This window comes from Dromiciops gliroides, chromosome 1 (assembly GCF_019393635.1).
Source record: "Dromiciops gliroides isolate mDroGli1 chromosome 1, mDroGli1.pri, whole genome shotgun sequence".
Lineage (NCBI taxonomy): Eukaryota > Metazoa > Chordata > Mammalia > Microbiotheria > Microbiotheriidae > Dromiciops > Dromiciops gliroides.
In genome coordinates, this window is record NC_057861.1 from 121,723,937 (window position 1) to 121,796,025 (window position 72,089).

A 72,089-nucleotide genomic window follows, 5' to 3' on the forward strand; every position below is an offset into this window, starting at 1 on the left:
AACAGTTTTCTCACTTTCAGTTAAATTTTCAGGATTTCCAAAATGGCATTTAATAGTGGATTTTTAATTTGTTCTTTTTCTATAAAAAGTTTAGTTGCATGACCAATTCATTGATCAGCATTTTCTCTATTTTATTGAGCATTTAAACTTATACATTTTCCCCTAAATACTGCTTTGGCTATATCCCATACATTTTGGTATGTTTTCTCATTGTGGTCACTCTATTGAAATTCTGGATGGTTTCTGTAATTTCGGGGTTGTGTTTTACCCATTTATTATTTAGGATTATATTATTTAGTTTCCAAATATTTTTAATCTATCTTTCCAGTTCCCTTTAATGAATGCAATTTATATTGCTTTACAATGCAAAAAAGATTCATTTAACATTTTTGCTTTTCTGCATTTGTGATTAATGCCCTAATACATGTTCAATTTTTTTTTTGTATGTACTATGTGAAGTTGATGGTAAAAAATGGTATATTCCTTTTTATTCCCATTCAGTTTTCTCTAGAGATCTGTCACATCGTTTTTTTATGGAATTCTATTTAGGTTCTTAACTTCTTCATTATTTATTTTGTGGTTAGATTTGTCCAGTACTGTTATACTAGAACAGTTTTATTATCTATTTCCTCATGCAACATTTAAGATCACATTAAACACATGTGTGTTTAATATTGTGATTAAATCATTGTCTATGGTTCCTTTTAGCAAGCTAGAGTTTTATTTCTGATCTTTTTCAGTTAGATCTATTTTTTCTTTCTCTGAAAACATGATTGCTACCACCTCCCCCTTTTAAACTGCAGCAGAAACATAGTAGAGTCTGCTCCAGCCCCTGTGTCTCTCTCTGCTTCAAATGTGTTTCTTGTAAACACCATGTAAGATTCTGGTTTTTACTCTATTCTGCTATGTGCTCCTGTTTTATGGGTAAGTTCAACCCCTTCACAATTACAGTTATGATTACTAATTGTATATTTCCCTCCATTCTGTTTTCTCTGGTTTGTCCTTTTTTCTTTCTCATCTTTTACCTTGTTCCTTCACACAAGTGTTTTACTTGTGTTCATTGCTTCTCTTCATCTGCCCTCACTTCTATCAGTCCTGCCCCTCCCACTTCTCTTAACCCCATCACTTTTTACTTCCCTATAGGGTAAGACAGATTTTTATATCAAAATGAGTATATATAGCATTCTCTTTTTGAACCAATTCTGATGAGAATAAGGTTCAAGCATTGCCCACTATCCCCTCATTTTCGTGTCCACTATAATAGCTCTTTCACAGCTCTTTTTATGTGAGGTAACATACCCCCTTCTATTTCTCCCTTTCATCTTCTTCCAGTGAAATCTTCTTTCTTACTCCCTATTATTATTAATTTTTTGGATTTATCCCATATTAGTCATCTCACATACATACCCTCTATGTATGTACCTTTTAAAATTGTCTTTATTGTGACAAGGTTTTTAAGAGTTTCAAATATCATATTGCCATATAGGAATATAAACAGTTTAACCTTACTGAATCTCTTGTGTTTCCTCCCTCTTATCTTTTTGACTTTTTATGTTTCTCTTGCGTATTGTTTTTGAAAGTGAAATTTTTTAATCACCCCTCCTATTTTAATTAGGAAAACTTGATGGCCTATTTTTCATTAAATATCTATTTACCCCTCAAATTTTATACTCGCTTTTGTTGGGCATGTGATTCTTGGTTGTGATCCTAGAATCTTTGCCTTCCACAATATCATCTATCAAGCCCTCTGGTTCTTTAAAAGTAAAAACTTCTGGGGGCAGCTAGGTGGTGCAGTGGATCAAGGACCGGCTCTCCTGGATTGAGGAGTACCTAAGTTCAAATCCAGCCTCAGACACTTGACAATAGCTTTGTGACCCTGGAAAAGTCACTTAACCCCCATTGTCCCACAAAAGAAAGAAAGAAAGAAAGAAAGAAAGAAAGAAAGAAAGAAAGAAAGAAAGAAAGAAAGAAAGGAAGGAAGGAAGGAAGGAAGGAAGGAAGGAAGGAAGGAAGGAAGGAAGGAAGAAAGAAAGAAAGAAAGAAAGAAAGAAAGAAAGAAAGAAAGAAAGAAAGAAAGAAAGAAAGAAAGAAAGAAAGAAAGAAAGAAAAACTTCTAAATCTTGTGTAATCAGGACTGTGGCTCCAGGATATTTGAATGTTTATGGTTATTTGCAGTATTGTCTCCTTTACCTGGAATCTCTTGAATTTTGCTTGATGTTCCTAGGAGTTTTCCTTGTGGGATAAAAGTTGTTTTAATAGATGGTCTACTAATGCAATGTTTAAGATGACCTACATAAGCTCATCAACAGCTATCAACTATCAGTTCTTTCTCAGAATTAGTAAAGACAATAAGACCTGAATTTCACAGTGCTAGGGATTTTAATTATTGAACCAGAACTTTTAGTTTACTGATTCCAAATTAAGCTCCTTTTAAAATATCTATTAATTCTGTGGCAGTTAGGTGGCATAGTGCATAGAGCATTGGCCCTGCAGTCAGGAGGACCTGAGTTCAAATCCGGCCTCAGACACTTAATACTTACTAGCTGTGTGACACCGGGCAAGTCAGACCTTAAACCCTATTGCCTCAAAAAAAATCTATTAATTCTATTAGGCCAGTAGAGTTTTCAGTCAATTCAGTCCTTCCTTTTATAAGGTTGGATGAAATATCAATTAGTAAATCAGTTAACATGCAGACTAAACACCTGTAAAATATTGTGTTAAGGCCATGTTCTATAAAGGTTCAATAAAGACAGTTTTTTTATCCAATCATGAGGGGATGATAATTTAATAAATTAGCAGGGGTAAGCATCTTATTTAATAATTATGGTGTAATGGGGTCTTTTTGTTAGTAAGAGCAGTTAAGTCATAGGGACATAAACTGAGAATTTTTGACAAATGCTATGACCTGCCTTTATTGGTGGAGTACAAATGGACTCCTTTAAATATAAAACTGCAAAGATAGTCAAGAATATCTTTGTGAATCAGAAATTTCTTTAAAAATTAATTAAATTTGTAACTCCAGCACGCAGCATTACACTATTTCGATTCAGGTTTGCCACCTGAATAACCATGGAGAAATCACTTCATGTATCTTCACCTGTTTGTTTACCTATTCATTTATTAATTCATTAGGTTATTTATTTACATTTGTATACTTACTAATTCACCAGGTATTTTTAGATTTATTCATGCCTTTATTAATTTTGTATCTATAAAATGGAGAAATTGGAATAATTAAAATCTAAGTATCTTTCTAGCTATAGGCAATAACAATATGATTATTAAGATCTTTTCCCATACCAAAACCTATTATCTCCAAAGTCCAGTCTAGCATTAAATGTTAAATTCTTTACGGTCACTTAAAGCTCCAAAATCTTTGACAAAGCAATACTCCTAAATCTTGTAAATCTATAAAAAGTCATTTTCCTCAATATATTTTGCCTCCTCCTGAACATTCCTGGACCATATCTTTGCATCTTGTTCTTAACTATTGTGAAATTTAGAAATTAAAATGAAAGCTTCCAGCAGTATCTGGAAATTAGATTGTATTCTTTCTGTGACTAGTAGTAGTATTTACTTAGACCCTCAATAGTTCAAGGAGGAAAAAATAAACTCAATGTGTAACTTAGATAACTAATAACATCAAAGCCAAATGATGCTAAATAATTACAAAGGCATTGTTTTTCTTTGGAAAGTAAGAAACTCTTTTTGATCCAATTCCAGCACTGTCATGTAAAACTGGGAAAATTAGTTAGCTTCTTGAGGCTGAAGTTTCCTGAACATGACGATTTTGGGATAGCTTCCAGAAGCCACTTTTAGTCCTAAATCTCTAAGTTCATGGAGCAAATAGCTCAACTTTACCTGAGTTTTTCAAGAGGCAATGTGGAATTGAAGACTGAAAACAGACATCTAAGTCAAAATTGGTCTTGCGGTCAAGAAGACCTGGGTTTTGATCACATCCTGGTTACATTCTCATCATTTTACCCTAAGGCAGTCACTTTAACTTCCTAATAGTCAGAGTAACTCTTGGTTGTCTTGCTGAGAGCTCCTTTCAGCATTGAAATCACAGATCTAGAATAAGAGAAAAAAACAAAAACAAAAACAAAAGCACTTTATAGATTTTCAGTGGCCTTTCCCAGAACAACCATAGTGTCACAGATCAAAAGCTGGATGAGATGTCAGAGATTATATAGTCCTAATTTTAATTTTGGAGATGAAGAAACTGCATCCCTTGATGATTAAATAACTCCCTTGATGTCACATTTATAATAGGAATCAAAGTTGATATTTTTACGTGGTCCTCTATTATAATCTCATTTGCTCCTCACAACCACCCTGGTTCTATTATCCACATATTTTCAGATGAGGAAAATTAGTTGAACAGAAGTTAAGTGATTTTCCCATAGTCACACAGCTAGTAAGTGATGGAGACTGATGCTGAACTCACATATTCCTGACTCCAAGCCCAGTGCTTTATCCACTATTTCCATCTCTAGGCAGAAGACCTAAACTCACATACAAGCTTGGTAGAAGTTATACATATAATTAAAAGGGAAAACAAAATAACTCATTATCATTGTTTTTATAAATTTAATTTATTAATTTTTTTGAGGGACAATGAGGGTTAAGTGACTTGCCCAGGGAAACGCAGCTAGTTAAGTTTCAAGTGTCCGACCCTGGATTTGAACTCAGGTCCTCCTGAATCCAGGGCCAGTGCTTTGTCCACTGAACCACCTAGCTAACTGCCCCTAGGTCTAACCCTTTTTTGTCTAATCATACTCTCTAGTCTCAGATAGTCCATTAATTTAGATCCTCATTATCTTTCTCATCTAAGTTATTTAAATGGACTTCCAACTAGTCTCCTAGTCTCAAGTTTCTTTGCACTTTTTCCATCATACAAGTTATTGCCAAAGTTATTCTTTTTAAATATTCAACTTGCCATGTTATTTTTCTACTTTCTAATCTCCAGTGGCTCCTTATTTTATTTGGATCAAATATAAACTCCTCTGGTTTTGCTTTTGGAATCTCTCACAAACTTCCTCCATCACCTCACTTTCCACATCCATTTTATATTAATTACACTACTTCCTTTGTTCTATGATGCAGCCAAATTAACTTTTTTTCTATTCTTAACACATGACATATTTTCTCGTATCTATGTAATTTTTTTCTGGCTTTATTCTATACCTGGAGTGTACTTTCTCCTAACCTCCATTGTGTACAATCTTTATCTTCCTACAAGACATGGCTGAAACATCACTCTGTGTGTGTGTGTGTGTATGTATATGTATATGTATGCATGTATATATTTATGTGTATATGTTTGTCATCTGGCTCAGTACTTATGCCCTCCCTCTCAAAGTACCATGTATTTGCCTAATCTGTATTTATTTCTACATATTGGCTCATGAAAAATATTTCAAAGCTGCCACAAAATAATAATTGACTAAAGGAAAAAAATGTTAAATGCCTATCATGTGATAGACACTATGCTAAATAACTGATAATACCTTTTAATCCTCACAATGACCATGGGAGGTAGGTAATATAATTTTCAATTTACAGTTGAGGAAATTGAGGCAGAGATGACTTGTCCAAGGACACAAGTAAGTATATGAGACTGGGTTTGATCTTAGGTCTTCTTGACTTTAGGCTCAGCACATTGACCCCCATGCTATTAGATTTATAATAATAAATACTATAAATAACACAACACATTTCAATCATTCATGACTGGAATAGCAAAACCAAAAGACAACACCTTATTTTCGTGTGACATAATTAAGTTCATATCTATCTATGTCTATGTCTATGTCTATGTCTATGTCTATGTCTATGTCTATGTCTATGTCTATGTCTATGTCTATGTCTATGTCTATATGTAGGTCTAGGTCTGCTCTAGGTTTAATTCTAGATCTAGTTCTGGCTCTAGGTCTAGATCTAGATATAAGTATAGATGATATAGAAATAGAGATAGAGATAGATGGAGATGGAGATGGATATAGATATAGATAGGTATAATCCATATCAATTTAATGGGTACATATTGGAAGGACATATAGGTCTATCAGTGTGAACCAATAAAATCATCAAATATGCAACCACCCCTTTACCACTGTGGAGTTATTTGCCTAACTCCAAATCAATCTATCACCAATATTTTTTCAAATGATATGCTATAAATCCATGTCTTGGAATGACCCAGTTTCCAAAGATTTTAGACTCCTGACAACAAAATTGTATAATGAAGAATTGTGGTTTGATTATGAGATGATTGGCCAACATTGTGAGTGAAAAGTTGATGAGGAGAAGCCCTATGAAGTACATCATAAGACAAATATGAGATCAGAAAATTTTATAGCCAAGTAAAAGTGAGAATAAGAGAAAAAACTGATGGATAGACTACTCCAGTGGTATCTATACAAACACAAGAGATAAAAGTATATTTGTCATTTATGGGGGATATGGGCTGTAATCACAAAGAATTGGCTGACATGGATATAGTGGAATTTGCATCATTGAACAGGAATTTTAACATTGTTAAAATGACAAATCTGCCAAAATATTCACATTTTATTATCATTTAGACCTACATCAGAATACTTTAATTAAAAAGTCAGCATACTGAAAGAGAATAATAGGAATTGGGTATAATAGTCACATTTGAAAAAAAAATGACTGTGATTATGTATGGAACTGCATGCAGAGATAAAATGCTCATTATCATACATTGTCATATCCCAGAAGCCCAGAAGTAGGATGTTTTCATGACCATCTATCTCTGAAAGCTCCTTATTCTCTTACATAAAATTGGAGGAAAGGTGTTTTGTTTTGTTTTTGTAGTTACATGTATACATGAACAAGCCCAGCCTCTTTCTTACTTAATTTGATACACAGTTTTAACCCCAAATGGTAATATTGATTTGGTGTCAAAAGACCTGGTTTCACATCCCATCTGAGTCCCTTACTATGCTGGGAAAGTGATAGAGGATGATAGATTTATATTTGAGACAAACCTTAAAGACCATGAGTTAATTACCCTCATTTGACAGATGAGGAAGTAGAGACTTAAGAGAGCTTACAAAACTTTTTTTTTTTTTATAGTCACACAATTAGCAAGTGTAAAAGACAGGATTTGAACACTGGTCCTATATCCAAACCCAGCACTCTTTCTACTGTCCTATGCTTAGGTGAATACTTAAAAACAATAGATCTTAGTTTCTATCTAAAAAATGAAGAGGTTGGTCCAGATATCATCTAAAATTCTTTCTAAATCTTTACCAATGACCTATTGATGACATGACCTCTTAAGAGTAATTCTGTAGAAGTACTTCACTATCAGTGGGAAGAGAGAAGGAGCAAATAATGCAGATAAACTAAAGATATCTAGGTACTAGCTAAACTGTAATCAATGATCCAACTTGAATGAAATGAAACAATCCCAATAAAATTATTTATGCAAACTAATTTTGTGCAAATTGTCATTTCTTCATTTCCCATATGGATGAAAAGCATATGCAAAAGGAAAAGCAAATAACATGTAAATGGAACTAGGCAAGTCCCAATTAGGGTTTCTACCTCCTTTAATCAGAGTTCAATAATTAATACCACAGAAATATAACACCAGTATAGTAAAGCAATATTTTTAAAAAATGTATTCACAAAGACTGATTAATATGTATACATACATATAAAGTATATACACACACCTATATAGTAAATACATACATACATACATATAATATATACATACATACTGTGGAAATTTATTTTGATTTGGGGACCCTACTTTGGGCTGAGATTAAAAGGCCTTAGGTCCTCAGGGTCTTTTCTGTCAGAGGGGCTGGTGACCCTCCCCCTCTGCTTGAGCTGAGCCAGAAAACCCCATGGGCCTTAAGAAATGCCGGTTAGGAGATCCTGGGCTTTGCCCTGCAGGTCCCAGGCATGCAGCAGGGGGCACAGGCCCCTGGGTGTGGTCAAGCTTCCCAGGCTGAAGCCCTAGTGGGGCCGGTGGATTAGTTTGGTGTGTGTGCGCGGGGGCTCAGGGAGCCCAAGTTTTGAGTGGTTAGAAGGAAGATATCTATCTATCTATCTATCTATCTATCTATCTATCTATCTATCTATCTATCTATCTGTCTGTCTGTCTGTCTGTCTGTCTGTCTGTCTGTCTGTCTGTCTATCTATCTATCTATCTATCTAGATCTAGATCTAGAGCTATACACACAGGGGAGAAGACAGTGAAGGGGGGGATGCCGGAGGACTAGGAGGACACAACAAGGCCAGAAGATTAAGAAGACAGGAAGGGAGGACGGACAGGGGCAGCAGACTGATGGAGCAGGCAGACAGAACAGGGGATGGTGTAGGAGGTTGGAGAAAGCAAGGAAGGGCTATGATACAGAGAAGGTAGAGATGCTGGGGGTACAGTAGTGAGAGAGAAGTTAAAGAGTGAAGCAGGAGGCTATTGCTCAGTGCAATGCAGAGACAGCAAAGATTAAGCACAAGCCGTGGCAGCAGAGACATGCTGGAAAGCACTCAGGTTGTACATTTTACTTCCCTGTATTCTTAATTTTAAATTGTTTCTCATGGGTAAACCCTCTGCTGTGGAAATGGAGGAGGCTTCTTGGTTTTTTGCTTATCAATTTGGGAGAAGCAAGTGTGGTGGAACTTTATAGGCAGACCATGTTGAATTAATAGCAGTCAGATAGCAAAGCAGTCAAAAGCCCCAAAATTAGTCCTCTAGGTAGATTAGGTACCCCAATAGATTTACTGCCCCCTAAGTCAGTTAAATATTTTTACAATACATATACGTATGTACACATACACACACACATACACACACACACACACACACACATAAATGGCTTTACTGAGAATTGGACATATTGAAAAAGAAGGTGAACATGACAAGGTTATGTTATTTTCCCATTGCAAGTATTTGAACCCAGTTGGCACCCTGAAGTCAGGGCCTGGGGCTGCTTACACTGAAGGGTGTCTAACTTTTAACAGTGCTACCAACTGGCAAAAACATCAGCTTGAACAGTTGGAACATTGGTCTCTCTAGCAACCACTGACAAGTCTGATAGAATACAAGTCAGTAGGAGAATGACTATTATGTTTGAACAAGAGTTTTATGAAACTTGGAATGTTTTTAACATTTCAGATACAGTTTTTTTTTTCAAAAAAACATTCACTGAACTGTAGCTGGTCTAAAAATTAGTTTTAAAATCACAACACTCTTCACCTATCATAACCTCAAATCTCTGACATTTGAAGCAGTCAAGCTGAAACCAAAGGTAAAAGCAAACTACAATTGTAGACTCCTAATATTTTTGTGAAAAAAAAATGTGACAGTGAAGAGAGCTACCTAAAGAAATATTCATTCTCTCTCTCTCTCTCTCTCTCTCTCTCTCTCTCTCTCTCTCTCTCTCTCTCTCTCTCTCTCTATCTCTATCTCTCTCTTTCTTTCCTGGGAGAAAAGTAAAGATCTATAGTTTTCAGCACAATGATTACCTAGTAGATTGTACATTTCCACTAGTGGCTTTGACTTATGGATTGAAATAATCATTTTTCCCACATTATGAGACCACAAAACCAATGAAGCTGCACAAGAACTAGGCCTCTCAGAGTCCCCTCAGGAACCATGAGCAGTTTGGTCTCCACCTTCATTCCTTCGAAAAGACATCTTCTCCACAGGAATCTCATTACTAAGATTACTATTCTTTTCTAAAAAAAACAAATATAGTTTGCTCCTAGTTTCTTTCAACTACTTTCATTTATAGGGTATCACAATTCAAAATTGAACTGCTTTACTGAAAGGTAATTTACACAAAATTCCTTTGAAAGCTTCACACTCTTCTTTAGATTCCAGGGCTTCTGACCCATTTGTCTTGTATGTATAAATCTCAGTCAAAAGTAATTCTTTGACTAAAATTCAATTGTAATTGTTTCATTGACAGTCAGCCCCAGATAAAATCCTAAAATTTATAAAAGGAATGTAAATCTGGAGCTAGAAAGAGATGTATAGGCCATTTAATTCAACACTCTCTTTTCACAGATGAGGAAATTGAGGTTCAGAATAGCAAGCAATTTATCCAAACTCATGCCAGTACTAAGTAGTAAGAATTTAATTTGAACACAGACTGTCTTACTCCAGAGTAAAATGCTTTTTTACTATACAAGGTTTCTTCCACATAAGTTGATATTTAGCAAATGTAGAAATCAGATATAACTAGAATAAGGCAGAAGTTTTACAGATAAATTAGTGGTCTAACCATGCTATTTTCCAAATTAAGAATGTGTCATAGAACACCCTTTTCACCACCAACAAAAAAAAATGAAGGGAAACATTGGAAAGCATTTAGCAGATATTATTATCAGTTAAATATATCACAAGTAATAAACTAGATATTTATAAATATATCTATCTTCTAAATATTAAAAGTCATATTATTTAAAAAGAGAAGATAATAGGGTTAGGCACTTTTTCAGAAGTATGCTTTAAGGGTGAATTCTTAGCTAAATAAAGGATGATGGTTATTACAAAAATAAAGTAGATAATTTTGACTATATGAAATTGAAAAACAGTTGCAATAATTAATGAGTATGCATAAAAAGCAAATTTGTATACTGGATATTTTTTACATCATTTTCCTTATATATGAGTGTGAACTCCAAGATATGTAGGTAATAAATAGAAATTTGTAATATCAAATCAACTCTAATAAATTAGTAGTCAAAAATATGAACAAATAATTCTCAAAAGAATTATAAACCCTTAGCATCTTTATAAACACATGCTTCAAATTACTAATACGGTTAATGCCAATAGAAATTAATCAGATTACATTGAATACCAAGGCAAATTGGCAAAAATGATAAAAGATATGAATAGTCATTTACAGGAGAGGCTGTGGGGGAAAGGGTACATTAGTTTAATGTTTATTGAACTGAATTGATCCAATGACTCTGGAATGAATTTTAGAATTATGCAAAGAATGAGACTAAAATATCAAGGGATCAAATAAAGTATTCTTCCTTCTAGTTGTGATGTTTAAAATCTAAAGTGTGGTCATCTTAAATTAGAAGCTTTAGCACCAGTCTTTGGGCATTAAGCATTTATTAAAGCATACTAGTTTTTCACATGGAGTTCAGAAAGTTAAGAAAAGGCCTATCTAGCCTAGAGTTCCAGCCTGGTAGGGTTCCTCCTCAAGTCTTCTACCATGAGCCTTCTTCAATCACAAATTCTCTTCAAACTGAGTGTGGAAACTTTTATAGGTCCAGAGCATAGAAGGTCCTTACACACTGCTTCAAGCTTATTAGTTAGCCTCATCCAAATCCATTGGTTCACTGGACTTGAAGGTGGTCTCCAGTTAAGTTCAAAGTCTTTAGCTTCTGAGAACAATAACTTCTTAAGGGCTAGCCAGGTGTGGTTACAATCTAATTAATTTGAAGTAAGCTAATCAGCAGTCAATCACTCTCACTTAATTCAATCTGTTTAGATTAATCTCCAAGTGGGTCTTTGAGTATCTGCTAAATCCCATTATTTTATCACATAGTTATATATATATATATATATATATATATATATATATATATATATATATATATATATATAAATTGATTAAATGACAATCAGCCAACCTAAGCACAATTAATTCTTCAATATGCTGATGACATAATTCCTTCTGCTTAGCATATGTGGTCCTTGATGAGTAAATAAATGGCTGACATTCTGAATTAGAAACAGAAGAAACCTTTACATGAAAGTTATCTGAAGATGGCAGAGTAAAGGCAGTGAGCTCCCGAGCTCATGACAAGATCTCTTCAAAAAACATCCAAATAGGGGCAACTAGATGGCGCAGTGGATAGAGCACCGGCCCCGGATTCAGGAGTACCTGAGTTCAAATCCGGCCTCAGACACTTAACACTTACTAGCTGTGTGACCCTGGGCAAGTCACTTAACCCCAATTGCCCCTCAAAAAAACAAAAAAACAAAAACAAACAAAAACAAAAAAACATCCAAATACGATCATAGGAAAATGGCCGGAGCAGCAAAACTCACAGAAGAATGTGCTGAAATCATCTCCTAACCAAGAACGGCTTGGAAGGTCAGAAAGAGGGAGCTGCTGTGCTGATACAGGAGTCAGGCCCAAACCCACAGTCACCCTGACACAGATCCAGTCTCAGGAAGTCCTCACCACAGAAGGAGACCCCCAGAGGCTCTGAACCAGCTGAAGCAGTGTCATCTGGAACTAAGCTCACAGTCTGGTGAGTGGGATGAGCCCTGGGCAGAGGAGGTCTGTGCTGGTCAGGGGTCTATGCTGGTGCTGAGGGAGAACTTGGATTCTACACCCCTACTGAGAACCAGGTGGTAGGCTTGACTAGCAGCGGCCCAGTTGGGGGAGGGGCACAGGCTCATAGGAGCTAACAACCACAACACACAAATCTGGTTGATTGGCAAGTTGGTCTGGGATCATCTAGGACCAGGAAACAGGCCGGGCAAGGGAAGAACCTGATTCTTCTTAAATCATACCACCTGGGACTTCTTAAGCTTGGGATACTGCAGCCTGGAAACAGTGCCCCACTTTAAGGAGCTAAAAGTCTAGTAAAAGAAAGGCAAGATGAGCAGACAGAGAAAGGTAAGAACCATAGAAAGTTTCTTCAGTAACAAGGAAGACCAAGGGGCAACCTCAGAGGAAGATGTAAACATCAGGGCCCCTATATCTAAAGCTTCCTAGAAAAATACGAATTGGTCTCAGGCCATAGAGGTGCTCAAAAAGGACTTTGAAGATAAAATAAGAGAGGTAGAGGAAAAAATGGAAAGAGAAATGAGGGTGATGCAGGAAAGACATGAGAAAAAAGTCAACAACTTGAAAAGTCAAATGGAAAAGGAGGTACAAAAGCTCTCTGATGAAAATAATTGCCTAAGAATTAGGATTGAATAAATGGAAGCCAGTGACTTTATGAGAAACCAAAACACAATAAAGCAAATCCAAATGAATAAAAAAAGAGGGCAATGTGAAATATCTTCTGGGAAAAACTGCTGACCTAGAAAATAGGTCCAGGAGACATAATTTGAAAATTATTGGTCTACCTGAAAACAATGATCAAGGAAAGAGCTTAGACACCATCTTCCAAGATATTCTCAGGGAAAATTGCCCTGAAATTCTAGAAGAAGAAGCTAAAATAGAAATTGAAAGAATCCACTGATCACCTCCAAAAAGAGATCCCGAAAGGAAAACTCACAGGAATATTATAGCCAAAATCCTGAGCCAAGGAGAAAATATTGCAAGCTCCCAAAAAGAAAGTATTCAAGTACTGTGGAGCCCCAGTTAGGATAGCACAAGATCTAGCAGCTTCTACATTAAAGGATTGGAGGGCATGGAATATGATATTCCAAAGGGCACAGGAAATGGGATTACAACCAAGAATCAACTATCCAGCAAAACTCATCATAATCTTTCAGTGGAAAAAATGGGACTTTAATGAAAAAGAAGACCTTCACATATTTGTGATGAAAAGGCCTGAACTGAATGGCAAATTTGACTTTCAAATACAGGACCCTAGAGAACCATAAAAAAAAAAAAATTGGAGCTGGGGGACATACCTGGGGTCATACAGTGGGTGACTGTCTTGTGTCTGAGGCCAGGTTTTAGCTGGGATCTCTCTGGGTCCAGGGGTGATGATTTGTCCACTTTGTCACTTAGCTAGATGATAACATCTTTAGGGTTAAATTGAGGTGTGAAGGGAATTCATTGGGGGAGAGGGAAGGGCAGAAGAGAAATCCTACATGAAAGTAATAGGAAAAGGCTTATGGAGTGGGGGAAGAGATGGGAGAGGAGTAGGGCAATAAATGAATTTTACACTCATCAGAAAAGGCTCAAAGTCATTAAACTCATCAGAGCTGCCTCAAGGAGGGACTAACAGACACACCCAACTAGGTGAAGTAATCTATTTAATCTGGGCAGTAAATGAGCCTAACACTCATCAAAATTGGCTCAAAGACCTCAATCTCATAGAATTGACTCAAGGAGGGAATAATGTACACACTCAATTAGGTGGAGTAATCTCTATAACCCTGCAGGAAAATAGGAGGGGAAGGGGATAAAGAGAGAGGGGCAAAAGAAAGAAGGGCAGAGTGAGGGAAGGGACAGACAGAAGCAAATCCCTTTTGAACAGTGATAGGATAAAAGAAGATGGATAATAGAATAAATATCATGTGGAAGGGAATAGGGTGGAAGGGAAACAGTTAACAATAGTAATCATGAAAAAGAGAAAAGGGGAAAATTGTACAAAAAATATTTATAGCAATTCTTGGTGGAGGCTAAGAATTGAGTATCAAGGGAATGTCCATCAATTCAGGAATGATGGAAAAAGATGTGCTATATGATTGTAGTGGAATGTTATTATGTTATAGGAAATGACAAACAGGATGATCCCTGAAAAACCTGGAAAAACTCATGAACTGATGTATAGTGAAGTGGGCAGAGCTGGGAGGATATTGTATGTAGTGACAGCAGTATTGTTCAATGAGTAATTGTGAATGACAACTACTCTCAGCAGTGCAATGATCCAAGACAATCCCAAGGAACTAATGTTGAAGCTTACTATGCACTCCAATAGAAAGAACTGATAAAAAGAACACCTGTGGATTGTACATATATAACCTGATTGTGATCTTGTGGAGGGGAGAGGAAAGGGAAGGAGGGAGGGAGAAAAATTTAGAACTCTAAATCTTATAAAAATGAATGTTGAAAACTACCCTTACATGAAAATGGAAAATAAAAAATAAATGTTTGTTGGAAAAAAAAAAGAAAAAAGAAAGTTATCTAAGATGCGAAAGTCTTGTGCTATGACTTTTATTCATAATTAAATAATTCTTAATCTCTTGTTTTCTAAAAAAGTGATGATATAATGTATGAAACATTGTAATTGTTAAATTACTTTAGAAATAAATAGTCGGGGCAGCTAGGTGGCACAGTGGATAGAGCCCCAGCCATTTTGAACTCAGGAGGACCTGAGTTCAAATCCAGTCTCAGACACTTCACACTTACTAGCTGTGTGACCCTGGGCAAGTCATTTAACCCTATTGCCCAGCAAAGAAAGAAAGAAAGAAAGAAAGAAAGAAAGAAAGAAAGAAAGAAAGAAAGAAAGAAAGAAAGTCCCTTTCTTAAAAGTGTTTTTGTTTTGTTTTGTTCCCAATCACTTTGAAGGAGTCTACTCATCATCACAGGAATTACGTTTGGCTTAAGGTTTTAATTATCATATAATAGTACCTTAGTGTTTAGAATAAGGTATATTATAGAAACCTTGAATTTTTCCCTCATTCTATTCAATTGAATAAGCATTTATTTAGCCCTATCCTACTATTTTTCATTCTTGTGTCACCATTCTGCCACTAACAATGTAGAACCTACATCTTCAAGTATGAGGGGATATAGTATAATTTACATATTATTTTTCTTTTAATCAAAATAATGACCTATTTCTTACTTAAATATATTAAAATAATGCAAAATAACAGTAATGTCTTACCTTACCAATAACAACTTCATGAAGTCAATATTCCTCTTAAATTACCAGTGGAACTTTTATGATATGGTTTACTTGCAAGCATTATATATATATATATATATAGTGAGGCAATTGGGATTATGTGACTTGCCCAGGGTCACACAGCTAGTAAGTGTTAAGTGTCTGAAGCCAGATTTGAACTCAGGTACTCCGGGATCCAGGGCTGGTGCTTTATCCACTGCTCCACCTAACTGCCCCAATAATATATTACTAAGGGAAAAGGATAGAACATATACTTATGAATAACTGTTTGCCAATGTAATAAAATAATAGGATTTGGCGGATATTCAAAAGCTCACCTGGAGATTAATCTAAACTGATTGAATTAAGTGAGAGTGATTGACTGCTGTTTAACCTACTTCAAGTTAATTAGATTATAAGCACACCTTGCTGACCCTTAAAGAGTTATTATTCTCAGAAACTAAAGACTTTGAACTTAACTGGAGACCACTTTCACGTCCAGTGAACCAATAGATTTGGATGACACCTACCAATTAGCTTGAAGCAGTGTGTAAGGACCGCCTCTACTCCAGACCTATAAAAAGCTTCCACACTCGGTTTGAAGGAGTTTGTGATTGAAGCAGGCTCATGGTGGGCAACTTGAGGAAGAACCTGACCAGGCTGGAATTCTAGGCTAGATAGGCCTTTACTTAAATCTACATGTCCTTTTTTTCTAATACCTGGTATGCTTTAATAAATGCTTAACGCCTAAAATCTGGTGCTAAAGCTTCAAATATAAGGTGACCACACATTTAAACACCACACCATTCCAGAAAGGCAAAAACATAATGAGGAATTTTCTTTATTTTAAATTAATATTCTTATGACCTACTTTCTACAAACCTCATTGAAGCTACTGGAATTTATGTTATTTTACCATATTTATCTAATCAAACTAAAAAATTCACACAGAGAAAGCTGGTTCTTTTAAGTCCTAGTCTCCTTACAGATTGTTGCTTATCTTTCATTGTTGAAAAAGCACTAATGACATCATGGGTTGATGCTTTGATTCATACATGAATTGAATTTAAGTGAGTCAGAGTCTCAAAAAGTCATTAGCTTCACTCTCTCTTCCAGAATGATTGAAGTCTAGTGCAAAACAAAAGTTAGGATAATTGGCAATGGCCAGGGATGCAGTGGATGGCTTTAGCAGCTTTGAAGTCTGACCAAGGTCTAAACAGTAAATAGTGCCTACTTCAGCTATCTTCATGTATTTTGTACACACTCTTATCTCACTGATACGTTTGAAGCCCATTGGTTTCCCATCTAGGGTGACTGTTGCACATATTACCACTTCTTGCATTCACAGGTGGGAGCTTAGTACCAGGTAGACACCAGAGGTAGAAAAGCACTCAACAAGCCCTCACGCCAGAAGTGATAGTCTTCCTTGAATAACCTATACCTCATAGAGATATATGTGATTTGATGACATTATTAATTTTTTAAATAGATGACCTCTAATTCAAATGTATGATTTCTCTAGCAAATGTCCAATTTGGGTACTTTCTTATCCTGGAGTTTAGACAACTATACAGTACTCCAAGTTTCAAATAAAAGTAAAGGATAAAAATAATGCATAGCATTTGATAATATTTTCAAAGCTTTTGGGGATATTCTGAATAGTGATTTTTTTTTATCTGGTGTAACTAAAAACAACTCAGAATATCCACTTTAATTATGTAATTTCTTTAATGTAAATTTTCATTTTTTTTTGTAGGACAATGAAAGTTAAGTGACTTACCCAGGGTCATATAGCTAGTAAGTGTCAAGTGTCTGAATCCGGCTTTGAACTCAGGTCCTTCTGAATCCAGGGCCAGTGCTTTATCCACTGCACCACCTAGCTGCCCCCTAAATTTACTTTTATTAATAATAATTAAGTATACCATAGTTCTAGAGTACCCCCCTAAGTAAACAGGCCACATGTTAACACTATCTTGGTTTTGAAGTCTTTCATAACTTACTCCTCATCCCACCATCATTCTTATTACCCTTTATTCCTCTCCACATATTCTACAAGCCAGTGACACTTTGTGTAATTCACGGAAGACACTTTATCTTCCATCTCCATTCATTTTCATTGGCAATCACCAATACCTTGAATACTCTCCTTAGTTTCTCTTCATAGTTTTCCTAGATTCTTTAATATTGCATCTGACATCTAACCCCCTGCAATAATCTTTTCCTGGTCTCTTCTTAATTCTAATGTCTTGCCCCTAAGATTATCTCAAAGTTAGCAGTATATTTCTTGTTTGTATGTAGTTTGCATTTGTCTACCCCATTCATTTCGGAGTTACTTAAATGCAGGGACTGTTTTGCCTTTCTTTGAATCCTCAGAGATGAACACAATTTCTGAAACAAAGTAAATGCATAATGCATTTCTGATGATTTTTTTTTAACTTTGAGAAATTCATGAATTCATTTCTGTGATTTCAGGGTAATCCTTCCTAGTTAAGTATCAATTCTTTCTAATGAAGAGGTTGTTGAAGTTGCGCCCCCCTCTAGATGTATTACTGGTTATATCCCTTCCAATATTCCAACAATAGAATGCTCACAACCATCCCTATTACTCTCTTACCTTCTATCTCCTCTAACCTGTATTATGCCTCCCCATTTTCTACAAACATACCAACCCCTTATGAGTTGTGTAAAAACCTACAAATGAATATGAATCTTCATTTTATCTTATCATCCACAATAGCTGTTGTTGACTACTTCTCCCCTTTTCATATAAAGATCCTTGGGGAGAGGGGGACTACATGAGATAGTTTAATTTTTCAATAACTACTCAGTCCTCTGAACTCTGACCTTTTGACCTCAACATTCAACTGAAGGTGCTTTCTCTGACTATAATAATGATATTTTAACTTCCAAATCTAATGGTTTTCATTTCATATATATCCTTTATGGTCTCATTGCAGCATTTGTCACTGTTAATTACATTGTCCTCCTAAGTATGCTCTTTTCTCTATATCTTCAGTACACTTTGCTCCTGGTTCTCCTCCTTCCTGTATGACTGCTCTTGTATATTCTCCTTTGCTAGATTCTCAAGCATGCCAAGTACGCTTACCATAGGTGTCCTAAAGCACTCTACTAGATCCTTTTGTTTTTCACTATATATTCTCTTACTTGATCTCATTACATCCAATAGGTAGAATTGTCATTTCTATGAAAATGATTCTTAGATCTATAGGCCTATTGTTTCTCCTAAGGCAAAATGACACATCTCTAATTGCCTTGTGGACATCTTAATTCCTATAGTAATATCAATCTCAATATGTTTATTTATGCTAAAATTTCCTTAATGCTGCCTTAAACAGTAAATAATTAAAATGAATATTATTAGTAGTATGAAATCATTCTAGGAAATATAATACATCGATACTTAATATATATTTCCCGCAATTACATGTTAAAACATTTTTAAAGTAATCAACAATTTTATTTATAATTCTAAGTTCCAATTCTTACTCCTCCATCCCTCCCTCTGCTTCCTCATCCCTGAGGCAGTAAGCAATCAGATATGGGTTATACATGTACAATTATGTTAAACATTACCATGTTAGTAATTTTGTAAAGAAAAGTTGAATAAAAGAAAAAAAATGAAAGAAATTGAAAAGTCGCATGCTTCAGACTGTGTTCAATCAATATCAGTCCTTAATTTGGAGGTGGATATAGTTCTTTGAAATTGTGGGATCATTGTATTGTTGAGAATTGTTAAGCCATTCACAATTCTTTATAAAGCAATATTGCTGTCTCTGTGCACAACTTTCTCTTACTTCTGCTCACTTCACCATACATCAGTTCATACATGCCTTTCCAGGCCATTCTGAAATCATCCTGCTAGTCATTTCTTATTGCAAAATAATATTCCATCAATAGTATATAGCCAGCTTGTTCAGTCATTTCCTAATTAGTGGGCATTCCTTTCATTTCCAAATCTTAGCAACCAAAAAAAGAACTGCTATAAATATTTTTGTGCAAACAGGTCTTTTTTGTTTGCTTTTGGGAGATATCTTTGGTATATAAACCTAGCACTGATATTGCCATATCAAAAGGTATGTATGGTTCTATAGCTCTTTGGGCATGCTTCCAAATTACTCTCCAGAATGGTTAGATCCATTCACAACTCTACCAAGAGTGGATTACCATACCAGCTTTCCCACATCCCCTCGAACAATCCAATATTTTACTTGTTTATTATATTTGCCTCTCTGATAGGTGTGTGGTGATACCTCAGAGTTTTTTTTTTTAATTTGCATTTCTCTGATCAATAGTGATCTAGAGCATTTTTTCATATGACTATAGATCCCTTTGATTTCATTGTCTAAAAAATGCCTTTCATATCATTTGATCATATACCAATTGGGGAATGACTTGCATTTTTTATAAAATTTATTTTATAACTGAGAAATTACATAACTGTGAAATGAGGCCTTTATCAGTGATCTTTGTTTAAAAATTATTTCCCAGTTTTCTACTTTCTTTGTAATCTTGATTATACTAGTTTTATTTGTGCAAAAACTTTTTAAATTTTATATAATCAATATGATCTCTTTTACATATTGTTTTACTCTCTATAACTTCTTTGGTCCTAAATTCTTCCTCTGCCCATTAATCTGACAGATAAACAATTTCAAAGAGTCTTAATTTTATTATGGCATTTTCCTTTATGTATAAATCATGTACACTTTTTGACCTAATTTTGATACACAGTGTGAACTTTTGGCCTATTCTTAGTTTCTGACATGCTGTTTCCAGTTTTTCCAGGAGTTTTTGTCAAATAATGAGTTTTTCTTCCAAATGAGTGAATCTTTGGTTTATCATATACTAGATTACTATAGTCATTTATTATAGTGTGATTTGTACCTATTCTATTCCAATGATCTGCCTCTTTATTTCTTAGCCCCTACCAAATTGTTTTGATAATTAACATTTTGTAATACTATATGTGATCTGGTTGTGATGGACTACCTTATTTCATATTAATTACATTGATTCCCATGTTTTGCTTGAGCTTTTGTTTTTTCCAGAGTATTTTTCTTTTTATTTTTTTTTAATTTTTCTAAAAAATATGTATGGTTTAGGAATAAATAAATAAATTAACTTAGGTAGGATTGTCATTTTAAATTTTTTCCCCTACTTTTTTAGAATCTTATTTTCCCCAAATTACATTTAAAAACAAATTTTACATCAATTTTTAAAACTTTTCATTCCAAATTATCTTCCTCCCTCCCTCCGTACCCCCCTTAAGAACTTAATAAATTCAATATAAGTTAAACACGTGTAGTCATGCAAAACATTTCCACATTAATCAGTTTGTGAAAGAAACAGACAAAAAAAATTAGGAAAAGGAACAAAAAACATTCTTCAACCTCTATTCAGATACCATAATTTCCTTTCCTGTAGATGGACAGGATTTTTCATAAGTCCTTCAGAGTTTTCATGGATCATTGTATTGATGAAAATAATTGTCAATCACAGGAGATCATCTTACAATACTGCTGTTATTTTGTATACAATACATTTCACTTTGCATCAGCTCATGTAAGTCTTTTCAGGTTTCTCTGATAGCAATCTGCTCATCATTTCTTATAACATAATATAGTTCCATAATAAAATAATTTCACAATTTGTTCAGCCATTCACTAATTGATGGGCATCTCCCCAATTTCCAACTTTTTAAAAAATATTTTTAGTATACCAAACTTTTAGTGTGTTAAGGGCTAAAATTCTAACTAGTCTGTCTAAAATATCTAATGAGTAGTTGCCAATAAATTATAAGCTTTAGCAAGAGTTAGACTTTTAAGCATTTATTAAGGAGAATAAGAATTTGGTAAAGAGAGAAGAAAGGCCTAGATTCCTCTATCTATTAAAGAGAGAGCACATTTCTAGCTGTCTTCTCCACCAGCATTCCCAGGAAAAGAGCCGAGACTGAGCACCAGTCTCTTCTTTCTTCCTCCCACTAGCCAGCATCACTTCCTGATGCCAAAGAAAAGACTCCTGGTCTTGCCCTCAAAGACCTTCGCTTCATGGGTGGAACTCTTCTACAGTAAGTCTCCAGCAGGTGGCATCATTCCAATCATTACAAGTGGTACTATTAGGTCAAAGAGTATGCATGTTTTTATATCGCTATGGCCATAGTTGCAAATTGCTCTACAAAATGTTTGAATTAGTTTACAACTTTACCAAGAGTGTATTAATATCTCATTTTCACCATATCTGCTACAACATTTGTCATTTTCATTTTTCTCTGCTGTCCTATTATCCAATCCAAGATATCATCCCTTCATAATCATTTCACACTTTTTTCCTCTGTCTAAATATACTCCATCTACCTGCCCTATAAATGAGAAAGTTCTTATGAATTACAAGTATCATCTTTTCATGTAGGAATGTAAACAGTTTAACCTTTTGATGTCCCTTATGATTTCAATCAATTTTTATCTTTTTATTTTTCTGTAGGGTCTTGTTTATGAAAGTCAAATTTTCTATTCAGCACAGATTTTTCCTCAAGAATGTTTGAAAGTTCTCTCTTTCATTGAATCCCCAATTTTTCTGCTGAAGGATTATGAGCAGTTTTGCTGGGTAGGTGATTCTTGGCTGTAATCCCAGTTCCTTTGCCCTTCAGAATATTATATTCCAAGCCCTTTGATCCTTTAGCGTAGAAGCGGCTGGATCTTGTGTTTTCCTGTATGTGGCTCCACAATACTTGAATTGTTTCTTTCTGGCTGCTTCCAATATTTTCTCCTTAATCTGGGAGCCCTAAAATTTCACCATAATATTCCTGAAAGTTTTCATTTTGGAATCTTTTATAGGAAGTGATCATTGGATTCTTTCAATTTCTATTTTACCTTCTGTTTCTAGAATATCAAGGCAATTTCCCTGACAGTTTCTTGGAAGATGATGTGTAGGCTCTTTTTTTGGTCATAGCTTTCAGGTAGTCCAATAATTTTCAAATTCTCTTTCCTGGATATATTTTCCAGGTTAGTTGTTTTTCCAAGGAGATATTTCATATTGCCTTCTATTTTTTTCATTCTTTTGGTTTTGTTTTATTGTCATAAAGATATTGGCTTCTGTTTCCTCAATAATCATTTTTGGGGAATTATTTTCTTCAGAGAATTTTGTGCATCCTATTACATCTGTTCCATTCAGTTTGTCAAGATCTTGAAGTTTTTTCATGATTTCCTTGCAACTCTCATTTATCTTTCCATTTCTTCCTCTAACTCTCTTACTTTATTTTCAAAGTACTTTGTAAGCCCTTCTATGGCCTGAGACCAATTGATATTTATATAGAAAACTTTGGATGTATTAGCTTTGACTTTGTTATCTTCTTCTAAGGGTATATTTTGATCTTCCTTGTCACAATAGAAACATTCTAGGGTCAGCATTTTTTTTTTCTGTTTGCTCAGTTTCCCAGATTATTTCTTGAATTCCAACTTTTTGTTAAAGTGGGACACTACTTCCATGTAGTTGGTGCACGGTACTAAGCTTCAAGGGGCTTGAAAAGCTGTTCTCCTATATGCCTCTAGGAATTTGCAAGTCCCCAGGTTCTCCAAGGTGGCATGACTAATGGAGAGGTATGTTCATCACTCTCCCAGCCTGTGCTCTGTCCTTCCAGCAACCACAGGTCCACTTCTCTGCCCTCTAACTTTCTGGTGCATCAGCACCCCTCACCTGCCTGGGACCACTACATGAGTGTAACCCAGTCTCCAAAGTCACTCTTGAGAGCTTCCATGGCCTGAGACCAATTCATATTTTTCTTGGAAGGTTTGGATGTAGGGTCCCTGAGGATGTTATCCTCTTCTGAGGGTGCACTTCAATCTTCCTTCTTGCTAAAGAAACTTTCAATAGTTCTCAACTTTCTTTGCTTGCTCATCTTGCTGTCTTTTACTTGACTTTTAACTCCCTCTTACAGTAGGGCCCTCCTTCCAAGCTACACTGTTCCAAGCTTCAGAGGGTCCCAGGTGTTTTGGTTTGAGGGAGGGCAGATTTTTCTCTCACCTGGTCTGTTCTCTGGTCTGAAGAGAAACTCAAGCCAACTTGCTAGTTAAGCAGCCAGCAGAGTGCTGTTGTGGTTCTTAGCTTTGACAAGCCTACACCCCCCCCACCTGGGCCTCCTCCTTCTCAAGATTTCTTCCTGGTTCCCAGTGGGGGTGGGATATCTGAATTCCTCCTTAGGTCCCGCAGACACCCCTGTATTCCTCCCTCCCCCCACCAGCAATTCAGATCTCTCACCAGAACATAATCTTAGTTCCAGAAGACGCTGGTGCTGCAGCTGATTTGGAGGCTTGGGGGTAAGTTCCTCTGGTGCAGCATGTCTGGGGTCTGTGTCTGCAGGATCATGGGGTTGAATTCTGTTTGTATCCTGACCCATAATCTCAGCCCATATTTCTGTGGGTTTTTCTGCTTCAGAGGTTGTTTTGGGGGGTTAATTGTGTGAGGAGCTCTGTGCGTTTAATGTCCTTCTTACACCATCTTGCAGATTTTATTCTTAAAATTTGAATCATTTCCCTTCACATCTTATAAATGATACCTTTTTGAAAGAAACATGCTATAAAGATTTATTTTTCTCCATTTACAAACATCTCTTCTAATTTTATATCTGATTTTATTTGCGTGTAAAATAACTTTACATGATCAAAATGGACATTTTTGCCTCCTGTTTATTTCTTCCCTTCTTGATTAACCATAAGCTCTTCCTCTATTCACAGATATGACAGGTAATTTCTTCCTTGCTTTTCCAATATCTTTATATCACCCTTTATCTTTAAACCATGTACCCTTTTATAGTTTATCTTGGTATATGGAGTGAGATATTGGTCTATAACTAATTTCCCAAAATTTTTGTCCAATGATTAGTTCTTGTCCAATTAACTAGATCCATTGTGTTTATAAAACCTTCAAGGGTTCAATACAATTTTAGACTGAGTCCTGAACATAAGACTCCTTGGCCAGGATCCTCCAACCTGCAATTATCTCCTAATGTTTGAGACCATGAGAATCCTTATTTAAAGCACAACTGCTGTCTGAATTTTGGAGCAAGAATGCTTAAGGTTCTACATTGGGTAAAGTAGCATCTACATCATGGATATTACATTAATACTCTTTGATTAGTTTATTATGACCTCTGAAACATTTCATTTCTTGATGTTATTTTATGATATTTTTACCTTTTTCACAATTTCATTTTTTTGGTTACAAAAAACATACATTTACTCTTCAGCTTCATTTACTCTAAATATGGAAAATTTTGTTGATTATTTTTGATATATAGGACTTAAGGTAATTTTGTGCTCCCATTTCTTTTTTTAAATTGAAGAACACATATATTCTTCAATTTTTAAGTTTTATATGTATATACATATGTATATATACATATAATACATTCTTTGGATGTATTAGCTTTGAACCACTTGAAAAAGCATCATTATTTAGCATTTTGCTCTGCCAACTTTAAAGCCTTTACTTAACTAAAGTTAATCAAATTATGTTCATTTCAGAGTTACCAAATTTTTAGAGTAATTGAAATTATATTCCTCTTGCCAAATATGTTTCTAGGAAATCTGTATGTGTGTGTATTCACACGTACATTTATACACACATACACATATACTATGTACAAAGGGGAAATAATTAGAATTTATATGTGTATGTAAAATATATTCATTAAATGTAAATTACTTAGGAAACATGAAAAGGATGAGATGAATGTTAAACAGAGTTCTATGTTTTAAAATGTGTAAAAAGTTTAAATTTAAAAAATAGAAAGGTTAGTAATTTCCCATATTTTTCTCATCAATGATGGTTGCATACCAGGTATAACTTTTAATTTGTCATAATGAATACTTGTAATTGGATACATTTTTCATGATACTGGAAAACTATTTAACTGTTTTTCTTTCAGTATTTATTATTGTTCTGTAAAAATTTCTCTTTAATTTTTACCACTTTGGTTTAAGAATTATGACAGATTTTTCCTCACAAAAGAAAAATTAGTTTCTTTTTCTGATATCAAGAACAGTTTTAGGGTAGTTATCAATTATTCCTTAAAGGCTTAATGAAATTTTCTTATGTCATCTATACCAGTATGTAATTTATTTTATAGTTCATTTATAGTTGGATCAATTTCATTTTCTAATATTGAAAATTTTAAGACATATATTTCATAATCTGATTAGGTAAGTTGTCATTTCTATCATCTCATATTATCTGTCATTTAATTTTTGTAAAACATAATTGGATAAAATACATTCTTATAATTAATTTTATTCTTTATTATTTTGATTATCTTAAATTTTAGATTTTTAATGGATAACCCTATTTTCCTTTATTTGGGGGAGTAAAGGAAGATTGTCATGTTTGTTAAAATAATATGGGTTTTTGTATACTTTTTGAAGAATTTTTCATTGTTTGGAGTATTATTATTATTATTATTATTATCATCATCATCATTATTATTATTATTTCAGTGAGGCAGTTGGGGTTAAGTGACTTGCCCAGGGTCACACAGCTAGTAAGTGTTAAGTGTCTGAGGCCGGATTTGAACTCAGGTACTCCTGACTCCAGGGCCAGTGCTCTATCCACTGCACCACCTAGCTGCCCCTGGAGTATTATTTTTAAATTTTGTTAATGTTAAAATAAACTTTTCTCAAATTGCATATTCAGATTGTTAAAACTTTTTATATTTATTAAAAATAGATTTTAAAAGATATTATTTCAAAATTTTAGTGTGTTGTTTTTTACATATCTATGTATTATTTCAGAGTTGTTCTGCAAGTATATATTATTAAAATGCCATAATTAAGTCTATATTTATATTTGTGTGTATATATATGTGTGTTAATTGCTAGTCATTTGTTATCAGCCACAAAATAAATTTTTAATTTTCTTTTTATATTTCTTTATAATGCTTTATTATTCTAGCATGTGATTCATTTTTGAAAAGTACAATCTGTTGCTCCAATGTGAATATTATTTACTTTTTTTATTCAGAAAATGTGGAAGTTTCCAATACTCTATTCTGTTTTTTAATCTTCCTTTTTGTTTACTTTCTATTAGATTTATAGAGTTTTGAGTGAAAATAAGTCTCTTGTTTTTTCTTTTATTATTTATGTCTTCTCATAATTAAAAGATCCTTTATGAATTTAGGGTGGTGCATTTCTGTTTGATTTTAATTTTGTTTCATTACAATGGTATCTTTAAGCATAATGTGGTTTTATTTTCATATCTTTTGTCATTTTTCATTTTAATTTTTACTTTGACTAAAATTACAATTCCTATGTTTTTGGAATCTCTTATCGAAAAACAGATTTTGTTACATACTTTAATTTTCCTTCTATATTTGTATATATCTTTTTAGATGTGCTTCTTGAAGGCAAGACATTTTCTGCTTTTCTTTTCATATAGTATGCCTTTCCCATTTCATTGAATTACTTATTCCATTCACATTTAAATTTTGAGTTTTCTCGTACTTGTGTGTGTTTGTCTCCTTCCTCTTTTAAGTCAGCACTATCTCTTATGATTTCCTTTGTATACACCATTTTTATGTTAGTCAGTTCTCACAAATTTAAAGTCAATTTATCTAAAACTCTAAATCTCATTGTTTTACATATTAGACTTTAAAGAAAAATCCAATCTTCATTTTTCTGTTGAAGGCACCAATAACCTACTACTCTTCCAGTACTAAACTTTATAATTGTATCACACTCAACTTTCTCCCTTTTTCTTACATGATCAGTTGTGAAATCTTCTTTCTGCCTGTTCAACATAGAAATCCCTGAAAGTAGCAATGAGCTGAAAGGATAGTAATTTTGTATCAACAATCAAAAGGTCCGGTCCTAACCTCTTCTCTTACAACAGATAACTCATCACTCTTAGATTATCTCTGGTTCTATATCCCTTATATCTAAGGAAAACTTCACTGAGGACCCATATATCATCTCTCTTAGAATGAAAGTTAAACTGTGAAATTATAATACTTTCTTAGAAAAGAAACTCTTCTATTGTGCCCATTAACCATATATGAAGCTCATGTCTCTTATCACTGAGAGACAATTCCTTTTCCCATGGGAATAGTATTAATGACCCCTTTATTTTTTTTCCTTCTAGGTAGAGAACTGTCTTTGGGTCCATAATTCCTGTTACAGACTCAGATCATGCAGAAAAAAAATGTGCATAAGAAAAGTTTTCTTGAGCTGGATTGTACTTGACTATTCATTGGTAGCCTGGAGATTTAATTGAAAAATAAATTATTTTCAGTACCATGGAAGAATGTGTGAAATTTCAAGCTGTCTAATCTTGAAGCTTCAGTCTTCCTCACTTAATGAGGTACATGAAGTTTAGGAATAGGGAATTAAGTTTTTGGTTGTATGTATGCCATAATTCACCATTTGTATACAACAGAGAATTCACTGTGAAATATAATGCTTAAAATGTAGTTCTTCAAGTGCCAAATCTCAGGCCAAGTACAACATACAAGAAGACAAGTTATCAATCTAAGGGGAGATATTCCCATTTAATGTAATTAGACACAATGAGAAATATGGTGAAATGAATTCCATTCATCATAGTGTTAAATAGCATGCTTGTTCTTAGCTGTTGCTGGGCTTCCTCAGATTGTGTTATTGTTATTGTCACTTGAACAGTATAATGAACCAAATTACTTGGCTCATGGATTAAGCAGTTAACTCTCCTCACAAATCACTCACACCTCCTTTGTTTAGAAGGTGAATACAGTGGGGGGAGGGGGAGCATTTTTTCCTTCATTGGGAATGTCAATATCCAATTTTGAGGGTTAACATATCTCTTCAGAAATTTGCTTTGCAGGGCAGCTAGGTGGCACAGTGGATAGAGCACCAGCCATGGATTCAGGAGGACCTGAGTTCAAATCCAGCCTCAGACACTTGACACTTACTAGCTGTGTGACCCTGGGCAAGTCACTTAATCCCAATTGGCTAACAAAAAAAAAAGAAATTTGCTTTGCAAGGCTAAAAAGTCGCATGGAAAATTATTATTTCATAGTATCTATCTCTCTATCCCTGTCTCTATTTTTTCTCTTTCACTGTCACTTTCTATACTTGTCTGTCTCCCTCTCTTTCTCCCTACTTCTGTCTTTATCTCTTCCCTCTCTCTCTCAAGTTGTGTATCTCTCAATTTGCTTCTTTCTCCCTCGCTCTTTTTTCTATTTCTTTGTCTTTCTGTCTCTGTTTCTCTTTCACACCCATGATATTCATCTATTCTTTCTTTTTTTTTTAAACTGCCTTAGAAAATCTTAAGGCTTTATGTACAGTGCACATTTCTGCATATACTCTGCAAATAGTTTTGCATAGGCCATCTTGTCTCTTGTAAACTTTGGAGGAATGAAATCCTATTGAATTAGAAGCACTTTAACCAAGACATAAAAAAGAAGTAGATATATGTGTGAATGAAAAATTCAAGACTGGTTTTTTTTTTTTCAAAAGGAGCTTACATGGACAAGTTGAATCTGCAGATAACCATAACTATTTTGTAAATCAAAGAGTAGCTAGGATCTCAACAAATCTATTTTGTTATTTGATGCCATTATATGTTTCCCATGTTAACTTCAGCATATTTCAATAAAATGTAATGGAATATATTCCCTTATTTTACGTGAAAAGATATTATTTTACTTATGTGAATGCTTAATTTAACTGTTGAAAAAAATTGGGTTAACAGCACAGAAGAATGTTCAACTGTACTCTCAAAAACATGGAGAAATGTACAAACAGGGGCAGCTAAGTGGCACAGTTGATAAAGTACCAGGCCTGAATTCATGAGGACCTAAGTTCAAATCCAGCTTCAAACACTTGACACTTACTAGCTGTGTGACCCTGGGCAAATTATTTAAACCCCACTGCCCTGGAGAGAGAGAGAGAGAGAGAGAGAAGTAAAAATATGAATACATGCCCAGTTTTTCTGTGGCTGGTTTCTTCAACTAAAATACTAATTTCAGGGCAGTGGACAATTATTTTCATAAACCATTTTCTTTATCTATTACATAGTTGATTTAATAGTGGTTCAAGAACTGCAGATCATTAGATTAATGAAGGTAGGGGAGAGGTGATAAGAATTCTGCTGAAAATATGTTTAGGGACCAAGGAGTAAAGTGTAGTGTGACATGGATCTAACTGAAATAGAGGGCCAGATGCAATAGTACAAATTATGACATAACATTAGTTAACTAATGGATAATAGAAATTCATCTACATCAATTTCACTTTCCCCATCTATAAACTTAGGGATAATTTAGGAAAGTGTTTTGGGAAAATGTCCCTTATAATGAGTATTATACTTAATATTTTTTCTTTTTCATTTTTTTATAACTGAAATTAAGTGACACAATTGATTGAAATATTTGACCTTGAGTCAGAAATACCTAGTTCATGGGGCAGCTATGTGGCACAGTGGATCGAGCACCAGCCCTGGATTCAGGAGGTTCTGAGTTCAAATCTGGCCTCATACACTTGACACTTACTAGCTGTATGACCCTAGGCAAGACACTTAACCCCAGTTGCCTCAACAATAAAAAAATACCTAGTTCAAAACCAGCTTCATAAAACTTAATAGTTGTGTGAGCCTGGGCAAATCATGTAACTTTTCTCACTTTCAGTTTCCTTGTGTGTAGAATGGGGATAACAACTGAATCTATTTCCTGTTATTTTTAAAAAAATTTTCTCAATTATATGTAAAGATATTTTTGAGTTCCAAATTTTTCTCCCACACTCCCTTCCCTCCCCAGACCCAAGCAAGCAATTTGATATAGGTTATACATTAGTATCATCTTAAACATATTTCCACATTAAACAGAACCAGAGGAAAGAAAAACACAAGAAAGAATAAATAAGAATAATAACAAAAAAGCTACAACAAAAGTGAAAATAGTATGCTGCATTCTGCATTCTGACTCCATAATTCTTTTTTTCCACCACCCATTGCTTCAAGACGATAAAATGAGATATTTCTAAACAACTTAGTAAAACTAGATGTGTTACACAATTCTATTTATTATCTATTATTATTAAAAATAATTGACAATAGCTTCCTTATTTATAATAATATAATATTTCATTTTTATTTATGTTTAAAATTTCATGTTAAATCAATCTATTTAAAATAATTTCCCATTATACTCATTATTTAGAAAGACTTTGTGAAGAAGGTAAAATTATGGTACTATATGTTTTTAAAAAATATATATATATAAGTGTATGTGTTTATACATATATATATAAAACTAATTTTAAATGGCCAGAAACTTAAATGTCTTCTGTTTTCTCAAGGGATGTAATAATATGCTTATTTTTCATTCTTAAGGTTAAATAAGTCAAATAGCGGTAGTATTTACTGGAAGATTTTGGTGGGGAATTTTTCTTTTATTATTTGTCTTCAAAAAATTTCTAAATTGTTCTGGTAAATACTTGCCATAAAATTTTCTTAATTGAGAGTGACATAACAATTCATAATGTGCACAAAAATTGAGGTATCATGTTGGAAGCCAAATCTCATTTCATTACATTCCAATGGACATTTCAAATTATTTGGATAAACTGGAATTGTTTCCAATGTATTGCTCATATAATAGCGGGTTGAGTGGATTGGCCAATTTTCTTTCATTTCTTAAATTGCATAAGGATTTGCCATGTCTTGTGGGTTATAAATAGCATGGGCAATATTCCGTGATTGCCTACTTAACTTGGGGAGATTTTGGAGTCTCCTTATTTTTTTAAATCATAAAATTATTTCATTATTTTCCAGATTCATGTAAAGATAGTTTACAATATTTGTTTTTTTTATAAAATATTTGAGTCCAAATTTTTCTTCTTCCCTCCCTCCCTCTCCTAATTCAAACATTCTGTAGAGCAATTTAGAACAATGAAAAAACTATTATAACACCAGGCATACTCTTTGACCTAGTAATACCACTAAAAATTTGGTATCCAAAAAGAGATAAAAAAGGAAAAAAAAATAGTTGAATTCAAAATTGGGGAATGACTGAACAAACTGTGGGATAACATTATGATGGAACATTATTGTGGTATAAGAAATGATGACCACAGTGCTATCAGAAAAACCCAGAAAGACTCACATGAGCTGATACAAAGTGAAATGTACTATATACAAAATAACACCAATATTGTAAGATGATCTTCTGTGAATGACAGTTTTTTCAGCAGTACAATGATCCAAAACAACTCTGAAGGACTTATGAAAAATGCAATCCATCTACAGAGAAAGAACTGATTGTTCCTGAATGCATATTTAAGTATAATTTTTGTTAGTTACTTTTTCTAAAGTTTTTTTTGCCTGTTTTCTTTGACAACCTGACTAATGTGGAAGTTTTTTGCATGACTACATATGTATAACTTATATTGAATTGCTTAAGTTCTTAAGGGGAAGGGAGGAAGAGAATTTAGAAGAAAAATTTAAAAATCAATGTTAAAAGTTATTTTTACATGTAATTTGGGAAAAAATAAAATTCTAAAAGAATCAGATGAGATAATATTTGTAAAGCCTTTTACCAGACACAGAAGAGTCATTATATAACTGTTGCTTTCCTTCCCTTCATTTTGATCTCTAAGAGACTTTTGCAGGGTGAGCCAAAAGTCACAATGTTTTAAAAAATTTTGGAAAATTTTTTTCCTTTAATTTTTGTTATTTATGAGATTTTTTCACACAAAATGTAAATTAGTTGCCTAAACATTCTCTTTCATATATATATATATATATATGTATGTATGTATATATATGTAAATATATATATATACATATATACATATATACACATATATGGAATGATAACATTTTAAAAAAATAAAGGACCTATCAAATATTGAAACCTCTTCATGACTTTTAGCCCACCCTGTACTTCCATGCAACTCAGTTTCTTCTCCTGTCCGTTATGGAGGTTGGGTTAGATAATCTACACTTTATAACTCTTTTCTTCCTATAGAGACAGTCTATTATACTGGATAGGGTCCTGAACTTTGAATCAGAAAGATATGTGTCCAAATACCACCTGTCACTCCTTGTTTGATGCTGGACAAAACACTCAATGATTATATATCTCATGCAAAGCTATATGACTTAAATTAGGAGTTCTTGAAAGCAGAGAATTATTTATTTTTTATTATTTTTATCCTTAGCACTTGACACAATATATGACACACAATAATCAATTAATAAATTATATTTGATTGACTACCAATTGTTGTGAAATGTGGTTATTTGTGGAAGGAGTTCGTGCAACACCAATTCCCCCATAATTCATATATGTCAACTTTAATTTTTTACAAGATTTTTTGTAACTGATTTGATTTTATACAGTTTAACAATGAGCACACGGTAAGACTGGGGTATTAGATAAATAGACAATGAAGCCAGTGACAATTCTAGGCATTTGACAGATATTTTCAATAATACCAACAGTGGCAGTAAGGTGTAGTGGATAGGAACCACTGGGTCAGGCCAACCTGGGGTGAAATTCTGCCTCAAACACGTATGAATTGTGTAGTCCTAAGCAAGTCATTCATATTTTTATCTCCCTCCATTTCCTCAATTATAAAATTATGAGCTGGAACTGAATAGCTTATAAAGTCTCTTCCAGATCTAAATAGATCTCCTTCTGTTCAGAGTTAATGTAATGAACATAGGGCCAAAAAATAAAATCACCAATATTTTGCTTTCTCTCCCCAGTCATTAAAGTCATACCTTATTATGCTCTCTAAAAATTAGGTAATCAATAATATGAATTTTGTCCCCAAGATCAAATAAGTCCAACAAACAATGTCTTGAGCTTGTACCTTTGGTATTCATGGAGTATGGAGAACACCTATAAAATGCATTGTCTACTGGCTTTGGTAAACAATTTTTCTGGCTTCTCTGGAGTTCACTTCCTTAATAAATGCAGTGCCTTGGGCTTTTCTATGAGTGTAAACAAAGAACAACAGACAACTCCACAGAGTCCTCTCCTCTTTAAAACTCCTACTACTTGCCAGCTCATATAATATATACTTGGTCAATTTTTTGTCTAAATAGTTACACAGCAAAATACCATAGATAAACTTTAATGAGCTCCTTAAAACAGATGGAGACAGTTTAGGTAATTTTCCCTTTTTTTTAAATAAAATGCTTTGTAATTAGTTATGTGGTGAAATCATTCTTTTTCAAAAAATTGTATAAGAAGCAGTATGATCTTAGGCTGCCATGACAAAACACAGCTGAAAATAATAATGGTGGTAGGCAAGTAAAATGCATCAGATCCATGCATTGAGGGCTTTTATAGTCTTTATTTTCTTTGCAGTGGGCATTTTAAAAGCCTGTGAATGTTTCTCTGCATTCCACTGGATTTTTTTTTCATTACTTTGTTTCATTTATAATGAATTGGGAGAACATTTATGTAAACAAGTTGATAATTACAAATACAAATCTAACTTTTTTTCACATTTCCTTTTATTCCTTACCCTTTACTTTTCTTTCATCATCAAACAGTTTTTGGCATGCCCTTTCTGTTACTTTTATGTGTGCCCCCTATGTTGTTATGTTAGTTTTCTCCTATTTATATTTGCTCTCCCACTGCCCTTTTATTTCTAACATCTGTGAACCAAGCAATTCAACTCTGACAAGAAAACATCATCTTCTTGACTTAACTGTATAGGAAGCTATTATATATTATAAGACAGTAAGTTGGAGAAAATTGAAAAGAACAATCTAACTTGGTGGAATTTTTTTTGTTTCCTACATAAACTATTATAAACTATTACCTTCAAGCCATTTATTTCCTTTTCTGTGATGTGGTTGCTTAGGAAATTAAGAGAAATCAAGGGTTATATATAATTGCAAATGTTATTGACTTGTAATAATTAGAAAAAATATTCTGACTTCATTTTTCTTCAAGATAAGATTGAAAAAATGAGGTCAGAATAATTCTTTATTTTCACATGAGAAATTACTAAATTATTGATATGCTATCAGTTTTTGACATTTTTACTTTTGTAACTATTATTTTGAACCCTGGATTTCTTCCATTTCTCCATGTAATTATATGTCAGGGAGTTGTGCTATAAGTTTTCTCCCACTTTTATAGAAATGTCACTTCAAATTATTTCCCTATTAGCAGAACATATATAATACATTGCTCTCTCTCTTTCTCTCTGTTTCTAACTCTTCCTCTCATACATATACATGAATCCATCATTGGACACAAGTGTATGGAAATTCCCTTCACCAATGGAGGTTGGCAAAATATTTATAAAATAATTTTAAAGCATTGACTAGGGTGCTATGAGATCAAGTAAAATGTGTATGATTACTTAGAAGATCACTTAGTTGTCAAGAGACAGGACTAAATTTCAGATGTGGTCATGTATCTGGTATTAACAAACCCGGTTCTCTTCTTGTTCTCATTAAACATAAACAATTAAAGATACTAGAACCTAATGACTAAATAGGTTTGCTATGAAAACATTAGAAAATAGATTTAGAGCTCGAAGAAAAATATGATGGAATATTTATTTCTGTCCCTACTCTCTGTTGTTTTAGAGGGGGGAAAATTAAGCCCCAGAGGATTTCGGCAATTTGATCAAGAATTTTTTAAATTTTTACTTATCTTAAGACTATGTACATAATACCATCATATTTGTAGGTCTTGTGTGTTCATGTATATGATATTGCAAACCTTATAAGGTTTTGTCAACTTTAAAGAACTACATAAATTCTAAATATTAGTATTATTATTGACATTATTTATTCATTGAATTATTCATTCATTCACTCATTTATGTGTCTCTTTGTTGCAGAGCAATGAAGGTTAAGTGACTTACCCAGCATCACACAGGTAGTGTCAAGTATGAGGCCAGATTTGAACTCGGGTCCTCCTGACTTCAGGGCCAGGGCTTTATCCACTGCACCACATAGCTGCACCTCCATTATTTATTTTGAAGAAACTATAAATATTGAATTTTACAAGTAGCGTTCTTTACTGGTTGGGAAAGGCTAAGATGGTGTACTTCTATGTTCAATCTGAAAAGCACAGGCAATGCCCAACAATTAGGAAATAGCCTAATAAGTAACAGATACATGAATGTTACTATATGAAACAATTAATAGGAAATATTCAGAGAAGTATCAGAAATCTTAGGAAATCTGATGCATTTTAAAATGAGCCAAGAAAATGACATAAATAATGACTATAACCACATAAGTGTAAAGATCAGTAGCAACAACAGTCACAACACACTATGTAATTAAAGTGAACAGATTTGGTCCTGAAGAAGAGTTAGTTAAGAAATTATATTACCCTTCTTTCAGTATGTGGGATGGGTGATCATGGTTGTGGAAGATTGTATATATTGCCAGCCATATTATCCAACATTTAAGACATATTTCCCAAAAATATTTATATTGGTTTATTCCGAGTTGATGTCTCATTCAAAATTTTTATTTTGGAAAATCTTTAAAAATGAATTAAAGTAAGCTTTAGTAGGCAGATAAAATTTTGTCCATTACTTATACATATTTAGGTTAATTATTTATCATCCCTTCAGTCTGATCACATTTGACAGCTGCTGCTGCTCAACTTAACTGATTTATCTTTTATAAATAAATACCTCTGAGATCTTTCACTCTCAAGCTTTTCTCCAGGGACAATAAAGCTATCACATGAGACCAAAGAGACTTCTTGCAATTTACTATATCAATCACCAAGCATATTCTGCTACAAGTTCATTGGGCCTCGCCCCAACAATGATTGTCATGTGCATTGCCTCAAAGTTTTAGACTGACAGGTCAGGTGCTCAGGAATATAATTTTAAGAAAATGATACTAAAAATCTATAAATAGTGAAATAATAATGTCTGTTAGAAAAGAAAACAAAATTTTATGCTTTCTGAGTATGTAAGTTACCTGAAAATTGTGAAAGGAATATGCTTTTTTTAAGGCCATTAGTGGGACTTGGAGGACATAAAAAGAAAACTGATATAGAGTTGAGGAGAATACTTTGCAATAACAATGTTTTGTATGCCAATTAATTACTCTTTATCCATCTGTCTTAGGTAGGGACTTTTAGATAAGAAGGAAAGAAAAATAATAAGGTAACCATGTGCTTAGAGAAAAATGCAAAAGGTATATTAGAAAAATATTATCTATCATGTCTTTATATTTTAGATATTGATATCATAGGCTTGTGTGGTTATTGTTCAGAGAAATTGAAAGTTTTACAGGACTGTGAAATTTTAAAGCTTGGAAATGAACTCTATTTGTCCGTAAAAATGTTTAAAACTGTAAAAAGTTGGAGAAAAGTCATCCCATTAAAGAAAAAATAATTGAAAATAATTTCAGTTCTCTCCCATAATTTATTTACCTACAGAGGTATATTCATTAAACTATATGTGTGTGTTTACATTTATGTCTCTATACATAAATGTATACTTAAAAAGAAACTGGGGAGAAAAAGAAAAGAGAACAAAAATGCTGAATGTTCAAATAAAATAAAATATAAATATTACATATTTTTGAATTCTTTAAATGTTTTGACTATCCAAGCATTGTTTCTCTGTACTTAATTACAAATTGAACTTTTTAAAAGCCTACTTTAGGACCATCTTAAAATGATGGACCCCCTAACATATTCATCTATCTAATTTTCCCTTCTAAGTAGTGTCCGAAGGGCTAAGACAATGGAAGGAAGGAAGGAAGGAGTAATAAAACAAGCAATTTATTGTCTACTATTTGTCAGGAAATATAAGAATTTGTTTAGTTTAGTTTAGTTTAGTTTTACAAATACTGCCTCAGTTGATCCTCACAAAAACTTTGGGGAAAGGTGCTATTATTTTCCCCATGTCACAGCTGAGAAAACTGAGACATGCAAAATTAAAGGGACTTGCCCAGTGTTGTATAGCTACTCAATGACTAAAGTCATATTTGCCCTCAAGTCTCCCTAAATCCAGGTCCAGTTCTCAAGCCCCTGAACCATATAGCTTTCCCCAAGAATGATGCAAAGTTGCAAATGAAATAAAGGATATAAATGAGATATAGTTCTGTCTTGTTGGTAGAAAGAACCAGATGAAAAATATATGTGTGTGTACATGTATACACATGCATATACATGCATACATATATGTGTGCATATATGTGTTTATGTTTGTATATAATGGATTCAACTAAGCATTTACAACCTTATATATATTCACATAAATATAATGGATATATATGTATATGTGCATGTATATACATACATAAATACATACATGCATGCATGCATGTTCATTTCTTGGGGTTAAATAGAATAATAACAGCATAAAAATTAAAGTAAAAATGGGTAAAAGTATTATTTCCTATATACTCTGAAAAGGACTATCTTCTGTTTACAGAATAAAGGAATAAAAATCCATAACAGGGGAGGGGTGGAGCTGAGATGGTGGAAGAAAGGCTGTAACTCTGCCAGCTACCAAAAACCTGTCCACATACCTCCAAAAATAATGTCATATGCCAACTCTTGGAACAGAATAACCCACATAAGAACAGAGTGAGACTCTTTTCTAGCCAAAGACAGCTTAATTAGGTGACTGGGATATCATGCTGCTTGGGCTGAGAGAGGAGCACTGTGCACAGAGCAGGACCAGTCTCCAGGGCAGGCAGCACCTCCAGAACCTAGGAATCTTTAGCTGCTTCTTCTGAATCTTGTCACACAGACTGGCAAGTGGGTCTCTGCTGGAACTGGGGTGGGATGCCCATGATCTGAACCAGGAAGTAAATTCTAGGGACAGCCACCCAGTGGGGGAGGGACACAGAAACACCAAGCTTCTGACCATGGAGAATAAGATTTCAATCAGACTTCTGTTTCTGCATCAAAGAGAAAGTGACTGGTTATTCACATGCCAGGCAGGCTGAGATCAAGTCCAATCATCCCCTAGGCCATGCTGTAGCTCTGAACAATGTGTCCTGGAAGCAATGCTACACTTTAAGAGGGAGTAAAAAATCAAGAAATAGGGGATCAAGATGAGTAGGCAAAGTAAACAGCAGACCATCAAAAGCTTCTTTGGGGGAAAAGTAGACCAGAATATATCCTCAGAAGAAGAAAATAACAAAGTTAAAACTGCTACATCCAAAGCTTCCTCCCAAAAAAATGAATTGGTCTCAGGCCATGGAAGTGCTCAAAAATGACTTTGAAGAGAAAAGAGAGAAGATTTAGAGAGGTGGAGGAAAGAATGAAAAGGGGAAAGAGAACAATGCAGGACAGTCATGTGGAAATTTGTTTTGATTTGGGGACCCTGCCTTTGGACTGAGATTAAAAAGCCTGTTAAGGGCTAAAATTCTAGCTAGTCTGTCTAAAATATCCAATGAGTGGTAGCCAATAAATTATATCTTTAGCAAGAGTTAGACTTTTAAGGGTTTATTAAGGAGAATAAGAATTTGGTAAAGAGAGAGAGAAAGGCCTAGATTCCTATCTATTAAAAGGAGAGCACATTTCTAGCTCCGCTCTCCACCAGAGTCCAAAGGGCAAGAGAGTGAGACTGAGCTCCAGTCTCTTCCTTCCTCCTCCCACTAGCCCGTGTCACTTCCTGATGCCAAAGAAAAGACTCCTGGTCTTGCCCTCAAAGACCTTCGCTTTATGGGTGGAACTCTTCTACAGTAAGTCTCCAACAGGTGGTGTTATTCCAATCGTTACAAGCCTTAGGCCCTCAGTTTTTTTTTTCTGTGTAAGAGGAGCTAGGGCTCCTCCCCCTCCACTTCAGCTGTGGGGGGGCCTCTAAGGTACACTAAGTTGCAAGGATGAAAACTCTGAGCCATGTACACAGCGGGGAGGCACATGAAAACCCTCAGAGATGCTGGGGTTTCCTTCACAGCCAGCCCTGATTTCACCTGAGAAAGGAAGTTAATATAAAGGGGGAACATAGAGACAGATGTGGGGCTCTGGAAGATAAAGAAATGAGCTAGCCAGATGCTGAAGGGGGCAGACCTATGGAGGTTGGGAGAGGCCTAAAGATTAAGAGAACAGAAGAGGGTAAAGGAGGTTGGAGAAAGTGAGGAAGGGTTATGATACAGAGGTGCTAGAGACACCAGGTGGTTGGCAACAGAGGTGAGGATGCTAAGGGGCTTTTCAGGGGTGTCAACAAAGTGAAAGTGTCTTAGAGTTAGAAGAAAGAAGTGGAGCAGTGAAAGCGGGGTTGGAGTGAAGGAGTAAAAGTTGGAGAAAGCTGAAGCATACCCTTAGCCAAGAGGTGGCAATGGTCCTTATTATATTAAAAGCAGACAGGTTGTATAATTTGCATTTCTTAACCTTTATCATTTACATTGATTTTTATTAAAAAAAATTCTGCTTTGATTATTTAATTAAGAGGCTTCTTAATTGTTAGCTTACTAATTTGGGAGGAACAAGTGTGGTAGAACTTTATAAACAGCCCATAGGAAATTAATAGCAGTCAGATAGCCAGCCAGTCAAAAGTTCCCAGATTAGTCCTCCAGTCAGATTAGGCACCCCCTCACCCCAGTCAAATTAGGCCTGAATTAGTTGAAATGTTTCCACATTTGAATGGTAACTGTGAGATTAAAATTGGATATTAGATCATAAATCTCCCCTACTTAACCTTTCCCTTAATTTATCTCCCAGACTAGTAAATGGAAGAAGCTTCTGGTTTTCTAGATAGAGCCTTTATTGTATGGTAGTCTCAAGGTGATGTTGATTAGAAGAACAGGAAAGTAGAAATACAATACAAATCGTCTTAAGTCTAGGCTTAGTCTATATTTTGTATAAAACTCAACAAAACCGAAGGCCACTTTTGGGGAGAGAGACCGAGTCAAGTGATGCTGTTAACCGAGAGCTGGACCAAGTCAAACTCCAGTCCGTGTCTGTCTGTGCAGCGCAGCCAGGAGACCAGCGGAGCAGAAAAAAGCCCCACTTCCGTTCTCTCCTTGCCTTTTCAGCTTGCACCCCGGAAGTCAAGTGCATAGCAGGCAGTCTGACATGCGCAGCAGGTGCACTGGCGTGCATAGCTCATGCCATTGGTCTCCTCCCAGAAAGGGTGGTCCTTAAAGAAAAACTGGCATCTTTCAGTTATCCTAACCGACTGTTAAAAAACTTTCATATTTTTTTTTACCACATTTCCCTGCTTTGCTTCCTCAAGAAATGGAATATTTCCTTGATGGAACAGTAAAAAGAATATAATAACTATTGCTAACTAATAATATGTGAACAATAATATAGAAAAGGAAAAGAGGAAAGTTTTGTCCAGAGGGGCGATTTTTTTTTTGTCCTCATGAACCGACGATTTGACATTAGTCTTGCAAAGGGAGAGCCTCTGCAGAGAGTACATGTTACAGATAGTATATAGTATAACAGAAAGGAGATAGTAAAAGTTAATAAAGCAAAACAGTTCATATAAAGTCTCTGAGTTCTCTTGTCTTCTTGAAGTGGTAAGATGTCATCAGGAGGAAACTGGATTCTGGTCTGAAAAACTGGATTCTGTACTCTGGTCTGGATTCTGGACTCTGGTCTGGAAAGCTGGATTCTGGACACTGGTCTGGAAAGCTGGATTATCTTCTTTAACTGTTGAATGGCTGTATTTTTTACTAAACCTTATCATAACATTGTCAATGATCAACTTAATAAATTCCATTACATTCCCTCCTTTATATCCCTAGACTTCTAATAGAGGGTTGAGGTAGTTATGCAATCTGTAACACTTTTTACCACCATGTGTCTGGATCAAAGCCAAATTTAGTATGTGTTCATGACACCTGAAAATGTTATGGAAAGGTTATCATACCATATCTCATGATTCTGAGACAGCCAGTGATTGTACTAGGCCACAGGTGAGTTCAACTGAGTGAGATAAAAAGATAAATAAGTTCAGTTAAATTGGGTTAAATCAGGAGGGAGAGAGGATGAATACTGGACTGTGCCTAGTAATTGTGCTCTACATAGTCACCATCATAAGCAAACCATGGACTTACACATACCTGTCTCTCCTTTTGTTGCACATATATTCTCTCCAGGGCCTGCATCAGAGTTCAAAGCAAGTTAGTCTCTGAAATGATAAGTTTCCATACTTCTTAAATCTCATATTAATTTCACCAAAGACAGTATGATGGTAAAAATGCGTACTATGCTGCATAACTGAGAACATATTAGTGATATATACAATAATTCCAAACCATACCCAGAGTATAATGACATATAAATAATAAACGAATGTAATAACTGATTATATTAGGCATTGTTACATAATCTTCTTTTAGACATGTAGACCACATCATCTTATACATGAATTCTCTAGTATAACAGTAGCAGATACTTAAAGTGGTGATTAATTCATCAAAAAGAAATAAGACTTCAATTAGCAGGATTCAATATTCAATAGCATATACTTAAAATGCCTTTGAAAAGTCACTTAGTTTACAAAAACGGGTTTTGAAAGAAAAGCAAAAGAAACAAAAGTAAAAAAAAAAAAAACAAAGCACAACCAAAAACCAAAAATAAAAAGCAAAAGATTCACTAAGCACCCTTTTGTGCTCTTAAAGAACTTAAAGGTGTGGTGAATTCCAGGTCTTTTCAGTGCCTTTCAAAAGTCAAAACAAAACAAAAAACAAAAAGGATTAAAAAAAATAGGTATAGGGTAGGGAAAGGGTGGGGGAAATTGAGGTGGGCCAGAAAACTAGGCCATGTGCTTCAGTGCTTTGCCTGTAGAAGGAAATGCTTGTTAAATTTTAAGGTATTTAAGCTGCTAGAGTTTGGGGTATGCCACATTGTTTTAAGTGGTTCCCCAATTCTCTGCAAGCCAAAGTGGCAGGGGTTTCTGAATTGTCATTGATCTTTCTAATGTTGTCATAATGTTCTTTATGGTAGAAAATGTGGAGTTCTCTAGCATCAGTTTTGTCTGTGCCACTGATTTTCAATAAAGGCTGATTTAATTGATGAACCACCACATTCAGTTGATGCTGCTTAGCAAATGCTACAATTGTATCATTTCCTCCCCACTTTCCAAATTTCTTTAATTCATCAACATATTCTTCAAAAGGGGAGTCATTTACCCTAAAAGACTCAAACTCTTGTCTATGGTTAATCATATAAGAAGAAGCTTCTTGTCTGTGTCTGAGATGATTTCTACAGTGACCTTCTAGCTGGTCTGCTAAGGCCCTAAAAAGGCAATTTCCATCTCCTGATACTTTTCGAAGACTGAGTCCCAAAGCATTTAACTGATCAGTGGGATTATCAAATGGGAACTGCCTATTTCCTCTGAACTCTCTTTGCTCTTTAACAGTTGCTATCATTAGGGTTTTTAGCTCTTTAGCGTCTACTTCAGGTTTATCTGAAATCTCTTTACCTATGAATGGTGCAGGCTTTACATGAGAGCAATGAATTCATGAGTCTTTTTCACCAATTTTAATGGCAGTAGGAGTAGTCAATAATACCTGAAAAGGTCCTTCCCAGGCAGGTTGGGTTCCGCTGGTTCTCTGAAAATTCTTTACATATATTTTATCTCCTGGGTTGAAGTTATGCAATGAAAAGTCTAATGCTCCTGCCTGGACCACAGCTCCTGCCTCATGGAGTTCACGTAGCCTGGTTTGTAATTCCTGTATATAGGAGGCAACAGAAGTATCACCTCCCACCAGTGATGTATAAACTGGGGAAAAAGTTTTAGCTTGGATAGGAGGGTGACCAAAAAGCATTTCATAAGGAGATATATGAAGTTCTCCTCTTGGTCTAATGCATAGATAGAATAATGCCAATGGTAGAACATCAGGCCATTTCAAATGGGTTTCAGTACATAATTTGCCAATCATATTCTTAAGCTCTTTATTCATATGTTCAACTTGGCCTGAACTTTGTGGATGGTAGGGCGTGTGGAATTTTGGAGTCACTCCCAAGAAAGAGTAGATTTGGGATAAAATCGAATCAGTGAAATGTGCGCCTTTGTCAGAATCGATGTGGGCTGGTGGGCCAAAACGAGGTACTATCTCTTTAAGAAGAATTTTGGCAACAAAGGCAGCTGTGACTTGGGGGCTGGGAAAGGCCTCCACCCACTGAGTGAGCTGATCAACTATAACAAGGCAAAATTTATAATGTCCTGCTTTTGGCATAGTAATATAATCAATTTGTAAGTGCTCAAAAGGTGTCTATGCTAGGAGACACCCTCCATAAGCTTTGGCCTTAAAAGCATACTGATTATAAGATTGACATGTGGAGCAGCCCGAGCAGATTCGAGATGCTGTATTAGTCACACCTGGTGCTATCCAGGTTCTCTTAATAGAGTCTACAATGCCTTGTGTACCAAAATGGCCTTTTCTGTGAACAGAGAGGCATACCTGGTGGTAGAATTTCCGGGGAAGAAGTGGCTTATCTTCCAGAGACACCCAGATGCCATTGATCTGTTTTGCCTTAAATTTCTTTTTCCACTTTTCTACTTCAGAATCGTCATAGGTTAGGTTGGAAGGAATATCCTCAGAAGGTGAAAGGTTAAATACATGTTCAGGAGCTTCTAATGCAGCAAGCTTGGCTGCAGAATCAGCTCGTGCATTTCCCTCTGAAACAGGATCACTATTCCCTGTGTGGGCAGGGCAATGTACAACGGCTAGGGAAGAAGACAGTTTCAGGGCATCTAAGAGGTCCTTGATAAGGTCCCCATTGGCAATATCCTTGCCCGAGGATGTTAGGAAGCCTCGTTGACGCCAAATCATACCAATAAAGTGGCATATGCCAAAGCCATATTTCGAGTCAGTAAAAATAGTGGCACTCTTACCTTTGGCTATATTACAGGCCTGTGTAAGAGCCACAAATTCAGCAACCTGTGCACTAAAATGGGAAGGCAGAGAAGCTGCCCAGAGGGTGTCATAATCAGAAACTACAGCAGCTCCAGTAAAACGCGTTCCCTCTCTCATAAATTAGGAACCATCTGTATAGAGGACAAGATCAGGGTTTTCTAAAGGTGTATCAAAAAGATCATCATGGGGTTTTTCAGCCATATCAACTAAAGAAGCACAGTCGTGCAATGGTTCCCCCGAGAATGGTAAGTTAGGGAGTAGCGTTGCTGGATTGAGAACTGTGCAGCATTTTAAAGTGATATTCTCATTACCTAACAGGGTTATTTCATACTTAGCCAGTCTTTGATCTGAAAAGGCTTGTGTCCTGTGACATAGTAAGAGAGCCTCCACTTCGTGAGGGTATTGCACAGTTAGAGGGTTACCTAGGACCACATCAGAGACTTTTTCTACCAATAGGGCTGTGGCCGCCACTGCCCTAAGGCAAGGTGGCGCTCCAGCCGCTACAGGGTCCAGCTGAGTTGAATAGTAAGCTATAGGGCATTGGTTAGGCCCCAGTGATTGAGTCAGAACTCCAGAAGCCACCCCCCTTTGTTCATGCACAAAGAGAGTGAAAGGCTTACTATAATCTGGTAGTCCTAGGGCAGGTGCTGATAACAAGGCCCGTTTTAATTCTTTTATGGCTGAGAGATGCTGGGGATCCAACTGTAAAATGTCTGGGACTGAACTTTTTGTAAGAGCTATGAGAGGTTTAGTAATTTCTCCAAAAGAGGGTATCCATTGTCTACAGTACCCGGCTGCTCCCAGAATGGCTCTCAACTGCCTCTTAGTAGTGGGGGCAGAGAGTTGTTGAATGGCCTGGACTCGCTTAGAAGAGACAGAGCAAGTTCCAGCAGCCAAAATAACTCCTAAATATTCTACCTGGGGCAAACACCATTGTACCTTTGACTTGGAAACCTTGTGTCTTCTCTTGTGCAGCTCCAACAATAAGTGACGGCTATCTTCCTGACAAATTTCAGCATTAAAAGAGGCCAAAAGTAAGTCATCAACATATTGTACTAGTGTGGAGCCTTTAAAGGTAATGGAGGCCAGATCCTGGTGTAAAATTTGGGAAAATAATGTTTGACTGTCTACAAATCCCTGTGGGAGTCTAGTCCAGGTCCACTGTCTATTTTTCCAGGTAAAAGCAAATAAATATTGGAAGTCCTCATGTACTGGTATGGAGAAAAAGGCAGAGCAGAGGTCTACCACTGTGAAACATGTAGATTCATAGGGAATTGATGAAATTATCATAGTTGGGTTTGCAACTATAGAATGTCAAGGAATAACATAATTATTAATTGCTCTAAGATCTTGCACAAAACGATAAACAGGTTTACCCTCTGGCCCAGGCTTGGGTTTTTTAACTGGCAAAATGGGAGTATTTCATGGAGAGTGATGACATGGAATAATAATACCCTGGCTTTTCAAAGCCTCAATTATAGGTGTGATCCCTTCTATTGCTTCCCTAGACAATGGATATTGTGGAATGGAGGGGGGTGGTCCCCCCTTAACTTTAAAGGTAACAGGCATGGCAGACTTAAGGAGCCCCACCTCATTAGGGGATGAGGCCCATAAAGACTCAGGAATGTCAGAGGGAATTTTGGATACTTCCCCTACTGTTGCTTGAACTTCTGTAAGTAAAATTGGTAATAAATGAACAGTATCCTCTGGCAATTGTAGGGAGACAGGCCCATCTGGAGCACAAGATATGGTTGCTCTAAGCTTGCAAAGGAGATCACAACCTAATAAATTTACAGGGGCATCAGGCATGAGTAAAAATGAATGTTCTACTGTTAAGGGCCCCATAGATACCATGCGAGGATTCAATTTTGCCACTCTCTGGCTCTTTCCTGAGACTCCCACTACATTCAAAAATCCTACAGGTCTACACCCAGCATCTGGTTTGCTTACTAATACTGATTTAGAGGCTCCTGTGTCTAGCAGACAATCGTAATAAGTCTCCCCCACTTTTAGGGTGACATGTGGTTCATTACTCTGGGGAGGTAAATGGACTGGCACAAGTGTATTCAAAAAATCCGGATCTGGGAATATATGGCTTTCATTATCTATGTTCCATTCCTCCCCAAGACACCGTCATTCCTGTGTCCTCCTCTGAGGGGGACCTTGGTTACCATTATTCTGGTACTGCCTTTCTGTATTCCTCTGAAAAGAACTATTTCTATTTTGATTTCACCTGTAATTAGAATTAGAATTTCTTCTCCAAGTCCTGCATTCTCTCAATTCATGCCCCTCCTTACAACAGTAACAACACACCTTAGTGTCCTTGTTCCGGTGTTCACATGGCTGACTAGGAATCGCTGGTGCCAGAATGCTCTGTTTAGGGTGATCTGGACCTTCCTCACGTGAGTCAAAGACATAATTTGCAAGTTCCTTAATCCTATCTACTGTGAGAGTTCTCCAGTCTGGACATTGTTTCAGAAAGTATCTGCATATTTCTGGCAGTGAATTATAAACAAATGTGTTGAGAAGGATATAGGAATCTTAAATCTACTGGATCCAATCTGGTGTACTGTCTAGCGGCCTCACAAAGTCTATCATAAAATCTGTTTGGTATTTCATTAGCCTCCTGAGGTAGGCTTAAAAATTTCTGCCAGTTTTCCGGTTTTCTAGAGCAAGATTCCATTCCCTTCAGAAGTGTTTCTCTAGCATCTTTTAATCTTTGGAAATCCCTATCATTATTATAATTCCACTCTGGATCCTTTAGAGGACATTCCACATCGGCCTTACCCTTAGCAACAAGGGCATTTCCTGCTGAGATAATATCTGTAATCTCAGTTGGGGACAGTAAAGTTTCCATAAGGCAAGTAACATCAGCCCAAGTCAGTTGATATATATTAAATATAGTCCTTAACTGTGAAATTACAGTGTTTGGATTTTTTTCAAAACTACGGATGATTGATTTCCAGGCGCTCAAGTCACTTGGTTTAAAGGGGCTATATTTTCTGTCTTGAATTGGTGCTCCTTTTTTGGTATGTTCTATAGTTTCCTGCAGGGGGAGCAGTTTCTGCTGATCTGATTCTAAACTTGGATCATCTCTACTAGAAAGAGCCATCTTGACGACTCTCTCCATATGTGACAATTTCCCCCATGTTATAACAATGAAAACAGCAAAAATAAAATCCTTAGTCATATGAACTATGGATGTGGTATTAAAAGGTATTTCAATTGCATGCATAAAATTTCTACTTATATTAAATGTATTTTCCCAAAGATTCACACTTAGACTATTATACAAAAAACTTTGTGCTGCCTGAATGAGGAAAAAACCAATAATGTTATGAAGGACCATTGAGTAAACTATTCCTCTAAGTCGGGATGTTATGCTGTCCCAATACATTCCAATGAGAAAAATCAAAGGGATAGTAGAATATTCGAGTATCTTGACCTTTAAACTGGGCTGGCTTTTCTGTTTAAAGCAAGACTTTTAGAGGCTTAAAGCAAGGGAGATTAGGCAAATGAGGCAAAGTCAGTGGGGGTATTTAAGAGAAAGTCCACTAAATTAGGTGGCTCATGGCCAAACTAGGGAGGGTGGGAGGGTCCTTAAGATCTCTTCAGGGGTTGCCAAACTGTGAGATTAAAATTGGATATTAGATCATAAATCTCCCCTACTTAACCTTTCCCTTAATTTATCTCCCAGACTAGTAAATGGAAGAAGCTTCTGGTTTTCTAGATAGAGCCTTTATTGTATGGTAGTCACAAGGTGATGTTGATTAGAAGGATAGGAAAGTAGAAATACAATACAAATCGTCTTAAGTCTAGGCTTAGTCTATATTCTGTATAAAACTCACCAAAACTGAAGGCCACTTTTGGGGAGAGAGACCGAGTCAAGTGATGCTGTTAACCGAGAGCTGGACCAAGTCAAACTCCAGTCCGTGTCTGTCTGTGCAGCGCAGCCAGGAGACCAGCGGAGCAGAAAAAAGCCCCACTTCCATTCTCTCCTTGCCTTTTCAGCTTGCACCCCGGAAGTCGAGTGCATAGCAGGCAGTCTGACATGCGCAGCAGGTGCACTGGCGTGCATAGCTCATGCCATTGGTCTCCTCCCGGAAAGGGTGGTCCTTAAAGAAAAACTGGCGTCTTTCAATTATCCTAACCAACTGTTAAAAAACTTTCATATTTTTTTACCACATAACCATGAAGGGACTTACAGTCAAAATTATAATTTTTCTATAGATATGATTTTTCATATAATCATAATTTTTCATATAAGTACAGTTATAAAATTTTTCAGATTAAGATTAGCTAGTTAATATTTTTTATAGTCATGAGAAAAAAGTCAACAGCTTGAAAAGCCAAATGGAAAAGGAGATACAAATACTCTCTGAAGAAAATAATTGCCTAAGAATTAGGATCGAACAAAGGGAAGCTAGTGACTTTATGAGAAACAAAGATACAGGAAAGCAAATCCAAATGAATAAAATAGAGGGCAATATGAAATATCTACTTGGAAATAGAGCTGACCTGGAAAATATATTAAGGAGAGATAATTTGAAAACCATTGGACTCCCTGAAAATCATGACCAAAATAAGAGCATAGACATCATCTTCCAAGAAAATGCAGGGTAAAATTGCCCTGATATTCTAAAAGCAGAAGGTAAAATATAAATTGAAAGAATTCACTAGGCAAATCCTGAAAGAGAGCCCAAAAGGAAAACTTCCAGGAATATTATAGCCAAATTCTAGAGATCCCAGCTCAAGGAGAAAATATTGCAAGCACCTAGAAAGAAGGAATTAAAATACTGTGGAACCACAATCAGGGTAATGCAAGATCTAGCAGCATCTACATTAAAGGATCAGAGGGCATGGAATATGACGTTCCATAGGGCAAAGGAACTGGGACTACAGCCAAGAATCACTTACCCAGCAAAACTCTGTATAATCTTTCAGAGGAAAAAATGGGACTTCAATGAAAAATAAGACTTTAGGGCATTTGTTTTAAAAAGATCTGAACTGAATAGAAAATTTGACTTTCAAATATAAGACTTTACAGAAGCATAAAAAGGTAAACAGGAAAAAGAAATCATGAAGGACATTAAAAGGATAAACTTTTTACATTCATACATGAGAAGATAATACTTTCAACTCATAAGAACTTTATCAGTATTAGGGAAGCTGAAAGGAATATACTTAGGCAGAGGGCAGAGGTGTGAAATGAATCTGAAGGGATGATATCTGTAAACCATTTATCCTTGTTTTTTGTGGAGCAGGCAGGGTGGGGTTGCTTATGTCTGGGGCTGGATTTCAGCTCGGGGCCTCCAGTGTCCAGGGCTGGTGCTTTGTTCACTGTGTCACCTAGCTGACCCATCATGACAGCTTTAAAATAAAGTTAAGAAGGAAGAGGAATGCACTAGAAGAAATGGAAAGGGAGAGGTGGAAGGGTGTAAATTAGCTCACATAAAAGAAATAAGAAAAATGTTATGGACTGGAAGGGAAATGGGGAAGAAGTGGGAGAGTGAGTGAGCCTTACTTTCATCAGAATTGGCTCAAAGAGGGAATAACAAAAACACTCAAGTGGTTGTAGTAATATATTTTCCCTGAGGGAAAGTGGGATGGGAAGGGGAAAAGGGGCAGGGGAGAAGTGAAAGAAGGGAGGGCAGATTGGGGGAGGGGGCAGTAAAAAGCAAAACACTTTCAAAGAGGGATACAGTGCAAGAAGATAGAAAATAGAGTAAATATCAAAGGGAGGGAATAGGATGAAAGTTAGTACAATTAGCAATAATAACTGTGAAAGAAATAATGAGCAGGAGTCTATCAGAAGGACATATAAAAAATGCAAACTATCAAGAAAGGAAGAACTAATGGTGTTTCAAATCAGATTGAAGTATAATTTTATTTGTTAGTTCCTCTTTCTAAAGTTATTCTATTTTCTTTAACAACTTGACTAATGTGAAGATGCTTGATGCTTGGCATAACTGTACCTGTATGACATATTGAATTACTTGATTCCATAGGGATGGTTGAGGATGTAGGGAGGAAGAAAATTTAGAACATAAAGTTTTCTAAAAAAATCAATGTAAAGAAAAACTGAGCAGGCAGATTTCAGAGAAGCCTAGAAGGACTTACATGGACTGATTCTGAATGAGATAAGATGAACCAGGAGGACATTGTACATAGTATCAACAATATTGTCTGCTGATCAATTGTGATAGAATTGACTCTTCTCAGCGACACAGTGGTCCAAGATAGTTGCAAAGGACTCATGATGGAAAATGATCTCCAAATATAGAAAAAAAGAACTGTGGAATCTAGATGCAGATTGAAACATACTATTTCTACTTCTTTTGTTTCCTTTTTTGAGGTTTTTCACTTTTGCTCTGATTATTCTTTAACAGGGTGAATAATGAAGAAATGTTTAATGTGATTGTACATATATAACCTATATCAGATGTCTTGCTGAATTTGGGAGGAGGGAGGGAGGGGAGGAAGGGAGAAAAATTTGAAATTAGAAATCTAACAAAAACAAATGTTGAAAACTATCTCTAAATGTAAGAAGAAAATAAAAAAATACTAAATAAAGTTTAAAAATATCCACAACAGGAATTTGAACTCAAAAGAGGTGAGGAAGTCATTAGGAAAATGACTCAGATTATATAATATATATTATATGGATTTTTATAAATTAATGATTCATATAAAATCAATAATATCATAATAACACATTTTAATTATAACATAATAAGATATTTTTCCATGATCCAAAGCTTTCCTCAATAGATATAACATTGGATGATGGTGGCAAGATGCAACAAATATTGGAAAAATATAATGATACATCAAATGTAATATGATTAACTTAATTGTGATTGTTATATTTGTATGAAAACACACATATCACCATATAAGTGTAAGATAGGGTAGTCATACCTAGATATAAATTATCGGAAAAATAGTCTGCACTCATTATAGAAATGCATGCTCAATATTTGCCAAATGTTTAACCTGATAACAAGCAAATAAGCAAACACAAATTAATGTAACCCTAGATTACATGCAGAATATCAACATATCAAGTGAAATGATGATTCCTTTCAATTTTAATGTGTACACACCTCATGGGAACCATTGTGTTAAGTTCTGGGAGCCACATTAAAGAAAATTCATTTTTTAAAAAAATTGTAACATAACCAAAGAATGGGGTCCAGGATGATGATGAATTTTTAAGATGGTATTCCTGAACTATGAAAATCTGTTAAAGGTACTGAATATATTTATCATAGAAGGGAAAAGGGTGGGGCAGCTAGGTGGTGCAGTAGATAGAGCACTGGCCCTGGAGTCAGAAGTACCTGAGTTCAAATCCGGCCTCAGACACTTAACACTTACTAGCTATGTGACCCTGGGCAAGTCACAACCCCAATTGCCTCACTAAATAAAATAAAATAAAATAAAAATATAAGAAAAAATTATACAAAAAGAAGGGAAAAGGGTGACAATCCCCATTTTGATACATATTTAATAGTTATGATGTGGAAGACAAATTAGATTTACTCTGTTCAGTCTGAGAGAATAGCAGTTACAGTGAATTAGATTTTTTTTGCTTTCTTGATCAGTTAAGGGGCATTTACTAAATATCCACTATGTCTCAATGGGGGCAGCTATGTGTAGGTGGTATTAGTGGATGCAGCTCCAGGCCTGAATTCAGGAGGTGCTGAGTTCAAATCTTACCTCAGACACTTATTAGCTATGTGACACTGGGCAAGTCACTTAACCTTGTTTGCCTCATATTTTCATCTCTAAAATGATCTGGAGAAGGAAATAGAAAGTCACTCCAATAGCTTTGCCAGGAAAACTTAAGTGGAGTCACAAAGAGTCAGACATGACTAACATGTCTCAACAATAGTACTATATGCCCAAGATTGATTTGTGCTGAAAATTTAAAAAGATAAAAAAGAATGAAATAATTTCTTTTTTTAAGGAGTTTTATTCTCTTCAGTTTACACACTCACATATATATGTACATATGTATTTATAGTACACATAATCAGACATATAAATATGTGAATATAGATATATACATATGTAATTATGAATGTATATAGATAGAACTGGATGTTTTGGAAAGTGGATTTTCTAGGAACCAGGGAACAAAAAAGACATTATTGGATGGTAAAGCTTTAGCTGAGATGTGAAGGAAATCAGGCATTCCAATATGTATAGGTGGGAAAGGAATGCATTTTTGTTATGGGGGTCAAAAAGGACAAAGGAATGATAATTAGAATATAAGGAACAGGAACAGAATAGAGTGTGTGTGTGGGAAGCAGGATGAGTAAGCAGTAGTAATTATTACATAATAATACTCCAAGCCAGGTTGTGGCTATGTTGTGAAGAGTGGTTTATTTGCCCAAGTTACTCATCACTAGAGGTTGTCCTCTGATATTGTCCAGATAAAATTTAATAGTTATTTTTTAGAGAAGAATTTTAATCCAGTTCAGACTAAGCTAAAGAGATGACCTCTGAAGATTTTCCCAAATATAAAATTCTATGATACAAATTTGTGCACTGGGAAGATTAATCTGGCAGTGGCTCATTGAAACAGATTAGATTCTGAAGATATTGGAGAAAGAGAAAAAAAGTTAACGAAATAGTCCAACCACTGGCAACAAATTCTTGACTGAAACAAACTGATAGTGGACATATGAAAGAAAATACATATTTGGTAAATAGAAACAACAGGTTATGGCATATTTCACATGGTGACACAATACAGCGGGGACTCAAATATGATTACTAAAAATACTAATGATGAGTTATTGGGCAAATGGTAGTGCCATTTGTACAAATGGGATTTATAATGGAGTTCAGTTTTTGAATGAACTATGTTATCTTTCAAGAGAGTTTATGCTAAAGTGTTAGAGAAATATTAAATAGTTGGAAATGTAGATATGGAAACAGAAACACTTTCAGATAGATTTTGTTGTTATCTGATTAGCAGTCATGGTAATAATGGTGGATTTAGTTGAGATTGCCAATAGATGGAGTGAAGATAATGGATACAGGCTAGGAACCAGTTGAACTCTACAAATTCTCTTGCAAACAACTTTAAAATAAAATCACATATAAAATTTTAAACAGCAGAGGCAACAAATGGTCAGAGGGAGAATTTTTTCTAGCCTAAGACAATTTACAGTGTCTATGGGAGAGAACTCTAACACTGAGGTGGGTGCAGGTAATGAACACTTTAGGAGCACCAGCAGTGGGCCTTGTAGGTGACATTAATAGCAGCAGCAGGAGCAGTAACAACATCTTTGACACTTTCAGCCAGAGAAGGTAAGGGAATTAGACACTTTGTTAGAAGGAGATTATAGGGAAACTTTTGCTAGAACTGGGTAGAGGGGGTGCTTATTGGCAACTTTATTGCTTGTAAACGGTTCTAGGTTGGAAATGAGTACTTGTGATTAGTCACGAGGGAGCAGGGACACTGGTCACAGTTCAGGTCCCAGAGGATTACTACCACTTGTGGCAAAAGGGAAGGAAAATCCTTACTAGTTAAAGATCAAAGCATAGACCAGAAAAACAGGAACCACAACTCTACTGAGAAAATAGCACCTTGAAACCACTGAAAACTTGCAGATACATGGAACTAGTTTTGAAAACAGCAGCATAAAAAAGCTTGAAGCTTGGGACAGGGATTCTGCACCCTCACTGAGCAAAGCCCTACTTTAATATTCAATGTCAAGAAATATATTAGGGAAATGAGGTAAAAATAAGAACAAAAAAGGACTTGATGATAAAAGCCGCTATGGTGGAAGGAAAGGCCAAGACATAAACTTAAAAGCAAACAATATGAAAACAACTACAAACAAACACTTAAAGAAAAATTATGATGGGCCCCAAGGACAACAAGAAATCCTGGAAGAGATATGAGTAGTAGAGGAAACAGTGAGGAAAAATGAGAGTAATGCAATAAAATGCTGTGAAGATAACTAGCAGCTTGGTAAAACAGGCAAAACAAATATTGAAGAAAATGACAGCCTAAAAATATAAATACACCTAATACTAAAAGAAGCAGAAAACATCACTGAAGAAAAACATCCCTTAAAAGGCAGAATTTGCCAAATGGGAAAAGAGGTACAAAAACTCATTGAAAAGTGAAGACCGTGGAGCCAAGATACCAAAGTTGGGTAATCACCTAAACTCTCCCAAATTTTCTTCCCAATAACATTAAAATAATTCCTCAAAAATAATTGTGAAAAAGCAGAACCAAGAAAAGGATGGGGTGAAACAATTTCTACCCCAAAACAACTTAGAATGTCAAGAGGAAAAGCATGCAGTCTATCTTAGGAATTGGAAAGTGAAGGTATGCCCATCAATTGGGGAATGGCTGAACAAGGTATACTATAGGATGATTTCAGAAAATCTTGTAAAGGCTTACATAAACTGAAAAAAAAATAAAGTGAGTAGAATGAGGAGAGCATTGTATAGAGTAAGAGCAATATTCTACATTGGACAACTGAATGACTTAGCTATTTTCTGCAGTAAAGTTATCTAAGACAATCCTGGAGGACTCAGGTTGAAAAATGCTATCCACCTCCAGAGAAAAACTTGATGTTGTCTGATTACAAACTGAAACATACTATTTTTTTCTTTCCTTCCTTCCTTCCTTCCTTCCTCCCTTTCTCTCTCTCTCTCTCTCTCTCTCTCTCTCTCTCTCTCTCTCTCTCTCTCTCTCTCTTTCTCTCTCTCTCTCTCTCTCCCCCTCTCCCTCCCCCTTTGTTTCTTTTTCCATTCCTTCCTTACTTTTTTCAAGTTTTATTCCACAGAGTGACCTGCATGGGAGCAGCACAGCCAAGATGAAAAGGAAAATGCAGGGACCTCCCTGCAATTTCCCCAAACTCTTCCAAATACCTTTAAATAATGCCTCAAGACAAATCTCAGAGTGCAATAATGCTCAAAAAGACAGAGTAAAACAATTTTCTAGCTCAAGAAAACTTAGAAGGTCAGTAGGAAAGGTCTATTGTAGCAAAGTGAGAGTGAAGTCCAGTGCAGGGTAGGCAACACAAGAACAGTCTGATCCTAGCAAACCAGGATCAGACCTTGGGGGCTACTGAATTAGTTGTGGCAGTGGTAGTTTCCAGACCTCTCAAGCACAGATCTTGAGGAGGGGTCATAGAACTGGTGAGAAGGGGATTAAGTGGTCCCTTTGTTGGCACCAGGGGATGGACACTCTTTCCTTTCTTTTTTTATTGTAAAAGTATTATATTATTTTTCAGTTATATGTAGAGATAGTTTTCAACATTAGTTTTTGTTTTGTTTTGTTTTGTTTTGTTTTGTTTTGTTTTGTTTTGTTTTTTAGTGAGGCAATTGGGGTTAAGTGACTTGCCCAGGGTCACACAGCTAGTTAAGTGTTAAGTGTCTGAGGCCGGATTTGAACTCAGGTACTCCTGACTCCAGGGCCAGTGCTCTATCCACTGCGCCACCTAGCTGCCCCTTCAACATTAGTTTTTATAAGATTTCTAGTTTCAAATTTTCTCCCTCCCTTCCCTCCCTCCCCCCTTCCCCAAGACAACAAGTAATCTGATATAGGTTATATATGTACAATAATATTAAACATATTTCTGCATTAGTCATATTATAAGTGAAGAATGAGAGCAAAAAGGAAAATCCTCAAAAAAGACAACAGCACCACAACCAAAAGAAATAGTATGGTTCAATCTGCATCCATATTCTACAGTTCTTTTTTTTCCTGCATTCGGAGAGTCTTTTCCATCATGAGTCCTTTGGAACTATCTTGTACTGTTGTATTTCTGAGAAGGATCAAGTCTATCAAGTTGATCAACACACAATGTTGTTGATACTGTGTATAATGTTCTTCTGTTTCTGCTTATCTCATTCATCATCAGTTCATGCAAGTCCTTCCAGGTTTCTCTGAAATCCACCTGCTCATCATTTCTTACTACACAATAGAATTCCATTACATTCATATACCACAACTTGTTCAGCCATTCCCAGTTGATGGGTAGCTCCTCAATTTCCAATTCCTTGATAACACAAAAAGAGCAGCTCTAAATATTTTTGTATGTGTGTCCTTTTCCCTTTTTTATGATCTCTTTGGGAAAAAAGACCCAAAAGTGGTATTGCTGGGTCAAAGGGTATGCACAGCTTTATAACTCTTTGTGCATAATTCCAGATTGCACTCCAGAATGGTTGGATCAGTTCACAGCTCCACCAACAATGCATTAGTGTTCCAGTTTTTCCACAGCTTCTCCAACATTTATTATTTTCCTTTTTTCATATCAGCCAATCTGATAGGTGTCAGGTGGTACCTCAGAGTTGTTTTAATTTGCATTTCTCAAATTAATAGTAATTTTTAGCATTTTTTTCATATGGCAATAGATATCTTAGATTTCTTTATCAGAAAACTGCCTGTTCATATCCTTTGACCATTTCTCAATTGGGGAATGACTTAGATTCTTTCTGTTTCCTTTCACAGCATGACCTACATAGAAATGTGTTTTGCATGACTGCATATGTATAACCTATATAATATTGCTTGTCTTCTCAATGGGGGAGGTGTAGTGGGTGGGTGGGAGGGAAAGAGGTAGAGAATATCAAGTTCCAAATTTGAAAAAAAGAGGTATAATTGGGAAAAATAAGCTATTAAATTAAAAGATGACTGAAGTGGAAATGTTTAATGTGATTGTACATGTCTAACCTACATCAAATTGATTAATATCTCAGCAAAGGAAGAAGAGAGAGGGAAGTACATTCCTACAGGGTAAGATAGATTACTATACTTAATTGTGTCTGTACTTTATTCCCTCTTTGAACCAATGCTGATGAGGGTAAATCTCACTAAATCCCTGGCTCTTTCCAAATCTTCCCCTCCACTCCATAAGATTTTTCTTGCTTCTTTTATGTGAGAAACTTTGCTCCATTCCACCTATCCCCTTCCCTTTCTCCCAGTGCATTCCTTTCACTCTTAATTTTATTTTTTAAAGATATCATCCCTTCATATTCAACTGGCACCTGTGCCCTCTGTCTAAATATACTCCATTCAGCTACCCTAATGATGAGGAAATTATTTTGAGTTACAATTGTGATCTTCTAATGTAGGAATTTAAACAGTTTAATATTTTAATACCCCTTATGAATTATTTCTTCCTATTTACCTTTTAATGCTTCTTTAGGATCTTCTGTTTAATAGTCAAATTTTCTATTCAGCTAAGATATTTTCATCCTGAATGCCTGAAAATATTCTCTTTCATTGTATTCCAATTTTTTTCCTCTGAAATATTATATCAGTTTTGCTGGATAGTTGATTCTTGGTTCTAATCCCAGTTTCTTTGCCCTCCAGAATAACATATTCCAATCCCTTCAATCCTTTAATGTAGAAGCTGCTAGATCATGGGTTATCCTGACTGTGGCTCCACAATATTGGAATTATTTCTTTTGGATTGCTTGTAATATTTTCTCCTTGACCTGGGAGTTCTGAAAATTTTCAATTATATTCCTGGAAGTTTTCATTTTGGCATCTCTTATAGGTGGTGATCATTGGATTCTTTCTATTTCTATTTTACCTTCTGCCTCTAAAATATTAGGACAATTTTCCCTGACAATTTTTTGGAAGATTATGTTTAAGTTCTTTTGTTGATCATGGCTTTCAGGTAATCCAATAATTTTCAAATTGTCTCTTGATCTATTTTCCAGGTCAGTTGTTTTTCCAAGGAGATATTTCACACTGCCTTCAATTGTTTTCATTCTTTGATTTTTTTGTGTGTGTCTTGATTTCTCATCAAGTCATTAGCTTCCTTTTGCTCAATCCTGATTTTTAAGGAATTATTTTCTTCAGTGAGCTTTTCTACCTCCTTTCCCATATGGCCAATTTGGCTTTACAAGCTTTTGACTTTTTCATGATTTCCTGCATTGCTCTCATTTCTCTTTCCATATTTTCCTCTATCTCTCTTACTTCATTTTTAAAGTCTTTTTGAGCCCTTCTATGGCCTGAGACAAATTCATTCATTTTTTTTTTTTAATTGGAAGCTTTGGTTGTAGGAGCTTTGACTGTTATCTTCTTCTGAGGGTGTATCTTGTCACCATATAAACTTTCTAAGGTCAACATTTTTTTTTCTGTTTTGTCATTTCTTGAGCCTATTTCCTGGCTTTTAACTCCTTCTTAATGTGGAGCACTGCTTCCAGGGTGCACTGTGCCAAACTTAAGGGGTCTAAGGTGGTACAATCTAAGGGGAGGCCTATTCACCACCCCCTGGCCTGTGCTCTGGTCTGCCAGCCACAGCAGACCTGATTTCTCTTTAACCCAGAACAGAATCTTGTTTGACTGCAAGCTCTGCTGTGACTATGTCCCTCTCCTTCCTGGACCACCAACCAATATTGCAACCTGGATCTGAGCACTGACAAAACAACAGAGTCCCACCTCATCACCAGTGGACACCCCTGTAATCTCCCCCTGACTAACTGCTTGATCCTCTCACCATACATGGGCAGAGTTCCAGAAGCAGCCACTTCCACAGCTGATTCAGAGTCTCTTGAGGCCTGGTTCACTGGTGCATGCTGCCTGGAACTGGATCTGTGCTGGTTTGGCTTTTACAATGTTATGCTCCACTCTCTCTCCAATACAATAGACCTTTCCCACCAACCTTCTAAGTTTTCTTTAGCTAGAATATTATCTCGCCCTGTCCTATTTTGGATTCTGCTCCTCCAGGAATTGTCTTATGACATTATTTGAAGTGATTTGGAAGGATTTTGGGGAGAGCTCTGGGAAGTCACTGCCTTTCCTCCTCCACCTTGGCTCCACCCTCCAATTGATCCTTATAAAAGCTCTGAAAAGTAGGTGATATCCCATTTTACAATTGAGGAAACTGACACAATTAGAGGTTAAGTAACTTGTCAAGGGTAACAATTAGTAAGTGTTAGAGACTAGATGTAAGCTCAGGTCTTCCAGATTCCATGTCCCATACTCTAATTACTACTACTGCTTCCATTGCAATCGTCACAATAGTTAACACTAACTCTCTACTAAACTAGGATAGTTCTAAGATTACTTTATTACCTAGAAACTGAGGAAATATACTGAACACATTTCAGAGGTAGGAATCATTACATACATAAAAGTTGAGGATGTTTTTGTTGTTGTCCCATCCCATGAGCTAAGCTGAAACTTTTGGGAAGTGCCTAGATAGCTATTACAGATCAGAAAGAGGAGATAAAGAACAAAGAAAACCAAAGAAAATAAACAAAAAACAGCCTCACATTCATAATTATTAGTCATCCTGAGGCTTCTGCTGATGTTTGGTGAGTGAAAAGTATTTTGCAGTGGCACGGGACTGAATGCAAAATAACCAATAAGCACAATAATACTTCATCACCATCATATATCACAGCTTGTTTAGCCGTTCCCCAAGTGGGGGGCATTCCTTTGATTTCCAATTCTTAGCCACCACAAAAAGAGCTGATATAGGTATTTTTTGTACAAATAGGTCTTTTTTCTCTTTTGGGGGATGTCTTTGGGATCTAAAACTAGCAGTGGTATTGTTTCATCAAAGGGTATGCACAATTCTGAGTCTTTGGACATGGTTCCAAATTTCTCTCCAGAACGGTTGGAACTATTCACAACTCCGACAAAAGTGGATTATCAATGGAATATTATTGTGCTATAAGAAATTTTTAAAAAGTGAATTCAGAAAGGCTTGGAAAGGCTTGTATGAATTAATATATAGTGAATGAAGAGAAACAAAATAATATTGTGCACAGAGACAGCAGTATTATTTGATGATGAACTGTGGATGACTTAACTGTTCTCAACAATGCATAGATCCAAGAAAATACTAAAGGATTATTGATAAAACTTACTATCCACCTCCAGAGAATGAACTGATATTGATTGAACACAGACTGAAGCATTCTACTTTTCACTTTATTTTTTCTATTATTCAATCTTCCTTGTAAAAAAAAAAACTAATACGATAATGTTTTACATAATCACACATTGATAACCCATATCTGATTGCTTACCAGATCAAGGAGGGGGGAGAGGAGGGAGAAAAGGAGGAATAAAAATCGAAACTCAAAATATAAATAAAATGTTCATTACAAGAAAAAAACAGTCAATTAGAAAATTGTTGTAATTATCTTTGTTACAGCTGATAAGGAACTGAAATCCTTAAATGATGACTTATGTGAGTAGAGAGAAAGAACTGGTTATGAGAGTTGTTATGAGAGAGAAAGGACTGGTTATGAGAGATATCATGAATATAGAAACAACAGAATCTAGAAGTTGTTTTGATTTGTAGGGTGGGGTAGAGTGAAGATTTGAGGATAATGCCAAGTTTGGAAATCTGTGAGACAGAGAGTATTTTGAGAGAAATATGGATGTGTCTGAGAGGGATAAGATTGAAGGAGAAGAAATTTCTGTAATCCTCTACACAAAGACTCCATGAAACAAACAAACAAACAAAAAAGCCAACACAAAATAAAAAACAAATTAATTAATGTGAACTTAGGCCAAAGACAAAAAGTTGCTTTTTATATGAACCAAGATATTAATAGTAGCACTAGTAAAGATAAAGATAAGCTATAAAGGCAGCTGTCCATTGATTTGTGAATAGCTAAACAAGCTATGGTGAATTAACAAAATGTAATTGTAATATATATAATTTATATAGGTCGTTAAGTTTTACCAAGCACTTACATATATGATTATGCTTTATTCTCACATCTCCTGGGATTGATATTATTATCCCCGTTATAAAGATGATGAGACTGATGTATTAAATGCGACTTGATCAGTGATTCACATAGGTGCTAAGTTTCTAAAACTTGACGTGATATCAGGTGCTCCTGATTCTGAGTGTAGAGTTCTATCTGTTGTGTCACTTAGTATTCTTCTGCCATGACAAACAATGGAAATGAAGATTATAAAGTAACAAGGGAAGATATATAAAATGATGAAAAATGAATTTGACATAAACTGAAAATATTATATACAATGAACCTAATAATGGAAATGGAAAGAAAAAATGAAAATAAATATCATAATCACAACCAAACTTGTCACCAAGACAGAAGAGTTCTCTTTCATTGCAAAGGAGGAAGAAAATGGTTATGAATGACTGAATACATGATTGGATTTGGTTAATGTGTTGGATGTTTTTACAAATTTGCTTTTCTGTCTCTATCTCTGCTTTTCTCTTTCTCTTTGACTCCCTCTTCTCTCTGTGTCTCTATCTGTCTCTCTTTCTCTCAGAAAAGATAAACCTCTTAAGGGGAAGGGGGAAGGAAAGGATATACAGGGTGTCCTAACAGACTAAATCTAATTGTGAACAAATAGGATATAAAGAAAAATATATATTTTATTTAAAATTTTAAAAATAAACTCATGTCTAAAAATGGTTTCTGGAGTAGCAAAAAAGTTGACATTTAATAGGTACTTATATGTATATTTTTAAAATTATTTACAGTTACATATGCATTTTGGCTAATATTCACTCATACATTCATTTATTAAACCTCTATCTATTGATTAGTATTGACTAGTAAGTACAAAAGCCATTCCATTTCAGAGTTAAAGGAATAATCAGAGAAATATTCTTAACTTGTCGTTATACTGAGAATAGGAAAAGACAAAATGAAGTTAAATTTGTTGTAGGCGACATTTTAGATTATTTTTTCTCTGATAGCATAGATTAATTGCAGAGCTTTGGAAAAGAAAAATAAAAGCAAAAGTCAAATTTCATTATGAAAAACATATTCATGAAATTTCAAGAGAATTCCAACCTACTTTCATCAAATCTGTCACAAAAACTATTTCAGGGAGTTTGTTACTCATGAAAGTGGACTCTGATTTAACATTTATGTAAGTCAAGAACAACTCTGTAGAAAAGGTTTGTAAATTGGGAATTGAGAAATGTGTGCATAGTGACTAATAATATACGAAGGGACAGGAACAACTGACAAATGACTGAGTGCCAAGTTTTGTTTTCGTTTCATATAAATAAGTTTTTTTTGTATATATGTGTACATTTGCATATATATATATGAAGAAATAGATGCATATATTAATGTGTAACTATAAATCTTAACAAAATAGTATTAACAATTCAAGATAAGTAAATAAGAATATTTCCTCACTTTCTTTTTTGAGCTCTTGTATTCTTTGTGAATCCTGCTTTTTTTATTTAAAGGCCAAAAAAGCCAAAGGTCTTGATTATTTTGTTTTATTGAATTTCAAATTGGAATAACTTTCAGTAGGTCTTGTTGATTTCCACCCCCAACCCCCAAACAATGAAGAATACCTAGGAAAAGTATCTTTGGTTGCACAGTGCATTTTGCAAGTTCCATTTCAAAATGGAATACTAAGGAAATTGAATAGATCTATATCTATTCAATCTATATACATGTATTATTGACCTTATTGACCATTTGGAACAAATTGGAACAAATGAAGCTCAGAGCCATTTGCAAAATTTGAGAGAACCTTATTTTGTACATTTGCATAAACAACAGTATACCCATTTATCAGGAACAATGCATTCTTGGGGTTTAAGCTGACAAGAGATTTAAACTTTTATTCAAGTTTAGGGCTAGAAACCTTATAATTTACACAATTACAAGAGAGAGAGGATAGTGCACGGTATATGTTTAGAAAAGTAAAAATAACAAACTGGGTAGGAGAGGATACTGTGGCATATATTAGTCTTTGGAAACAAAGAGAAAACATGTTTAAATTGAAGGGATTTTACCAAGCCATTCTTATATCACAGCTACATAAGCAAGGTGTGACAATAATGGAAGAAGCCATGCATCATCGCAGTGTCACCAAAGACTAGTCAGAACGAGGTAGACCTGAAGGACAAGACAACCTAACTTAATCTCTCTATACCTTTTATATTTTGCTGACTTTTTTTTCATCTTTTTTTAGTATATAATTAAATAGAAAACAAAAATTACTAGAATTTGACATAGAAGGAAACGAAGCCTGAACTCATGTTCATAGTCCTGGGATCAAGAATAATTTTAATTTCAATGATGGGTTTTGGACAGGAAATCAAAAGAAAACAAGTTATGTTCTCTCTCTTCCATGGATTAATATAATAGACATCCTAATATTGTATATTTTGTGCTATACCAAAATCAATTTCCTATTTATTTTTGTTGTTGTTTTTGTTCTTTTTTGTCCTTCATTTTTTCTTTATTTCTTTTTTCTTTTCTTTTCTTTTCTTTTTTTTTTAGCAACAAACATTAATTTTATTTTTGCAGTTACATGTCAGGGTAGTTTTCAACATTCATTTTCATAAGATTTAGAGTTCCACATTTTTCTCCCTCCCTCCCTCTCCTCCCCGCCCCACAAGACATCAACCCGGTTATATATGTACAATCCACAAGTGCTCTTTTTATTAGTTCTTTCTATAGGGGGTCGATAGTAAAGCTTCATCATTAGTCCCTTGTTATTGTCTTGGATCCTTGCATTGCTGAGAGTAGTTAAATCATTCACAATTGCTCATTGAACAATCTTGCTGTCACTATACACAATGTCCTCCCAGCTCTGCTCACTTCACTTTACATCAGTTCATGAGTCTTTCCAGGTGTTTCTGGGTTCATCCTGTTCGTCATTTCCTATAGCATAATACCATTCTAGCAGAATCATATACCACAGCTTATTCAGTCATTCTTCAATTGATGGACATTCCCTTTATTTCCAATTCTTAGCCACCACAAAGAGTTACTATAAATATTTTTTGTACAATTTCCCCCCTTTTCTATTTTTCAAAATTACTATTGTTAACTGTTTCCCTTCCATCCTATTCCCTTCCCCATGTTTTTATTCTATTATCCATCTTCTTTCATCCTATGCCTCTACAAAAGGGATTTGCTTCTGTCTGTCCCCTTCCCCAATCTGACCTTCCTTCTTTTGCCCCTCTCTCTTTATCCCCTTTCCCTCCTATTTGTCTGCAGGGTTAGAGAGATTGCTCTACCCAATTGAGTGTGTATGTTATTCCTCTTTGAGCCAATGGTGATGAGATTCAGGTCTTTGAGCAAATTCTGATGAGTGTTAGGCTCATTTACTGCCCAAAATAAAGAGCTTACTCCACCCAGTTGGGTGTGAATGTTAATCACTCCTTGAGGCAACTCTGATGAGTTTAAGGTCTTTGAGCCTTTTCTGATGAGTGTAAAATTCATTTATTTCCCTGCTCCTCTCCCATAAATTCCCCCTCTTCATAAGGCTTTTCCTGTTTCTTTAATGTAGGATTTCACCTTTGCCCTTCCCTCTCCCCCAGTGCATTACCCTCACCCCTCAATTTAACCCTAAAGATGTCATCATGGGTCAGTTAGGTGACACAGTGGACAAAGCATCCACCCTGGACCTAGAGGAATCCCATCCAAAACCCAGCCTCAAACACAAGATAGTCATCCACTTCACAACCCCAGGTATGGCCCCAACTCCAATTTTTTATGGTTCTCTAGGGTCTTGTATTTGAAGGTCAAATTTGCCATTCAGTTCATGTCTTTTCACAAAAAATACCTGAAAGCCCTTTTTTTCATTAAAGTTCCATGTTTTCCTCTGGAAGATTATGATCAATTTTGCTGGGTAGGTGATTCTTTGTTGTAATCCCATTTCCTTTGCCCTCTGGAATTTCATATTCCTTGCCCTCTGGTTCTTTAATGTATAAGCTGCTAGATCTTGTGCTATCCTGACTGGGGCTCCACAGTACTTGAATTCTTTCTTTGTGGCAGCTTGCAATATTTTCTCTTTGACCTGAAAGCTCTGGAATTTGGCTATAATATTCATAGAAGTTTTCCTTTTGCGGTCTCTTTCTGGACTTGATCAGTGGATTCTTTCAATTTCTATTTTAGCTTCTTCTTCTTCTAGAATTTCAGGTCAATTTTCCCTGAGAATATCTTGGAAGATGATGTCTAAGCTCTTTCCTTGATCATGGTTTTCAGTTAGACCAATAATTTTCAAATTATCTCTCCTGGACTTATTTTCCAGGTCAACAGTTTTTCTCAGAAGATATTCCACATTGCCCTCTATTTTTTTTGTTCATTTGGATTTGCTTTATTGTGTCTTGTTTTCTCCTAAAGTCACTGGTTTCCATTTGTTCAATCCTAATTCTTAGGCAATTATTTTCATCAGAGGGCTTTTGTACCTCCTTTTCTATTTGACCAATTTGACTTTTCAAGCTGTTGACTTTTTTTTTCATGTCTTTCCTGCATCACCCTCATTTCTCTTTCCATTTTTTCTCTACCTCTCTAACTTTATCTTCAAAGTCCTTTTTGAGCACCTCTATGGCCTGAGAACAATTCATATTTTTCTTGGAAGCTTTAGATATAGGGGCCCTGATGTTGACATCTTCCTCTAAGGGTGCACCTTGATCTTCCTTATCACTGAAGAAACTTTCTATCATCCTGACCTTTCTCTTTCTGTTCATCTTACCTTTCTTTTACTTGAATTTGAGCTCCTTAAAGTAGGGCACTGTTTCCAAGCTGCAGAATCCCAAATTTCAGAGGTCCCAGGTGGTATGATTTAAGGAGAATCAGGTTCTTCACTCGCCTGACCTGTTCCCTGGTCTGTCGATAGCCCCAGACCAACTTGCTAATCAGCCAGAATTGTGTGTTGTGGTTGTCAGCTCTGATGAGCCTGTGCCCCTCTACCACCTGGGCCTCTGCTACTGAAGCCTACCTCCTAGTTCCCAGCGGTGGTGAAAAACCCAAGTTCTTACTCAGCACCAGCAGAGACCCCTGTATTTTCCCCCCTGCCAAGGGCTCAGCCCTCTCACCAAACTGTGAGCTTAGTTCCAGTCAATACTGGTGCCTCAGCATATTCAGAGGCTCCGGGGGTCTCCTTCTCTGCTGAGGTCTTCCTGGGACTTGGTCAGTGTCAGGGGGATTGTGGGGTTGGGCTCCACTCCCGTATCAGCACAGAAGCTCCCTCCTACTGACCTTCCAACCTTTCTTGTTTAGAAGATGATTTCAGCACATTCTTCTGTGGGTTTTGCTCCTCCAGGCATTGTCCTATGGCATTATTTGGATGATTTTTGGAGGGATCATGTCATGAGTTTGAGAGCTCACTGCCTCACTTTCCTATTTAAAGGGAAAAGTCATTAACAAACTGTAATTAGGCTTATAAGCATATAAATAATTGGCACTTTTGCTGAAATTTTAAGAAAAAATGAGGCTAATATGTTAATTTTTTTCAAATTAATTTTAGTTAAATTGATTGGCTTCTTTATATAGGATACATTATTTTTATTTTGGGGCTTTTCAGAGGATAGGAAGTGAGATAAGGGATAAAAAGAAATGTCTGAAAAAAATTTTGGTTAATTTTTAAAAAATATTTTTAGTTGGCAAATTTTTAGTACAGTGGTTCCCTAATTCAATAAAAGAAAGCCATTCAACTCATATATACTTCACTCTAAACATTGTAAGGTAAAAAGGAGTACCTAATTTTTAAGTGAGCCAACTTGGATTTTATCCTAATTAAATTTCAATAGATTTTCCTTCAAGATACAAAATTCATTTTTATATTAAAGACTAAATGAACTATGGAACACTGGGGTGAATGTTCTAAGCAATAATCTAATGGAAGGAGAATAAGCACAGAGAAAGTTTGTTTTGAGAAAAAGGCTTAAGTCTTTCATATCCCATATCTAGAAGTAATATAGTCCAAAGTGATGTATATATTTCCAAATTTTTTGCTTGTATCTTTCATGACAGTTATCAAGATGATTCAAGCTTTGTCTGTCAGCTTTTATAGATGCCTATTACAATTTTTATAGACAGTTGCAAATGCTAACAGCTTTGCTGAACAACATTTTACCAAAAAGCAAAAAGATCAGATATGCTACAATCTATATATTTGAAAAGTCATAAACACAAATTTAAAATAATTCCTAAAGATGTTAGAAATGCAAGCTCCAAACAGTTTGACCAACTTTTTGAATGCAAGATAGTTTCTACAGATTTTTTGATCCGAATAAAATTATTATGGCCTCACATCAAAGACTTCTTATCATGAGACTTATGAAAATGTTTGTATATTTCTGTATAAGTATCAGTACTGATATTAATAGATATATTTAGACAGACAGGTATCTATATTGTAATAATATCCATTTCCTTTGTGGTCCTATGCATTTTATGTATTTAACACATTTCTTTGAAAGTGGGGTCAATAGTTTTCACCAGATTGAGAAAGATGAACATTAAAAGCAATTAAGAATGTTTTAATTTTTGAATATATGCCATGTGCCACTAAGAAAAAGGTATATTCCTTTCTATCCCCTTTCAATTTTCTGCAGACATCTATTACATATAACTTTTCTAACATTCTATTCACCTCTTTAACTTCTTTTTTATTTATTTTGTGGTTAGTTTTATCTAATTCTGAGAGTGTAAGGTTCAGGTCCCCCACTAGAATAGTCTTGCTGTCTATTTCCTCTTATAACTCATTTAACTTCTCCCCTAAGAATTAGGATGCTATACCACTTGGTGCATACATGTTTAGTATTGATTTTAATTGATTATCTATATTACCTTTTAGCAAAATGTAGTTTCCTTCTTTATCTCTTTAAATTAGATTGATTTTTGCTTTTGCTTTGTCTAAGGATAGCTACCCCTGCTTTTTTTTTTTTTTTACTTCAGCTGAAGCATAATATATGCTGTTCCAAACTTTTATCTTTCTTCTGTGTGCATCTCTCTGCTTCTTGTAAACAACATATTGTAAGATTCTGATTTTTAATCCACTCTTCTATTCCCTTCTGTTTTATGGATGAGTTCATCCCATTCACCTTCACAGTTAAGATTATTAACTGTTTATCTCTCACCATTCTTTTTTCTCCTTTGTATTCTTTTTTTTTTCTTTCACCCTATTCCTCCTGACCAGTGTTTTGCTTCTGACAACTGCCTCCCTCAATCTGGCCTCCCTTTTATCAGCTGCCATTCTTTTTCTTGCCCCTCCTCCCTGCTTCTGCCCTCCCTTCTATCAATGCCATTCTTTTCCCCTTCCCCTTTTGCCCTTTTGTTTCCTTAAAAAGTAAGCTAAGTTTCTTTATCCAAATGGGAATGTATGTTATTCCCTCCCTGAACCAAATCTGAGGAGTGTAAGTTTGATACAATACTCACCCCTCCCTTCTTTCCCTCTCTTGTAATGGGTTCTTTTTGTGCCTCTTAATCTATAATTAACCCCATTATTCCCCCCCTTCCTCTTCTCCCCCAGTCTCCTTTTATTCTGCTCCTTAAGCTTCTTTATATCATCACATCAAAATCGCTTTTATAACAATATCTTAATAGAGATGCAGATCCCAAGAGTTAAAAGTATTAACCTCCCTCATAAGGATGTAAGCAGTTTAACCTCATTGAACAATGTTCTTTATACTTCTCTTGTGTCTTGTATTTGGAGATCAAATTTTCTGTTCCTTTCCGGTCTTTTTTTCAGGAAACCTTGGAAGTCCCCAATGTCATTTTGAATGTCCATCTTTTCCCCTGAAAGAGAATGCTAACTTTTTCTGGGTAGTAGATTATTGGTTGGAATCCAAGCTCCTTTGCCTTTGGGATATCATATTCCAAACCCTGTGATCCTTTAATGTTGAAGCTACCAGGTTCTGTGCAATCCTGACTGTGGCTCTATGATATTTAAATTTTTTCTCTCTGGCTACTTGCAGCATTTTCTCCTTCACCTGATAATTCTTGAGTTTAGCTACTATATTCTTTGGAATTTTCCTTTTAGGGTCACTTTCAGGAGGTGATCAGTGGATTCTTTCAATGATGATTTGATCCTCTGAGTCTACATTTTAGGGCAGTTCTCCTTTATAATTTCCTGGAATATGGTATCTAGACTATTTTCTTGATCATGGCTTTCAGGTAGTCCAATAATTCTTGGATTATTTCCGCTGGATCTATTTTCCAGGTCAACTGTTTTTCCAATGAGGTATTTCACAGTTTATTCTGTTTTTCAGTTTTTATTTTGCTTGACAGATTCTTGGCATCTCATGGAGTTATTAGCTTTCATCTGCCCAATTTTAACTTTTAAGGAATTGTTTTCCTCAGTCAAATTTTGTGCTTCTTTTTTCAGAATAACTTTCATTTCTCTCATTTCTTTTTTCCATTTTATCTTCTACCTCTCTCATTTGATTTTTAAAATTCTTTTTGAGCCCTTCAAAGAGAGTTTTTGGTCTTGAGACAAGATCCTCTTCCCACTTGAGTCTTCACTTGTAGGCATTTTGACCCTTTCAACATAGAAGCTGTCAATGGTAAGGGTCTTTTTTTTTTTCTTACTCGTGTTGTAGCCTATTTTTAAACTTATAAAGTTGAAGTCTGCGTCTGACACCCAGTCTGCTCCTGAGGCACAGGGGAGACTGTTTCAAGCTTCTTACTGCTCTCACCTGTCCCATTCTCAACTGTGTCAACCTGCAGCTGTGTTGAGCTGTCCCTTGAGCTGTCCTGTGCTGAGCTGAGCTATGCTGAGCCAAGCTGGTTAGAGTCAGCAGTGCTGAGCTGCCCTCCCCTTTCACCCAAATGAGACAGACCTTTCCTAGAGTCTTCTAAATTATCTCAAGTAGGAGGATTGTGTCTCTGTCTTTTTGTAGGTTCTGTAGTTCCAAAATCTGTTTAAAGGCTTGATTTAATGTTATTTTTGAGGGAAACATGAGAAAGCTCAGGCAACTTCCTGGCTTCTCTCTACCATCTTGGCTCCTAAAGGATGATTAAATTGATGACATACACACACAGGAAAAAAAAAACACCATATATTACCAGTGCAAACAAAAGTGGAAAACCAAACTTTCAAATAGAGTTATCATATAATATCTCATGTCACATGTGTTTTTACTGATGTCATAAACTTGTAGAATCATGGATAATGATTTCTTTTATCTCCATCATATATTGTATATTATGGAGTACTAAGCATGCTACAAAAAGTGTATGCTTATGAATTTTTTTTCAATGAATGAATGGCATGAATAAGTCTTGAAATATAATCAATTCTTTTGAGTTGCCAAGGATAATTAATCACTATAATTAAATATGATTTTGTATTACAATTTATTATTAATTTAGTGCAAGAAAGAAGTGAATAAATGTGCATTACTAAATCATTACTTTGCTTAGTAAAACATCTTTTATTTTTCTTTATCATTATTTTTGTGAAATGAAATATTTTAGATTATTTAATAAACCATAATGCACACACATACACATGCATACACATTTTCAACAAAAATTCTAAAATAGAAATATTAGTAGGATAATTTTCCTAATGTTGACTATAATTTTTGAGTAGATTCATTCAAGAACTGAATTCTCACTGCTCAATGAAATCAAATAAAGAACTATAATATATATCTCCCTGGAAATTATATTTCACTTAAGTCATAGTGTTTCTCTAAGAAAATAGAAATGTAAGCCACATGTTTAATTTGAAAAAACTAAATGTTTAATTTGAAAATAGTCCCATTATATTTGAAGTTTTGCCAGTAGTAATCCTTCAGTCTCAATGACACATGTGTAATACATATGCATCAAAGTCTGCAAAGTAATTAGGAGTAAGTAGCTAACATTGCACCTGTCCACAATTTGGTCACTTAATTATGAATTATACTCAAAGTAAGCTGGATATGACATTAGACAACTATATATTGATTTAATCTATTATAATTAGAATCAGTAGTCATTTTGTAAGTTCTGGCAATATATGATGATACACATTTATAAATTAGAAAAAAATGGCAAACAGGTTGATTTGTGATGTATTGACTGTAATAGCTAATGTAAAAAACAATAATATAAGCTAATTAAAATGAAAACTTTTTTGCCACACCACATAAAGCTATATTCTTAAAAACAATTTATTATGGTTAAAGGATGTCAGATGTTTTTGTGAAAAAAAAAATGCAATTCTAATACTCAGCTTCAAAACCTTGTTAACCAAAAAAGATGTAACATTATAATGCAATGTAACATAACATCGACTTCTCATTTATTGTATTTGTAAGATATGACATTTCAAAATAAAACAAAAATTTTCACATTAAAAATGGAAGTCTTTTAAGTGGCATCTCTTCAAAGAAAAGACAAAGGACCTTTTCTCACATGCAAAAATATTTTAACAGCTCGTTTTGTGATGGAAAATAATTGGTAAATTAATGGAATGGTGATTGCAAATTGAAGCATACTTTAGAAAAATAAACTATTTTCTTTTCTTTTTTTAACTTGTGTTTTCTTTTGCAATATGGCTACTATGATTCTACACTTAGAATAACATCACATGTGTAATGAAGGTGCCATGAAGCATTACATCCTTACCTTCAAAGTGGGTGGCAGATGGTTGGGAGGGATGAAGTGAGGGCATTAAAGCAAAATAAATCTATTTGTTCTTAACCGTCATTGTCCTGCTCTACCCCCCAAAAGAAGAATATGAGCTTCTTAAAGGCTATTAAAGGTTTTTAAATTAATTTTTCTTTTTATGATCAGGATTTAGCATAGTGGCTGACAAAGAGCAAGTTGTGAATAAATACGTCTTAATGGCAAAAAAGAAGAGGTGGCAAGAGTATGAAAAAGAAGTATACAAAAAAGACCTTAGCATCATCAATAAGCACAATGGTATGGATACTGATCTAGAACAAGACATTTCGTAGACTGAAGTTGCTTTAGAATCAGACTTTCTAGAGAATGAAGTCTAATAGGCATTAGGAAACGTTGTTATTAATAAATTTAGCAGGGGATGGTGATGGAGT